The sequence below is a fragment of the Neodiprion fabricii genome, chromosome 2, assembly GCF_021155785.1.
Source record: "Neodiprion fabricii isolate iyNeoFabr1 chromosome 2, iyNeoFabr1.1, whole genome shotgun sequence".
Classification (NCBI taxonomy): domain Eukaryota; kingdom Metazoa; phylum Arthropoda; class Insecta; order Hymenoptera; family Diprionidae; genus Neodiprion; species Neodiprion fabricii.
Genome location: NC_060240.1, coordinates 14,972,229 through 15,030,671, shown reverse-complemented (window position 1 = coordinate 15,030,671; position 58,443 = coordinate 14,972,229). Strand labels below are relative to the sequence as shown.

General features: G+C 37.6%; 6 protein-coding genes and 1 long non-coding RNA gene across 25 annotated transcripts; 4 read left to right on the top strand and 3 right to left on the bottom strand.

Annotated features, from left to right (window-relative positions):
- Positions 1–2,580: 2,580 nt before the first annotated feature.
- Positions 2,581–13,276, top strand: LOC124177045 (citron Rho-interacting kinase-like). Its single transcript, XM_046559093.1, has 12 exons — positions 2,581–2,953; positions 3,184–3,428; positions 3,503–3,949; positions 4,015–4,147; positions 4,215–4,735; positions 6,569–8,032; positions 8,579–9,013; positions 10,105–10,454; positions 11,301–11,461; positions 12,019–12,231; positions 12,311–12,566; positions 12,625–13,276. The coding sequence occupies exons 1-12, from the start codon at positions 2,929–2,931 to the stop codon at positions 12,737–12,739; spliced, it is 4,365 nt and encodes a 1,454-aa protein (XP_046415049.1). The 5' UTR covers positions 2,581–2,928; the 3' UTR covers positions 12,740–13,276.
- Positions 13,277–24,462: 11,186 nt separating this feature from the next.
- On the top strand, positions 24,463–37,276 carry LOC124176828 (fatty acid synthase). Its single transcript, XM_046558561.1, has 16 exons — positions 24,463–24,764; positions 25,093–25,343; positions 25,430–25,661; positions 25,814–26,232; positions 26,540–26,833; positions 26,985–27,195; positions 27,388–27,548; positions 27,666–27,983; positions 28,092–28,902; positions 29,012–29,410; positions 29,513–31,482; positions 31,629–32,463; positions 32,743–33,215; positions 33,316–33,570; positions 33,719–33,973; positions 36,587–37,276. The coding sequence occupies exons 1-16, from the start codon at positions 24,572–24,574 to the stop codon at positions 36,773–36,775; spliced, it is 7,266 nt and encodes a 2,421-aa protein (XP_046414517.1). The 5' UTR covers positions 24,463–24,571; the 3' UTR covers positions 36,776–37,276.
- Positions 36,826–42,417, bottom strand: LOC124176831 (kinesin-related protein 12-like). Of its 12 annotated transcripts, XM_046558569.1 has the most exons (7): positions 42,039–42,356; positions 41,794–41,825; positions 41,502–41,561; positions 41,040–41,082; positions 40,607–40,860; positions 40,153–40,437; positions 36,826–37,878 (listed from the first exon to the last, which is right to left on the bottom strand). In XM_046558569.1, exons 2-7 carry the CDS (start codon positions 41,820–41,822, stop codon positions 37,644–37,646), a joined length of 906 nt encoding a protein of 301 aa, XP_046414525.1. In that variant the 5' UTR covers positions 41,823–41,825; positions 42,039–42,356; the 3' UTR covers positions 36,826–37,643. The 12 variants fall into 12 exon arrangements, with proteins under 12 accessions (XP_046414525.1, XP_046414529.1, XP_046414534.1 ...); XM_046558573.1 differs by lacking the exon at positions 41,502–41,561; XM_046558578.1 differs by lacking the exon at positions 41,502–41,561 and having other exon boundaries at positions 40,607–40,824.
- Positions 42,418–44,600: 2,183 nt separating this feature from the next.
- Positions 44,601–46,888, top strand: LOC124176833 (cell cycle checkpoint protein RAD1). The gene is made up of 5 exons (XM_046558581.1): positions 44,601–44,827; positions 44,912–45,136; positions 45,209–45,403; positions 46,189–46,464; positions 46,554–46,888. Exons 1-5 carry the CDS (start codon positions 44,735–44,737, stop codon positions 46,581–46,583), a joined length of 819 nt encoding a protein of 272 aa, XP_046414537.1. The 5' UTR covers positions 44,601–44,734; the 3' UTR covers positions 46,584–46,888.
- Positions 46,889–47,033: 145 nt separating this feature from the next.
- On the bottom strand, positions 47,034–53,016 carry LOC124176830 (transmembrane protein 181). 8 transcript variants are annotated; one of them, XR_006869479.1, is made up of 15 exons: positions 52,742–52,870; positions 51,327–51,416; positions 51,052–51,227; positions 50,858–50,961; positions 50,634–50,783; positions 50,460–50,562; positions 50,232–50,385; positions 50,071–50,151; positions 49,882–49,981; positions 49,544–49,671; positions 49,273–49,422; positions 48,871–49,176; positions 48,579–48,705; positions 48,359–48,472; positions 48,141–48,282 (listed from the first exon to the last, which is right to left on the bottom strand). XR_006869479.1 is itself a non-coding variant. In XM_046558563.1 (14 exons), exons 2-14 carry the CDS (start codon positions 51,360–51,362, stop codon positions 47,371–47,373), a joined length of 1,650 nt encoding a protein of 549 aa, XP_046414519.1. In that variant the 5' UTR covers positions 51,363–51,416; positions 52,742–52,870; the 3' UTR covers positions 47,034–47,370. The 8 variants fall into 8 exon arrangements, 5 of the variants coding, with proteins under 5 accessions (XP_046414519.1, XP_046414523.1, XP_046414520.1 ...); XR_006869480.1 differs by having other exon boundaries at positions 48,985–49,176; XM_046558563.1 differs by lacking the exons at positions 48,359–48,472; positions 48,579–48,705 and adding an exon at positions 47,034–47,504 and having other exon boundaries at positions 48,052–48,282; positions 49,074–49,176.
- On the top strand, positions 52,884–54,417 carry LOC124176834. The gene is made up of 2 exons (XR_006869481.1): positions 52,884–52,990; positions 54,271–54,417. It is a non-coding gene; the product is annotated as an uncharacterized LOC124176834 (long non-coding RNA).
- Positions 54,125–57,766, bottom strand: LOC124176829 (pre-mRNA-processing factor 17). Its single transcript, XM_046558562.1, has 8 exons — positions 57,412–57,766; positions 57,122–57,338; positions 55,922–56,248; positions 55,625–55,839; positions 55,300–55,563; positions 55,100–55,233; positions 54,653–54,874; positions 54,125–54,417 (listed from the first exon to the last, which is right to left on the bottom strand). The coding sequence occupies exons 1-8, from the start codon at positions 57,610–57,612 to the stop codon at positions 54,240–54,242; spliced, it is 1,758 nt and encodes a 585-aa protein (XP_046414518.1). The 5' UTR covers positions 57,613–57,766; the 3' UTR covers positions 54,125–54,239.
- Positions 57,767–58,443: the final 677 nt, after the last annotated feature.

The window sequence follows — 58,443 nt, the reverse complement described above, 5'->3', positions numbered from 1 at the left end:
ATAAAATTTCATAACCTTAAGACAACAACCACAACATTGTACACTCAAATCGTCGTGGGTTTTTACGCCGCAAGACTTTTCCCACAAGAGCCAATAAACTACAAAATACGATGGCTCAAACGCGAGTTTTTTATTTTGTAGAAAAGCCTCAACCTCATCCCTTCCTGTAAAAAATTTATACATGCGAAACTACGGGGGAACTTCGCATTGAAGGACCTTCCGACTATACAAACACGGACGAAAAAATGTCTCGAGAATCATTCGTTACGATTCGTAATAAAAATACCGATCGATTGCATCACGTTTATTCTATGAATCCAAAGGTGTAATAGAACATTCGATTTACTCACTTTTTTGTCCGTATGATCCCAAGGACGGTTTCGCGTATGGAAGAAAGACTACTTGCTAGATTTGCTGCCTACGTTTAAGATGCGTGAGTTCCTAGTGGTTAGTAATCGTAGGATTGTATTGCATATCTGATAATTTTGTGCTTTTAAATGTTATTGGTACCGTTCTTAGTAAGATGAGAATCGCTGCGTTAATTGCACGTCGTATAATAGATCCCGATGTATTTTAACTTCGAATGTGCACGCGATGTAGTGTTCCTTGTAATACTAAAAAATCCGTAACGAGGAATAATCGAAGATACGAAATTCGCATATGAGCAATACATCCTACGATTTCTCATCTTTAGGAATTCACCCTGTGAAACTATTATCACACCACAATATTATGTGATACAAGCATTGCGTATCGCACAATATTTCCGGAATCAAATGTGTAGGTATAATACGTTGGTCGAATAATTTCGTTACTTCTTGTGCTGGCCTGATAAAATATTACTTACGCAATTGTATTAAACGTATATGCATCTGTCACTATACAGTATTATGCCACTGCGTGTTTAGTTCCATGGTTGTGCCAAACTTTTAACTATCTTTTTTTATCTAAAAAAATTAGTAATAGCATACGATAGACTCTGGCTGATCTTAGTATCTTTTTTCTTATAATTCTGAGAAAATTCGATAAAAAATTTACTTTGATTCAACTTTTATGTTCACATTTTTTACTCGAATATCAACTTGAAATTTAAAAAAGAATGGAGATCATTTCGTCCTGAGTAATTCGATTATCTCCGAGAATTCTCTTTGACGTTAGATTCCATTTCGTTCCACAGTTTGATACTTTAACAGTTACATACTTTTATGCTGCAATTCGAGTAAAATAGTTTCTACAGGAGTACGAAATCTTGATCAGAGTGATAATGGGTCCTGTAATTAAAACGGATTCGTCAATTTGATCTCTAAAAGATTTTCGATTGAAACGACCTGACCAGAATTGAAGCAAATCGAGTTTGCTTCAAACGCCAAAAAAGGTCAGTTAAAATTTTTTCGGGGTCAACATTATGGGCAGATCAAGAATGAAGAAATATTCAATCAGTAGCGCGACATGATAAAAATATGAGAGTTATTTGCAAATGCGCAAATATAATCTCGGTGAATGTTTTTTATAACTGTGCGCTCAAAGCTATAAGACAACAAGTATGTTTTACATGTATACATAAAACGAAACACCCAAGTGTAAGCGAACCATTATAATGATTCGGTCATAGCCCTGACATTTCGCGAGTTCCGTGAGGCCGTTTACTTAAACATTTCAGGCTCTACACCTCAGCAATCCTCTGATGATTCCTGATTCCACATTCCCGTGCGCACTTTCTCTATTGAATGTCGAAAAAATCCAGTCATGCATTATATCTTAGGTCACAACAAACCGTGATCGATTAACAACCGTAAGGAATTTCGCAAGACCGAATGTATTCGTTTTCGTCGAACCCTCAATTTCGGTACTTTTTGCGACCCTGGAGTGAAATAAAACAAGTGAATCATCGATTTGAATTATTTAGTATTCCAAACAAAAATTTAATTATGCAATTTAACGGCTTGTGAAGAAGAAGAAATTATCAATATACATAGTTTGGTGTTTGGTTAGTGAGAGACATTTTTTTCGCTTCACGCTGAAAAACTTGATGCACATAGCAAAATATATATATACATACATATGCCCCTCTTGCAAGAACAGTTGTGAAATCCAATTTTAAAATACGACTCTTGAAATTCGAAGTGTCCCATCCAAGTAATATGGAAAAAATGTTACAATGTAGAATTACTTATATTACTCAGCCACAATTAATGATACAACCTTGATTATGGAAGCGTCAAATAATAATTGAATGATTTTAAACCAATAAGAAGATTGTTAAACTAGAGAAATCATAGTAAAATCAATTCGTTCGAACTTGGTCCACCAAGTGTGTTTTATTGGAATCTTGATGTTATTCATGCGACCGTCAATAAATAAAGTGTATCAACAACATGCGTACTTACCGATGAACGGTAAGAGCGTAAAAAATGTAGCATCGATCTATAAGTAACTGACACAAGTCTGACTTCAACCATCTCCGACAGAAAACCCAAGCTGCAACGCTAGGAGATAAACGACATCTATTGGCCAGTTTTGTAAGCTTTGTAAGCCGACCAATCGGAGTGAATCTGGAGCTCCAAAACAAATTTCAAATTCAGAACGAACAGATCTGAAGTTGAGTAGCTAGTCGAGTGACCGTTACAAGGGTTTTAGGGACGCTTCTTGAACATATCATCTGTAACCGAGAGTGACGAGATGGTGTTCAGGGGAATTAATTAGCCGTCGTTACACGAACGTGGAGACAAACTTCGCCCAGGCGGTCGGCGATCGGCGATGCCGGAATACGGGAAAACGCTATTCGTCTGCCTCTGACATGTTTGTCACTAACCCAAGCGTGCAAGACACTTTGACTTGACGCGGCGTCAGGTTTCTGAAGCTGAAAAAGCTGCTTCCAACAAAGAAAGAGACAAACTGGAACGCGAACTGTCTAAAGCACGGTCAGAAATGGCTGGAATAAAGAGAACGTTGGGTAATTATATTAATGATTTACTTTTTGTTCCCTGGAAAATTCTGATTTTCAATCCTTGCAATCTTTCTCTAACCAATGTAATTCTTGCACTATTTTTACAATTCCTATTTGTATTCAATTTGGAATCTGCTTACTACAATTATCTATTTAATATCATTACTGTTATGACCTTGCAATGTGTAAAAAATTTAGTAACTGAATATTACTTAATTACTTTGAAAACGATTTAGATTTAGAACGCCAAGAAAGGCGTGATTTAGAGACAAGGGCACTGGATTTAATAAGAGGCGCAAAACGAAAGTGGGAAGCTGCCGAAAAAGATAAAGTGGACCAACTGAATAAACACATAGAAACACAGACATTGAGAATCACTGAATTGTGTAGATGCAATAATGAGTTGACTTCGCGACTGCAAAGAGCAGAGTGCGAATTGGACACTGCTAATGCTGAGCTAGAAAAGTTGCGAGCCTTTCAGGTAAGTCATTTTGCTTTCTCGAAGTAAATTACCTTGCTGAGTATATTACATTACTAATATTTAACAACAAATAGGTGCAGTACAAAGAATCTTTGGCAAAAACGAGGGAGTTGAACCGTCAAAGCGTGGCAGGGGTTGAAACTAAACTAGAAGAAATGGCGTCTCGTGCTCACAACCAATTGGCTGACATAAGAGCAAAGCTGGAACTAGAAACTGCTAAAAACGCAGAGTTAGAAAACCAGCTGAGACATGAACAAGATTCAAACCACTGTCGCCAGTCAAGGCTCAACGTTGCTTTGGAATTATGCCAGAGTGAGCTGAAAGATTATCAAGAACAACTCCGAAGTGTTCAAGCTAGTATACCAGCAAGAGATGCAGAAATTGAAGCTCTGAGAAACCAGCTTAATGAAAGAACCAAACAGTTGGACGGTGTCGCTGCCAATGATCAGAAAGCCGCAACTTTGCAAGCGCAGTTGGATCGGTTGAAATTGGATAATGAACAACTGAAGCAACAACTTGTGGTGAGTCGAAATAATTGTATTATTGGATTATTTGTATGCAATAATGGCTCTTCGTCTTTGTTCAGATTGCAAAATCAGATTTAAGCGATACTGTGGTGAATTTGGAACAGAGCGAATCACTGGCAATGGATTTGGAACGTGTTTCACAAGACAAAGCTGCCTTGCAGCGAAGACTTCAAGACACTCTCGAAAAAGAAGGTAACTGAGTTTCAGTGATTTACAAAACTGTATATAATCTGATTGGTTTCGTCTACTTTTTTCACAGAGGAATACCTACAGAAAGTAGGGAATCTCGAAGAGATTTTGCGTCGTTTTGAGCACAGTGTTACAAAGCTAGAAGCTGAGAATATCAGTCTCAAGCAATCCGACTACCAGAAATCGGGAATGAGTGGAATATCCATGAAGGAAGCGGTGCAAAAAATTTCCTTTTTGGAACAACAGCTGCAACGGGTTGAACAGCAATTACAAACGGCCAGAGAAAACACAGCTGCTGAACGTCAAGCGGCGAGACAAGCTCAATCGAATCTCTGGAAAAAGGAGAAAGAATTATCCGATGCAAACTTGGACAAACGAATCGCCTCTCGAGAAGCGAAAACGGCTGAAGAAAAAGTCAAAGTTTTGACTGATGAGAAGCAAAAGATTACTGACAAATTGAATTCGAGAATCGCGGATGAGGAATCGAGATGCAAAAAGATTTTGAAAGAACTTGAAAGTGCCAAACAGTCACTCGAAGAAGCCACTAAAGAATCTTCCAGAAATAAACTACAAGCAGACTCAGCACAGCGGGTCAGATTCCAATATTTTTCTTCACGTAAAAATTCATGCTACTTCTACTCTATGACACAGCGTATCTGGGCATCTTGAGAGAAACATGTTTATCAAACTGTTTGAAATTAGGGTTCTTTATTTCTGCTGGAACAAGGTCTGAATACTAGTTTTTGCTGTACAAATAAAGCTTTCTAAATATAGTATTTTTAGCTCATGTCCAAGAGATATCTCATATCTTGTGACTGTTTCTCATTTCAGTAACATGTAAAAAACTATACTTATTCCAATTTTTTCGCAAAAGTTTCCAAAATGATCGCAATTCTGGATATAAGGCTGATTTTGGCCCATTGTTAAAAATGGCGGACTGCTACAAACCTTTCAAGATCCACAAAAACAAATATGTTATTTATATATTAAAATTGTACTACACGATGATTTTGTGAAATCTCGCGAAGAAATAGGAATGAGTACGCTTTTATACATCTTGCTGAAATTGGAAGGAGTCATATGAAATGAGGCACGTCCTAGACTTTGCCCAATGTTCCTATAGCTCTGGAGGATTTTTAATTGGAAAAAAAATTCAATGCTTAGAGCTCTTTTCAGCAATAAAAATATTGTCCTACTTTAAAACAGTTCAATGTTTAGACGATACCGATTTCAGTGTGATCGTGTAATTTGTGGTTTTTAAGGTCGCAAAATTCAAGTGCCGATTCTAATATGGTGGATGATACTTGAAAAAATAATTAATATCGACTAAAATCGATATCTTTTAACTTACGAGGTCACTGATTTCAATGCAAAAAACTTCGATGTTTTTATGTTTATAACGATTTGCTATAATGAACACAGGGTTTTGAATGTTCAATGTTTGATTTCATTTCCGACCTCAAACACCAAAAGATGCAAACTATTTTCAATATCAAATATTTTTCAAATTTCTCTTCTTTACTTTGAATTTCGAAAATCGAATTCAACATTGAGATTCAGCATCAAAACTTTAATACTAAGATCACCCAATAAACATGGACTCTTTTTCTTACAGAAACGGGCAGTAAAAAAATTTTGTTTTTGCCAAATCGTCAATGCATTGATTTTGTTACATTTATGATTTAATTTAAAGTAATTTGGAACTTTATATACCAGGGTGGCCACCCGTCTGGAAAACTGGGAAAACCGGGAAATGTCAGGGAATTTTGTATGTCAGGGAAATGTCAGGGAATTTTTTGGTTGGTCAGGGACTTTTTATAGAACTCACGGATTTCAAAAGCTTTGTCCATAAAATTGAGATGCTATCACCGCATCGTCACAATTTTCCTTCTCTTCTTATTGACGATTACCAGCTTAGTTGTTGATTGTCACATGAATTCAGTAGTACGAGCAGACATCGGTTTGATTTATCTATGGCCGTCACTGCGTGTGAAGACGCAAGTTCACCGACGCCTAATAGTCTAGAAAAAACGAAGCCTCAGGTTTTTGGCAATAACTCAAAAAGTAAAAGCGCTAGCGAAAATTTTAAAAAAGATTCTTAAAGAGGAGGACATTTCCAATAAAAAAGTACAAGCACCCGGAATTCTATCTTCAGTATTAGTAATTTTTATGTTACGCTGAACATAGGGCTCTGCATAACTGTTACGGCATAGACGCGCCGCGTTTAGACATTACACTGCATAAAATAATTGTTTTGCTGTATTAAATATCAATTTAAAAATTTAAAAGCGATTTCTGCACAAATTGTGCATCAAAATGTTAGGGAAAAATAATGATTTTAGTCAGGGAAAACCGGGAAATGTCAGGGAATTCTGTGAGCGGAATTGAGTGGCCACCCTGTATACATCATTAATTTTTTTACAGGCATTGACGCAAGCTAATAAGCAAATAGAAGAGCTGCAAAATTCGAGCTCAACGCTGCGCCGAGAGCTCGACGCGACGCGTAAGCAAATGAGAGGGAATCAAGATCGTGTAGACAGTCTGAACAGTGAAAATAAGCGGCTCATACTTAGCTTGACAAAACTAAACGAAGAGAAAGCGCAGCTGGAGTCCGAATTGGAAAAGCTGAAGCACGAGGCGAACAGCTATCAAGTGAATATAGATCTTCTGAAGGAAACATGCACAGTGCTGGAGGAACAGTTGACAGATTACGAAAGACTGACCAGCGACCACGAGACTCGTGAAAACATGCTGATACAGGATAAAATGAAGCTACAGAAGGATCTGGAAAGCGCAGAGTTGAAGGTGCGTGAAGCCCACGCAGCGCAAGACAGGGAAAAGACGCTCAGAGTTGTCGCGGAGCGCGCGGTCGAGAGATTGGAGTCCGAAACGAGCGACATTGAGGATAAGAGAAATGGATTGGCCGCGCAGCGAGATCAGTACAAGAAGCTCGCGCAGGACTTAAGCAATCAGGTCGCGGAATTGGTAAGCAAATGCGGAGCGCTGGAATGCGACCTGTCCAAGACAAAACGTTCATTTGAACTGAGTAAGGGAGAGGCGATGAAGGTCAAGGAAGAGAGCACGGAGCACTTGACCCGGCTGCATCAACTGAAGGAGGCGAATTTAGGGTTGATGACCGATCTTCAGGAGAGCATCGACCAAGGCCAAGAATTGAGGTCCAGAATCACAGAGCTGGAAGGTGTGCTGGAAGAGATGCGGCAATTCTACCAGGAAAGAGAGGTCAAAGCGGAAGGAACCAGACAGCAGCAGACGAAGCTGATCGACTACCTGCAGCTGAAGCTCGAGGAGTCCAACAAGAAGAAGAAGACCGTGTGCGACAAGATTTTTGGTTCGCAACAGAAGGAAAACATGCCACCCAGTGGAACAGGAATGCCCGTCGGCTATCGTGAGCTGGAAAATCAGCTCGCCAAAGAACGGGCGAAGGTCAAAACCTTAACTGATCAGTTGCTGGCCCTGAGAGCTGCGCAAGCTACCGCTCCTTTACCGGCCAGTCCACCGTCCCCAGAGACTAAAAAGGTGCTTCAACAACTGGCTGAATCGCCCGGTGACACGTTGGCCAGGAAGCCATCCCTGCAAAGGATGAGACACAATATTCCGCACAGATTTGACGTGAAGTTATCAATGCGCACTGGAAAGTGCGGCGCCTGTTTCGATTCCATTCAGTTTGGAAAGAACGCTGCTATCTGCAACGAGTGCCAGATTATGGCCCACCCAAAATGCTCCCTGCTGGTTCCTGCCACCTGCGGTCTTCCCGGTGGATTTGCAAGGCACTTTAGCCAGACCTGGAAGGCCAGTGAAGAGAGCCTTTCTAGTATTGGTGACAGTGTTCAAACTCTCGCGATCGACCAGCCGGACAACACCGAATTGGTAAAAATTCATTCTTTAATCGCGTTTCTTGTAAATACATGAGTACCGTGTTTTCGTACAGTTCTAACAAAAATTTTACATTATTTTTGGAAAAGCTTAACCCACTTTGATAATGTCTGATAGGGATTGTAAGAAATTCTAGACTTCGTGAAAAATACGTGCATTATTTTCAATTTGCTGTAACGAATTTATTCGAATTGGTCAGGGAAAATGATAAAATTTTTGTCTGGATTACCTGGAAAAGTTGGAGAATTTCGTGACTGAGATTTAGTGCCTACCCTGAAAAATGAGTTTGATCAGTAAGGGTAGTTGAAATATGTCCTGGAAAAATCGAATGTTTTTGTCCAAAAAACTATAAAATTTCAGGTAATTTAATATGACATTAACACTGGGAACTTTTAATTTTTTTTGAAAGAGTTTTGTACAAAAATTGATAAACTATCGGAAATTGACATTATGAGAAAGTTTCTATAAATTTCTGAAGGTTTTCAAAATTTAATTTTCTCCAGGGAATCGACTGCTCAATCCGTTATGTTTTCGTTTCAGGCAGCTGAAAACAACAGAAGCGTCTCAATGGAGGGCTGGGTCAAAGTACCTGGCCGTGCCAAGGCTTCCTGGGATAGGAAATACCTCCGACTAGAAGGAACAAGCTTGTGCACTTACGAGCATGAACCGAGTTCCGGAATGGTGCCCATAAATCGGCTAGAGTTGAGCGAGAAAGAGGGTGTGACAATATCAGAATCAGTAAGCCAAGCGGAGGTTTCAGGCACTGCCAGGTCTGATCTGCCGTTCATACTCCGAGTAGAGGCTGGACCTTCGACGACTTGTTGGCCGTCCTCAGGGTTGGACATCATGGCTTTAAGTCAGGCCGATAAAAAAGCCTGGCTCAATGCACTGCGAACTGTAGCCAGTCAAATTAAAGTCAATACAGTATCACCCAATCATCGATATCAGACCGTTCTAAAACTAGACAAACAACAAGTAAATGGAATCAGTTATTTATAATTTCAACCTTTCGACTCACAAATATTTTTGGATAAATGGCAGAGCAAAACAAGTTCATGGTGGTCAAGGAAGTTTATCAATTAGGAAAAGTCGAGAAATTATATCATTCCACCGAAGAATAGTTATTTTTGTGCCAAGTGCGCATAAAATATGTCAAAAATCCTATTTTCTGTGCTACTTGCTATCAAAAACGAGAATATTATGTAGCTTTGATAAGTAATAGTGCTTATAAAAAATACAAAGTAGTCGAGTTGTTGACGGAGGTAGCACAGTAAATATATTTTTTCCTTGTTTTTTCTTTCAATTATTTAAAAGCTTCTGCCTCAATGGAAATTCTTCCTATATTATTGCACTCTGCAAATAATGGTGATGGGATTTTGCGTAGAAAAAGTTATTTGCACGGTACCTTCAGAGAATTTCGTTTCTAAATTTATGCAGAGCTGGTTAGCATTTATCTGCAAAACAATTCATTTGGGGAGAAAAATGTAATCTCATGGGATTGTAGATAATTTTGTGGAAAAATTCAGCGTATTGTGTTGAAATTCGGACAATTACATAAAAATTTGTGAATAAAATCAAAAATTGTGAGATTCCGAAATTAGTCGAATTGGTATGAAAAAATTCGCAGCAAAATTTCACACTTTTTATGTATCATCTCTCAAGTTTCTCAATTCCTTGAAAAACTGCAGAAATTTTAAACATCAGGGATAAATTATAATTTAACCAGGAAAAGTTGGGGAAAGATGATCGAAATTTTTCGTTTATTTTTAGTGACCACCGTGAATTTAAAAAATATCGACTTTGTGGTTAAAATAATGTTTTGTTTTCTTTTGTTACGAAGATCTCTAAAAGTGTGTAACCACAGTTTCTTTCTAATTTCCCACTTAAAAACAGCATTTTCAAGATAATTTATAACCTGTCAGCACTTAAAGCAACACATCTTAAATCAGCTGTTGCACAGAATTCCGTTCGGGAACGTGTGGTTAAATTGATTCAAAAAACTCTGTGTACAAAGTTTCGCAACTACGAGACCAAGATCGTTTCTGAAGTGGCTCGTTTATTTTCAGCTCGATCTGAATTGCATTGTAGAGTTGGGCCAGGAGGGCGTACTCCTATTGGGTGCTGAAGAAGGTCTTTTTTCATACCGTACATCGCAGTCAAAATTAACAAGAATTCAGGGCGTTGTGAGAGTACACCAATTATCTTTGCACCCTCATCTGGGACTGGCGATAATGATAGCTGGTGAAGACAGACAACTTGTTTTTTGCGATCTCCGGCAATTGAAGAGTAATGCTCTGGCAGCAGAATGCTCGAGACCAGCGATTAGGATTACACCAATTCTTACCACCTGCGAAAGTTGCCATTTGTATCAGTTACAGGGGAACTTACTTTGCGCCGCAACCGCCTCGAATGTTATGTAAGTAACTTACAAGGAACGCAATTAGGCTTCTGGATCATGGATTGTGCTATTGTATGGAGCTCAAAGTATGAAGCTTTTAGCCTAAAGTTTTATCGAATGGGCCTTCCTTCGCTCAATTTGCAATAGATTAGGGTATCGGAAGTTCGTATAAGTTACTTCACTGTCGTTCAGTAATAATATATTCTTTTGCACTCGAACTTAGGAGATCCTATTACTGAAATTTTATCAGAGGACGACAAAAATTAATGTTCAACGCCCCGTAGAACCTAGAAAGCAGTGCAATTGCGTACGTTTTCATTGATTACTCATAGACGACGCAAACGAAGCGTTTCGAAATCAATTGTTTCTTAAAAAATGCTATTCTTTTTAAATAATTATTTTCCGTCAAAAACGTAATACTTCGACAGGTCTTCTGTAGGAGCTCATATTTATAAGATTAATTTTTCCGTTTCATTTTGAGTAAACGGCACGAATGAAAATTTCAAAAACATTTTTCTCTACCTAGTGAACCACCTTAAAGCAAAAAAATATACCACAGCTTTCGTTTGTTACAACATTTTATTCAGCAAACTGTGAGTATAATCAATTGTAACTCGAATGAAGAGAACCCTGTTAGATAAATATACATTTACTGATTGAAATTTTGTAACGATAGCTTGTCATGCGAAAGTTGATCATGAAACTATACATCACAAGCTCCGTGTTTCAAGTCGAGTAAACGCTCCTAGAAGTTTCAGAAGAATACATGATTCAGAGGTCTGATACTCCCCTGTTAGAATCAATTGTCGTATGATAATGATGTCCACCGAAAATCCGAAAATTTATTGTTCCTAATGTATTCAGATTACTCAAATGGACTACCCAAGAAGATGGAGGGGAGTTTATTACTGTTCGAGAATTGGCGACGACAGAGCCGTGTAGCTGTGCTCTCTTCACGCGAAACCTTTTGATTGTTGGGTGTAACAAATTCTTCCAAATTGATCTTGACGATTACAATATCGAAGGTATGCAAGTTCATATAATTTCGTTTTTTGATTTAGTCACATCACCCATTTAGTTAATTGGGTAAGAGGTACAATTGTTGACACTCCTATACTTATTGAGAGGATAAAATAGCTGAATACCAGAGGTTGCGCAATAGAATGGGTTGATTTCAACAAAAAATATTTGATACATTCTCGGGTCAAAGTGAAGAAACTCACATTTCGGGTCTTATTAGAAAACATTGAAAACTTGATTGTAATATCTTTTTGTCTCCAAGAAATGCCTATCCAATGAAACGCCAAGACATGGTTCAATTATTGTTACATATTGACCAAGCCATATTTTGGCCCAAAAGTGTGTACGAATTTTTGTGAAGAAATACGCCAAGTAGCCTGTCCAACACTAATCTGTCCGTTTATCGCGCGACTTCTTTTTGCGGGACAAGCGAACTTGTATGTGAAAAGATGCATATGGAGTTATGTCAATAGCTGTGACAGTGACTCATCCTTAGGGTATCAATGACCATACCTCTCGTTTTCCACCCTTCCTTCAGTACTTTTCAACGTTTACTTTACAGAATTCCCCGATCAAGACGACAGCTCTGTACGGGCCGCCCTACAAGGAGCAGCGAGACTCGGTAGTTTTCCGGTTGCCGTTCTGAACGTCTCGTGCAGCTCGCAGTCCGTTGAACTTCTTTTGTGTTACAATGAGTTCGGTGTTTTCGTAGATGAAGTTGGACGAAAAACCCGTACTTATGACCCGACGTGGAGCCACTTGCCGTTTGGCTTTGGTAAGCGGCTGATGATAAAGAACGGAGAGTATTTGTCAGCGGGTTTTTTTTTTTAACTGTTTTCACCCTTTTGTTTCAGCATACAGAAAACCTTACTTATTCATTGTGCACTTCTCCTCTGTGGAGGTTATCAAGCTCACAGCAGAGTCGTATAGGTCGGTTACCAAACCGTCTGATCGAACCTTGCTAGAGTTCAATAATCCGCGATATCTCGGGCCGGCGGGAGGCCGAGGCATTTACGTCGCCTCGATGAATTCTGCGTTGGATATTTTGAAAATAGAGGGAGCTACGGCTTTACCAAAACGGAATGATAGCCTCACCAGCATGGACACGCTGTAAGTTCACTGTTAATATCAACATTTTTCAACCATGTAACAAGCTTCTGTATTACAGCCAACAAGACGAAGAGAGCAGTTCGGACTTCAGTTTCACTTCTAGTCTAATGGAAGCGCTCGACTGTCAGGGTAAAAGAGTGCATTTCACCCACCAATCGAACCACCAGTTTTGATTAGCAGCCTCAAAGTCCGAGCGTTAACTTGATCGTTCTAAATTTTAATTATGCATCATAGTTTTAGTTGCTTCGAATTGCCGATTTTTTAGCGTCAGATGAAACGGTAATTGAAAATAGCGACGAAACGTTCTGTGCGCCGTTAATTGTAGGAATCCTAGGCCCAAAACTGCGTTCATAGTGAAAACCCACCCACAGTTATCCACCATTTTTAATGATTGTTTAATAAGTTGGATTTGATATTTAATTTATATAATTTGTTTTTCATTTCTCCTATAAGTAACAACTATTTAGTACAAAATATGTCAGTCTACACGGTTTGCAGACTTGTAATAAATACCTAACTCGGAAGCTAGTAATTCTATAATTTAAGGTAATGAATATAATAAATAAGTAATGTCTTTACTAAGATTACAATATAATGCCAATAATATATTTTTTACTTCTGTATTAGTACTGAAAAAACTTGTAATTTTTCTAAATCATCCAACGAGGACGTGTTCAGTTGAATAAATAAAGATTTGTATTATCCAAGCAGACCTGAATTCTGTTCAATATCAAATCCCAAACGTAACAATTTTTCCGTTTCAACGCTTCCCGTGATCTCGAAATCCAACAAAGAAAAAGTCCGTCTGTGAACCATTGTCTTCACATGACATGGATTTAGTATTAGTAATTTAAGACGCCGAATTATTCTCTTGCATTTTCTATCCTTACATCCTAGTCTAACGGTAACATGGAGGTTGATGAAACGTTGGACACGTGTTTGTGGCTGAATATAGCATACTCGACTTGTTTCTCTCTTTTTGTAATACTACTTGAACGCATGAAGTTTTAATATATGATCGTGAAATGCAAAGCAATGCCATTTCCTGTCACCTCTGACACTTGTCCAGCTACCGCTTCGATCCATATCCATTAGGAACATCGTTCAATTGTACGTCAGAGTCGAATTTCTTCATCGAGTTATATTGGTTACGCTTTGAGCCTTGATTCAGAGTTCAATACCCTCTAAAGGTGGTCTTAGTAGTACTTTTAATCGGTTCTTTCATCGAAAATTCTAATTAAAGAATCATTCTTTTCGCTCAATAGGATGTAGAGTTGAGCAAATAGTTTTTAATTTGGAATATACGGATCACTTTTTTAACCCCGTATCATTTTCATACCTTTTTAGTTTCCCGATTTGGCTTAAGATTTTCTATACGAGGAAAAGGATACAAACGCGCCTGAACGGTCCTCGAGATCATTCCATCATTTTTGGCACGCAATTTAAATTTTGGAAAATAAAATTTGTGGGTCTAGTAAGTCTAATATTAGAGCGATAAAAGACGCAGGTTCGAGGGAAAACACTGTTTATTCAGGTGTAGTAGGCTCGGCAATTCATTGATGCCTGAGGTTTCTTTTAGATCGGACAACGTGACTGACAATCTTACCTACCTATGTCACACATCACACGGGTATAAGTATATTTCTATTGTCGTGTTTGCCTCACGGTCCATAAAAATTGTCGAAACACAGATTCGCTGAAAGCGACACGCCACGCTTACCGCAGTGGGTTTGTATTAAATTTTTTTTCTCGCGAAATTTTGAAGACCAAAACATGTTTTCGGACACGTTTCCGAGTAAAAAATCCTCTGCTTTTCAATCCAAATATCGCCAAATTCCAAAGATGTAATCAAAGCATAAAATATAATTGTTTTTTGCCGTCGTTCCCAAAATGATTTTCCAAAATAAATATTTCCATTCGATTTCCCATAGTTTTTTTTTACATGGAGATCAATTTTAAAAAAAGGTGCTTTCGATTCGGTTGATCCATCTCAAATCTTTTGTAAATCGTGCACGGTGCAAACGATAAAAAATGTATAATTAAATGTATGAATGATAGGTTATTGTAATGGAATATGAATAATGGAATCAAAACTGTAATTCCCGCTCATACAATGCTTCGATGTATCGTTTTGATTTCATTATTCATATTCTATTATATTATATTACCGAAAAAGTGAAACACTGCCAACTCTACTCTGAATCAACAGAATTATAAATTATATGATTCGAAAAACACTTTCTGTGAGCGTGAATAAGTCAAACCAATGAGAAAGATTTTTGTAACAACAAATTTCATTACCTGAATCAACCATTGAACTCTTAACTCAACACAACATAATTCAGACAAGTTCAATTTATTTTGATACAACATTTTCATATTTTTAAAACAAAACGATTGACGTACGTCGAATCAAATTTTTAGTCATTTCAGTCACACATTCGCTTGATACAAAATTCACAGTATTGCAAGGAACTTGTGTTACGTTATCTTGAATAAATTGATAGTCAGTATGATCATTCAAAGGGTTGTTTCAATTCTATCTTAAGTTGTCAAAAATATTTTGTCCGACAAAAGTATTTTGTTGGATTAAGTAAGTATTACGGTCGCCGCGACGCATTAAACTATAGCTTTTAGTTAAGAAACAAATATCACTTCACTCAAATAATCCTTTCTCGTTTCTCGTGCATGATCGTTTTGCTTAGGAGTGAACTACTCGATTTGTTTCCGAATTTTTATTCATATGAATTAAACATAATTTATTTGCTGCAACTGTAATATACAGTTGGAAAAATAAAAACGAAAAAATTCATGACTGTATTTGAAATACGTACCTGAATGTTCAGTCTTGTACGCTCTGAACGTGATTCCGTAGTCTAATGTAATCGAATAAATTTCTTTACGTAGATTGAATTCGATGTCATGAAAGGTCAATTCAATATAATTTACGATCAAACATTAGTGGTAAACATGATAATCGTTTCTTGGTCTGTGTTTATTTCATGTAACAACTGAAATGTATCAAGCCGAATGTAGTACGAGGAACTATGAATGTAATTTTAGTAAACACATCTCTGTAATTAGAATTTTTGGGGGGCAGAGGGATAATATCTACGTCAATTCAACTGTACATGAAAGTATTAGATGAGCGAGAATTACAGTTTCGATTTTATTATTCATATAACATCACAACAACCTGTCGCTTACAGATTTAACGCATTTTCTATCGTATGAACCGTGTACTGAGTTTTACCAAATTTTTCATGGCAATTCAGCGAACCAAGAGCACCTTCTTTTTAAAATCGATTTTCATGTAAAAGACTCCGGGGAATCGAATCGGAGTATTTATTTTTAAATAAATTTCCGGGAACGACCCTCAGCGAATTTTTTTCGAAAAAACGTATTTTTTCATGCATTAATAACATTTTTGGAATTTGGGAGCATTTCTATTGAAGAGCTGGCGATTTCTTACTTGGAAATGTATGTTTGAAAATTTTTTTTTCACCATATTTGGTCATAAAAAAAAAAAAAAAATAATAATCAGACCCATAATCAATTCAATTCAAAGGTCAAATCAATTTTTTTCGTTGTTCTGATAATAGACAGAAATTATTTTTATTGATCAAATTTCATCTTTTCGCAATATTCCGTTACCTCTTCCGTACAAGCTTGTATACGTACACATTTTTTTAATTTTATTTTTTTTTTTAATTTTATTGATCATGCAGTAAACTTTTTCAAACTTCGGGGAATAACGACCGAGCATAAAATTTACAGCCTGTACAATTTCAACCAATTGCTCATGACTTCGGCTTTGGTAGCCAACTTCCTTAAAGTATTCCAAAGTCATTATATGTACAGAAATCAATATTACAATTTGACCTGCAAGTCCGGTTCAGTTACACGAATATTTGCTGTATATGTTGCCCACTTGAACTATGGAAAAAATATAGCAGAATAGATATAGAATAGCACGGTGGTGACTGAACCGGGAAATCAGGGAGGGCTAGAAATTTTCAAGGAAATTCGTCGAATCCACATGAAACGCAAGGAAATATGGGAAAGGTATTTCTGTTTTGTTTGTAAAAATCATTTCAGTTTCAATAATAATAATTAATAACAAATGAAATATCAGTTTGTTTGAGAAAAAACGAATCATTTTTCGATTTCCACTTTGATGTAACTCCTGCTTAAGTTTATTACACCATATTCCACAAATTACCTTGAACAGTATTTTCATTACCATTTCAGGGCATTCGGGAGAAAATTAGGAAATTTTTCGGCAGTACGAAACCATCGTGGTGACAGGGCGGGATAATTGAGAAAAGCGAGATTAGTTGGAGGATTTTTCCAATCGGCAAAAGTCAGGGAATTATATTATTTTACCGGAGAAAATATATATTCTCCCTTGTTTATCCTTCAACTATTCAGAAGCTTCAACCGCTCTGGTGTAAATTTTTCATTTACTTTTTCCACAATTTCTATGGTAAATTTCACGATATGGTTGCAAAGAAATTACTTAAAATATGTAAAAGTATATGCACATTTCTGCAGTGTCTCTGTAAATAACGATAGTAGAATTTGGGCGAATATAAAGTTATTTGCACGGAATTTTAGAGAATTTGGACCTTGAAGTTACGTAGAGTAGGTCTGTATTCATTTGCAAAATTATGCAATTTATTAGTCGGACATGATATGGAGAATGTCCGGGAAACAAATGTATTCTCATGGGATTGTAGATAATTTAGTTTTATAAACTTTGCACATAATATGTGCATTTTTCTGTAATACTCTGCAATTTCTTTGACGGACTCTTGGAACGTAAAATCTGTTATCACAAGAATGCAGAGAAACATGATTTTCAATGCTTGAAGAAAACATCTTTGTTTATCTGATAAACTTTGCAATTTTTTTGAAGGATTTTATATTCATAGGGGTTTTTAGAAATTAGTGCCATCAGGGGAAACCAATAAATTATGATTTCCAAACAAGGCTTACTTCATTGTACGGTTGAAAATTGTATAAGTTTGGAAGTAATTTATAATCCTGGTAAGTTAGTTAATAAGTAAGTAAGTAAGTAAGTTAATCACGAAAAAAGGTAGGAGATGCAAAATGCGATCCGGTGCGTTGCAATTATCTATCTAACTTGCAGGTGCGCATTTCTAAGATATGAAATTCGAATGATTTATATCGCGTGTCTAATGACATAAGGTCGCACGTTTCAACGCTTCCCGTGAGTTTGAAATCAGGCAAGGAAAAAATCCGTCTGTGAACAATTGTCTTCGCATGAAATGTATTTATATTGAAGACGGTAAATTATACTCTTGCATTTTTTATCCTTACATCGTAGTCCACCGGTAACATGGAGGTTGACGAAAAATTTGACACGTCGTCGTGGCTGAATATGACATACTCGACTCGTTTCTCTCTTTTTTTAATACTATTTGAACACACACACGAAGTCTTAATATATAATCATGAAATGCAAAGCAATGCCACTTCCCGTCACCCCTGACACTAGTCCAGCTATCGCTTCGATCAATATCCATTATGAAAACCGTTCAATTGTACGTCACAGTCGAATTTGTTCATCGAACGGTATTAGTTACGCCTTAAGCTTTGATTCAGAGTTCAATACCCTCTAAAGGTGGTCTTAGCAGTACTTTTAATCGGTTCTTTGATCGAAAATTCTGATTAAAGAATCATTCTTTTCGCTCAAGATAATGTAGAGTTGAGAAAAGAGTTTTTACCTTCGAACATATGTATATGCATTATTCGTGCGAGATCAACATTTTGCCAAGGTCATGGAAATTCCACCGAAGTCTCAAAGATGCAGACTCGATATTTTCGATAAGTTTCGCAGTTATTTGTCGAGAATCAAGGACGGGCGGTGAATGGGGAATGCAAAGATCTCATCAACCGAAATTGATTATTTCTAAAACCCAATTTTCCAGTAAAAAATCAGTAAAATCAATTTTTCTCACCCTTCATTTACTTCCTAAGAATTTATTGCTATCCAACTATACCTTACAATTGTCTCATAACCGACAGAAATTATTTTTATTGATCAAATTTCATCTTTTCGCAATATTCCGTCACTTTTTCCGTACGAGTTCATGCATGAATTTTTTATTTATCTTTCTTATCTTATTGATCACGCATGTAAAGCTTTCCAAACTTTAGGGAATAACGACCGAGCACAATATTTACAGCCTGTACGATGTCAGTTTCTCATCACTTTGCTTTTGATAGCCAACCGCCTTAAAGTATTCAGAGTCACTGTATACAGAAAGTTCAACATTATAATTTGACCTGCAGTTCCGGTTCGGTTACTCGAATATTTATTGTGTACGTTTTCCAGGTAAACTATGGACGCAATATAGAATATCACGGCGGTGACTGATCCGGAAAATCAGGGAAGTTTAGGAATTCGCAAGGAAATTCGTTGAATTCTCACAAAACACAGGGAAATATTAGAAAGATTACAAAAATTGTGTTTCGTTTGTAAAAATCATTTCAGTTTTAGTCATAACAATTAACGACAAACTAAATGTTGATTCGTTTGAGTTAGAACGATTAATTTTCCGATTTCTACTTTGATGCAACTCCTGTTTAATTTTATTACACCATTCTCTAGAAATTACCTTGAACAGCATTTTCATGACGAATCCGGAAGCATGATAATAGGTAAAAATGACGAAAAAATGATAGAGAATTTTGGGGAAATGCCCTCTGAAAATTAAGAAATTTTGGATTCTGATTTTTGTCACTACCCTGAATATATAAATATAAATATAATGAAATAGATATAAATATAAATGTAATGACGATTTAATTAGTCTCGAATATAGAATTCTGTAATGCAGTGATTTTAGAAATTCTAAAATTATCAGAATTCACAGCTTACCCATCAGCATTTTTGCAACAAGGCTCAAGCTGCAGGTTGTAAAATACGTCCGTTAGCGGAAATATTCTAAAGCAAGAGAAAAAACACGTTCAGAACATTGTGTGATGGCAATGTTTGCAATGCCTTTTCAATAAGTATGATATGACTGGCTACATCTAGCAATAATCTTCAAAACTGCAGTTTTCTACAATTGAAAAACTGTCTGTGAAGAACTGCGGTTGCCTCTCAAAAATAATAATGCATGTGCAAAATAAAGCCAAAAGTATAACAAAGCGTACCTTAATTATTCTCAAAGAATATTATTTTACAACTATTTGCAGTACGTCATACACCATTTTACATTTTACAATTCCCAGTTTTTTCGGAATTCGCTCTGATACTGTGAGATTAAATATTATAATCATTCTTATCAGCTCGTTACCAATTCATGGTAAAAATAAAATACTGTATTCCGATATGTATTATTTTTCGGTGAAGGTTGGAGGGTGGATTTGTTACGTATTATTTTAGAGGGGTTGAAGTACACGAACCACGCATTACATGAACGAGGGGGGGGGGGGTCTAACATCTCCAAAAAAACCAACCCTATTTGTCAAATGGGTCCTTACGGTTTTTCCCATATTAAATTTTCGCAACGTTTACAAGAAAATCTAGTAACAGTGATCGTAGTGAGAAAGAATAGTAACAGATACCAGACTTTCCGGTAACAGCTAGAAAACTAATTTTCATTTTCTACCGAGAACTATATTTTTCGATTGTGGTAAAAAATGAAAATAGTTAAAGACTGAGCGATAACCGGAACTAAATATTTCTCTCAGTATATTAATATGATTGAACATTTTTTATATGAACTCTATATTTTGCGCCAAATGCTGTACCGAGTCTGAGATAACTTGGTTCTATACGAAAAATTTAAGGTTTGATTCGTTGAATTCTGCCAATTCAGTCTGAAATCATTATCCAAGTCAAAACAATATTACCCCGATGAGGAATTAAATGTTCCCTTAGGTAAACGGATTTGGTATCAAGGGTTGCAGTCAATTCATCCAGGCAAATCGAATCTCCAACTGACTGGGAACTCAGAAACCCAGCTACACCGTGGACTTGGCGTGCAATTTTGGTCTGTTTAACTTACAATCAAATCATGCATACAGAGCAATTACAAAATGACAGTGTGGCGCTGCTCTCGTGGGAGGTGTCAACTTGTGACTTCATCCATACGAGATCTGTTCAAGAAGTGTCTGTATAAGTAAGTTTTCGTTTGTAAGCAAGTAAAGCCAGGGAGGCATGGTTTGGTGCACGTATGTAGGCGACCCTAATGCACAAGCTTAAATTTTTTTCCTATCTGCGAAAGCTGTCAGTCACCGGAATATTGCAGATGAGTGAGGAACAAGAGTGAGACGTTCTTGACAAGATGACAGGATAAATTTGAACAACACTATTGCATTAAATTTTGTGCAAAGCTTGGCGGTTCCCAAGCATAAACGATCGGCAAGATTCACCAATGGACACCACAAAATTAAACGCGGCAGCGTTGTTCAAACTTTTCTGTCATTTTGTCAGAAACGATACTGCAACCGCTCTCATTTATACCTCCTCACTCATCGGCGGTCTTCCGGTGACTGACAACTTCTGCAGGCAAGAAGAAATTCAAGTATGCATTAGGATCGCTTGCATACGTGCACCAAACCACGCCTCCCTAGCTTCGTTTGATTATACACGAAAAATTATGGCCGGATACTTTTTTTACACATCTCGTACGTATCGCTTCAATTCTCTAGACAATCGGTACGATCTATTTCCCGAATCCTTAAAATTTTCATAATCTATTCCGAAGAAAGAGATCATGCAATACCTATACTTTGAACTACACTCCATGTATGTACCTTGTTATCATCACTTGATTCTAAAAACAAACCCTTGCAGTCGTTAGTCACTAAGTATTATGGAAATCGATTCAACTATTGATCCAAATCATTGTTTAAAATTTTGATTTGGGGTTAAACAAACGGATTCAGCCATATTCGGATTTTACGGAGATCCGTGATCGAGGACGTTATCAACGTTGCTTTAACTAAATCCGAACGAATTACAAGATTTGGATATTGACCGTTATCAGGATCTCTATACTTGTCGATCACAACAAATTCATATTTGTCACGATCCGAGCATGCTATGCACAAGTCTTTGAACTTAGGTTCGTCTCGTCTTGTTTGAATAAGACCAGCAAGTTAGTGTTGTCACGCACGAGGTGTGTGGGAATTCGAGGTAATAACAATCTACATTAGTGCAAGGACTTGCTCGTGCTCGTCAAAAGGAAACTACTCGATACCATTGACACTTTTAAGCAGTTGCCTCAAACACTTGTACTTTGTACTAGATGGCACGCAGAATACCGCACGGAGGCTAATCGATAACAGTTCACCCCATGACCGCTCACCCATTAGTAAAGAACTATTAATATCATAGGATTCTCTAAAATTGTACATAGTTATCATAAGAATAAGACTGGAATATAATTGAACGATCAAGCAAACTCACCTGTTGTGAAGTTTGCTCATAATTACGTGATGAGTCTCCTTCGAATGATAAGAATCCTCTCGAAGCTCCGATTACATGGGTGAGACCCAAAAATCGCATCCCAATTCTTGTTTTTAAATGAGAGGTTACAAACGGTATGAAGAAACTCTTTTATTTTTAGTTGAAGATCGTGGTGATAATCTAGGGTCATTTTCTCCAATTTGTTAAAAAATAATGAATTATCATTTTTTAATTCTGTTTTTGATACTTGTTAATATAAGTCTTGAAGTGCTGGAAAAAACCTTTTTTATCATAATTTCAAAACAAAATGGCGGTGGAGTGACTGATAAAATGAAATTATGTTTTTCAAGGCGGGTGGTCAACTAGCTCCTTCAATTTTCAACTGATCAACTCCAAATTTTAACTGTAGCTTTATTTTCTAGTGAAGGGCTTAGGATTTTTTCGATTGTTTGAAATTTAACGATTTTATGATCCACTTGTGGTATTTTGATAATATAAAATACTTTTTTCTTGATATTGATGCCATTTCTGTAAAAAAAATAGTATTTCTAAAAAATCCTATGCACACCTTTGGAAAAGTCATTATAACGCTACAGTTAAAACTGGAGTTGACCGGTTGAAAATTGAAAGCATTAGTTGATCACCTGTCCTGAAAAACCTCATTTTACTTTACCAGCCACTGTACCGTCAGTTTGTTTTTAAAAAATTCTTCTTGTGTTTCAATACTTACATTGACGTTTATTAAAAACAGAATTTTAAAAATGTTTATTAATTTTTTAAAAATATATTGGAGAAAATGACCGTTTAATACTGACAAATATAATCACAGGTTTTCGCAAATGCTAATTATGTAAAATAATGATACAGGGTGTTTCGTTTTAATCGTCCCAGATCGATTACTCGAAAACCAAGCAAAACACGAAAAAATGTTTGCTATAACATATTCAAGGTTCGAAGGGGGAAGGAACATGAAGGTATCAGATTTTTTTTTAACTGGAGCCACCAAAGTCAGCTGAAAATCAACTTGTTTTTATTTTTCAACGGAACCGTGTATTTTTTCCGTCGGCATCTGAAATTATATTAAATTTTGTATTAAAAAGTATCGCCTAAAATCGCTGCTGATAGAAGTGATTATTGGAATTGAACTGTTTGCTGCCATTAATTTTGATCTGGTTCACAGATTACTCGAGAAAAGATGGAGGTACGTAACGTGGAGGGGAACCACGTAACAATGATGGAAGACAATTTTGTGGGCTGCAGCTACAAATGGAGAACGTATCCGATTGATGACGTTGCGTCTTTAAACGAAAGCATGATGTAAAATGGTGCAACTTGTCACAAATTATTTCTCAAATAATGAGACTAGAAGTTACGATAATGGAGATTCAATAAGATCTTATATTTGTATCCAGGAGAATTAATACAAATCTTTGCGCAAGATCCACTATTACTATTACATATGATTGCACGGAATTCAGATGTACCACTACTGTTCAAAGCCTAGCAAATAAACGTCATAGAGCTTAACGTACAAAATGTTCTGTAGTCAAGCTAACTTCTTTCTGGAAATGATTGCGGGCAACGTCTTAATTTATTGTCATGGTGTGTAAATTAATGCGCCTTCTCATGCCCCCTGACACTTGCTCAGCTACAGCCCTAATGCACATTCATGCAATACCGTGTGGTTATAACGTCAATGTCAATTAAATTCACCGAGCAGTGTATTTTACGCACAACATTGAATGCAAGCTCAACGTTCTCTGAGAATTAGATATTTGTGGAAAAAAACAGATTGGAGTTTTCCTAATGTGTGTTCATTTTATGTTGACGGGACTGCGCCAAGTTAGCAAATTTTTTAGAAAATTTCCTGTCAAGCATGTATGAACTATCTAATAAGAGTATTGGAAATTCTCTCGTCCAGATTTTGAAACCAAGTCACTGTTTGAAATTAGACATTCGCATCGGTACTGTGAATATGTTAAATTTCCCGATGTAGTTGGATGGAGTTCGTTAACGTAAGTGAGCATTGGAAAAATCGGCAAGCGTAGAAAATTAAAGAGCAGATTATGGAGGAAGAACCGTTTTATCCAAGCTTACCAGAGACAGTGGAATGAAATGGAATTACGCGTTGAGCTAATTGAATTCGTAGTACACGTGACCAATGACGCACCGTAAAGGTCACGATGAGCATTGAGGGACAGATTTGAGGAATTTCACTGTCTGAGTAATATTTTAAATATAGTTGCTCAACTCCTACTAAACATTCAACTTGTTTCCATTCTGCATAGATAATAAGATAGACAAGAATACAATAGAGCTTTGAAACCGTTTCTCTTGAAGTATAAGCTTACAGTAAATCAATGCATCGTAAATCATTGACACTGGTGGGGGAACCAGTGTTATAAAAACTCGAGAGTGTTCAATCTGGTCGTAATTGCTTCGCGGTCTTCGAAATACTCTTGACCAAAATCTGGTGCTGAAATTTAAAATACATAGTTACAGTGACTTCTAAACCGGTAGTGCTTCTTACGGCTTTATCGCATACAGAAGCAGCAATATGTCAGATAAAAGTGAAACCGTCACCAATTGTGATGAAGCTAGTTTGTTTGCTACCCCGGAAAAGGGTGATGAAGTGGTCATTTCGGGCATCGCTGGGAGGTTTCCAGACTCGGATAACATGACTCATTTTCAGGAAAATCTTTTCAATAAGGTTGATCTTGTCACCGATGACGATCGGCGTTGGAAATTAGGTGTGAACGTTAAGTATATCTCTTCAATGATGCCTCGTTTTGGGCAAAGTTGTGTAGACTGATATAGTGAGATGAATTTTTACAACCTTCACGTCTGGTTCCATTCAATATTTCGGAATGAAATTACCGAACTTCGTCAAAAATGATTTATTATAGCTTTCTTCCATTTTATGAATTGTGAATAAATATGGAACATGCATAAAAAATATCATATTATAATAATCAGTCTTTGTACTAAACAATGATTCGAAATGCAACAATATATCCCTTTTTTGAAGAGCCGTTCGACTATTTTGAATTGTCATGTGTGAATTGTTGTTGATATTAGATCACCCGGAAATTCCCCAACGGACAGGAAAAATAAATGGAATCGGAAAATTTGATTCGCTATTCTTCGGCGTGCACTTCAAGCAAGCCCACACTTTGGATCCCATGTGCAGAATGCTGTTAGAACATGCATACGAAGCTATTATTGATGCTGGCGTTAATCCGCGTCAACTCCGTGGTAGTAACACTGGCGTGTTCATTGGTGCTTGTTTTTCTGAGTCTGAAAAGACTTGGTTCTATGAAAAACTTCAGGTTTGAATCGTTGAGTTTTTCCAATTCAGTCTGGAACGAAGTCGAAACAACTCATTACCCTCAAGAGGAATTTTATATTTCCTTAGGTGAACGGATTTGGTATCACAGGCTGCAGTCGAGCCATGCTGGCAAATCGAATTTCTTACTGGCTCGGATCTCATGGACCGAGCTACACTGTAGACTCGGCATGCAGTTCAAGTCTGTTTGCCTTGGACCATGCATACAGAGCAATCAGAAGCGGACAGTGCGACGCTGCTATTGTGGGAGGCGCCAACTTGTGCCTTCATCCATATGTCTCGCTTCAATTCTCTAGACTCGGTACGATATATTTCCCATAATAGTCACGACATTCATAACTTAATGCGAGGACAGAAGTAAAAGACATGGTATTTTAGTATTTGTGACCCATTCACACATTTCAAAGGTAACGATCATGTATTAATGTTCTAATTTCATTCCTACCGTGTTAGGTGTACTCGCTTCGGATGGAAAGTGTAAATCGTTCGATGCTGATGCTAACGGTTACGTCCGCAGCGAAACTATATCTGTGATCTTCCTCCAAAAAGCGAAAAATGCGAAACGTATTTATGCCAAAGTTGTTCACACGAAAACGAACTGCGATGGTTTCAAGGAACAGGGCATCACATTTCCCTCGACTGTAATGCAGAGTGCACTGTTACAACAATTTTATAAGGAGTGTCGAGTTTCACCTTCCAGCCTGGCTTACGTAGAAGCTCACGGTACCGGAACAAAAGTTGGCGACCCCGAAGAAGTCTACGCCCTTGAGAAAGTATTCTGTCCAGGTCGTACTACACCATTACGAATTGGTTCCATCAAGTCGAACCTAGGACATTCCGAACCAGCCAGCGGTCTTTGTTCTATTGCTAAGGTATTGAAAGTTTTAAAACTACGAAATGCCGATAATACTTTTCCACCATAAAACTAATTAACAGGGATTCGAAGGATCGATCTCACACACCTGTGAAAGTCTGAAAATTTGAATTGCTTGACTACATACGGCTACACTATGTAACATATTATTTTTATTCAGAGTATAAAGTACTGTACTGTGATATTTCTTTGTTGACGCTATATTGAATACGTGCTGTATGTCAATAGCTGTTAGAAGATGTTTGTATCGCATTAAGTGCGATGAACATGCAACGATAAGACAGTGATCTTTTTCTGTCTTCAAGGTTATAATCGCAATGCAGAGTGGATACATTCCACCAAACCTAAATTTTAAGCGTCCTCGTGAAGGAGTCACAGCATTAGAAGATGGCAGGATTCAAGTAATTACCGAATTAACCCCATGGGACGGTGGATACGTTGGTGTGAACTCTTTTGGTTTTGGCGGTGCCAATGCTCATATTCTCTTGGAATCACATTCGAAGAAGAAAATCAATAATGGCCAACCCGAAGACGACTTGCCTAGACTTGTAGTCGCTTCTGGGCGGACGGAGGAGGCTGTTACAACTATACTGAATAGCGTAAATATTACTGAAACGTCTCGAAATACATGAAATCTGGCTAGCGGTTCATTGAAGCTCTTATCTCAAATCACGTCACTTTTGTCCGTGCTGTATGATATCGATTATACTTGGTTGTACAATTTAGTTGTTGAAAATTTGATTATTTCAGCTCGAAAGTCGGGCAACAGACGCGGAGTACGTGAGCCTCTTCCACAGTATACATTTGGAAGAGATTCCCGGCCACTTGTACCGTGGATATACCATTCTGCCACCCCGTGGCCTACCACAGGATAGCATTCGAGACGTACAACATTATCCCGGAGCCAAACGGCCAGTGTGGTTTGTATTCTCTGGAATGGGTTCTCAGTGGGCTGGAATGGGTAAGCATTGACGGATTACAAAGTTCAAGGTTGAATGATATACTTATACCGGAAACTAAATTATGAATACGACCAGTTATTCATTCGCGAATCACTCTGTGCATTTTCGAATAAATATCGTTTGTATCAATACTGGCAGTGGAAAAGACAACGATGAATATATAATGTGATTTTTATTGCGGCATTCAATAGGTGAAGCCCTCATGAAAATTCCTGCATTTGCCAAGGCTATTGACAAGTGTGACGCAGCCCTCAAGCCTCACGGAGTGGACATTATCAATATTCTGACAAACAAGGATCCAAAAACATTCGACAACATCTTGAACTCATTTGTCGGAATTGCCGCAGTTCAGGTAAATTGACATACCCTATTGTAAGATCCATGTGAGCTCACCAATGAAGATTATGCACTAATCGAAGGCCACAATAACACCTACACTGATGCCCGTTTGTTTTCTCATCATTCGCAGGTTGGCTTAGTAGATGTTCTCACGTCCATAGGAATAGTAGCTGACAATATCATTGGGCATTCGGTGGGAGAGTTGGGCTGTGCCTATGCAGATGGTTGCTTCACTGCGGAACAAATGGTACTGTCGGCATATTCTCGAGGTCTAGCTTCGATAGAAACTGAATTGATTTACGGATCGATGGCAGCTGTGGGCCTTGGTTACGAAGAAATTAAGGATCTATGCCCACCGGATATCGAGGTAGCTTGTCACAATGCTGCCGAGAGTTCCACGATAAGCGGACCAGCTGAGTCCATGAAGAAATTCGTTGCTGAGTTGCAGGTACATTTTAGGCATTCGTATACACGGACAGTTCTTCGAAAGCCATGAGTAACTTTATCAAATACTTTTCTGTGTTTTCGTTATTCCAGTTATACTTTCTTATTACAGGCAAATAACATCTTTGCTCGAGAAGTCCCGTGCAGCAACATTGCATACCATAGTCGCTATATAGCAGCAGCGGGCCCAAAATTATTAAATTACTTGCAGAAGGTCATTCCTGATCCAAAACCCCGTAGTCAGAAGTGGCTCAGCACTTCCGTACCTCGTAACAAGTGGAACACTACTTCGGCTCGATTGTGCTCGGCCGAATACCACACGAATAACTTACTAAGTCCAGTTTTATTCGAAGAAACGTCGAACCTCATACCAACAAATGCAATTACTATCGAAATAGCGCCACACGGGCTGCTGCAAGCCATTTTACGGAGATCCTTGGACGAGAACGTTACCAATGTGGCTTTAACTAAACGTGGGCATAAAGATAACACCCAAGTTTTACTACAAGCCGTTGGCAAGCTTTACGAAGTCGGTTTACATCCAAATTTGGCCGACCTTTACCCTAAAATCGAGTACCCAGTCAGCAATGGCACTCCTATGATATCTCCTCTGGTACGTTGGGAACATTCTGATGACTGGTATGTGACCTGCTATAGGATGCAGGAGAAAATCACTTCAGGTGAAAGAATAGTGGAAGTAACACTGGCTGACGAAGACTTTGAATGGATGGCAGGCCATGTAATCGATGGGAGAAATCTGTTTCCTGCGACTGGTTACTTGGTACTAATTTGGGAGACTGTGGGTATGATGCGAGGTGAATTGTACACTGAAGTATCAGTCGTATTCGAAGATGTCAGATTTCACCGAGCGACCACAATTCCAAAGGAAGGCAGCGTTGAGCTTACGCTCATGGTTCAGAAAGGTACGATCACGTAGAATACTAAGGCGCTATGCTGTGCAGTCATTTTTTCCACAGCGTAATACCGAATCAGATTAGTAGGTAATTATACTGAATATTCAACTGTTATCAGGGTCAGGCAGATTTGAAGTTGTAGAAGGAGGTACTGCCGTTGTAACTGGGTTAATTCGTGCTATTTCAAACCCAAGTCAAGAACGCGTAAGCGATGAGATACTGTGTGAAGAATTAGATGAACTAAATGCAACTGGCAGAGATGTTTATAAAGAGTTACGTCTCAGAGGATATCAATACGCGGGAGTGTTTCGTGGTATTAAGCGTACATCATTGAGTGGGACCAAGGGACGCATAGCTTGGATGAACAATTGGGTAGCCTTCATGGATAATATGCTACAGATGGAAATATTAGGAACGGACACCCGAGGGCTTTACGTTCCCACCGGTATTCAGAAGCTTGTCATAGACACTAAAAGCCATTGGACTGCCATTCAGAGTATGCCTGACGACGACAAAGGTACGAGCTGCTAGTTCGATATTTTCCACATTCAGTATCGAAGAATATTTTATCATTAATCTTCGTTAGGAGGATGAACATTCTCGTATTTTCTTTTTGCAGAATTCACAGTGCAAGTAGACAGAGATTTAAATCTTACTGTGGCTGGTGGGGTGGAAATAAGAGGACTGAAAGCGGGCGCTATTGCTCGTAGAAAACCAGCTGGGGATCCCGTACTTGAGAAGTTCCAATTCATAGCTCATCGAGATCGGGCTGAAATGGCACTGAAAGATATCGCTTGCATCGCTACACACATAGCACTTGAAAATCATCGTGGTTTTAAAGTGAAAACTGCCGAATTGATCGGTGAAGTAGATAATGTCTCACCTGAAAATCTAACTTCCCTCCTCATTCAAGAAATTTTGAGTGATTTACCCTTAATCCAGGCCGATATCAACGTCGTGGGATCCCAAGAAAAATTCACCAACGATGTACTGCCATCTACTATTACAGTCTCAGAACTAAAAAAATTGTCCACTGACGGTGATGCTTTAATGGTGATTAGTCACGGTGTCTTCGCTAGCAAAAATCACGAAATTCTGAAACAACTTCAAGCGGTAATGGTGGACGGAGGATTTTTACTAGCCAGAGAACCGTTGAGTATCGATTCTGCCATTTTCGCAACTATAAGACGTGAGGGTCTTGACGTCATCCTGGAAAAACGTACAGATCGAGAATTTATCATTTTACTCCGTAAACAATCGAGACTGCCCGAAATATCTGCAGTTATACCGATCAACAATTACGAATTCACGTGGCTATCTAAGCTTCAAGCTGCTCTAGAAGCGGAAAAAGAAAAAAAAGATAGCCGCAATCGTCGAATACTTCTTCTGAGTGAAGGGAATTTCGAAAGCGGGCTTTTGGGACTTGCTAACTGTCTTCAGAAAGAACCAGGCGGCGAAATTGTCCGAGGACTTTTAATTCAAGATTCGAGGGCTCCGAAATTTTCTCTAGAAAATCCGTTCTATTCTGAACAATTGCGATTAGACTTGGCACAAAATGTCCTATGTTCTGGGAAATCATGGGGTTCGTATCGGTTTCTTCCTTTGGATCCATTGAAAATACAGCCGGTTTATCACACTCAGTTGGCTCAACTAGTGCGTGGTGATTTGAGTTCACTCAAGTGGATGGAAGGTTCAATACAGCCGGGATCCCGCTCCGACGGCTTGATCAAGGTTCATTACTCGTCTTTGAATTTCCGTGATATCATGGTAAGCACTGGAAAATTAGCAACTGAAGTTGTTGGGAGAACAAGGCTACAGCAAGAATGTGTGATCGGATATGAATATTCTGGAATAGATCTGAAAGGTCATCGAATCATGGGAATGATCCCGTGTGGATCCTTTTCAAACTACTGTATCCGTGACGCGGAACTTGCTTGGACAGTGCCGGATGACTGGACACTAGAGGATGCAGCTACGGTCCCAGCTGCTTATGGAACTGCTTATTATGCGCTTTACATGAATGGCAAAATGCGAAAGGGCGATAAAGTTTTAATACATGTCGGGACCGGAGGTGTAGGTCAAGCAGCTATAAGATTAGCTCTCTGTGAGGGCTGCGAAGTTTTTACGACAGTAGGAACTCCGGAGAAACGTGAATTCATTAAAAAGAAATTTCCACAAATTGATGACAATCACATCGGCAATTCTCGAGATACAAGCTTCGAGCAATTAATTCTTGGAGAAACTCAAGGACTTGGAGTGGATATTGTGCTGAATTCTTTGGCAGAAGAAAAATTACAGGCCTCGGTTCGTTGCTTGGCACAGGGTGGTCGATTTTTAGAGATTGGGAAATTTGACCTTGTAGCAAACAATAACCTTGGAATGGAAGTATTTTTGAAGGAAATTAGCTTCTATGGCATCCTGGTAGATAATTTATTTTACTTTGTCGGTCGTAAAAGAGAGGAACTGAGGGCGTTATTCCAAAAGGGACTGTCAGCGGGTGTAATCAAACCAATTTCCAGAACTGTATTCTCCATGAATCAAACTGAAGAAGCTTTCAGGTACATGGCAGCTGGAAAACACATTGGCAAGGTTGGACCCTTTTTCAAAATTACTTTTGAATAATTTAAGTTACCGTCAAAGAATATTTGTATTTCCTCACTATTTTCCTCAGATCGCGTCCAGAGTTGACAGTGATCATCGAATGTGAACTTTCGTTTTTGCTGTCTTACTTTCAGGTAATCATGAAAATCCGTGATGAAAATCCAACTGGTAAGCCAACTCTTCCTCTGGCGTTACCTCGTTACTATTGTTTAGAAGACAGCAGCTACCTTATTCTTGGTGGCTTGGGTGGATTCGGTCTGGAGCTCGCCGACTGGCTGGCACTTCGCGGAGCAAGGAAACTAGTTTTGACATCCCGAAGAGGAATCAATACCGGATATCAACGTATGCGAATTAATGTGTGGAAGGGATGGGGGGTGAAAGTTGTCATAATTGTTGGAAAAGATGCTTCGACGCACGAAGGGTGCGAAGCTATTCTGAAAGAGGCAGCGGCACTTGGTCCAGTAGATGCTATATTCAACTTGGCAGTGGTACTCAAGGACGGCCTATGTGAGAATCAAACAGTGGAATCATTCGAAGAATCTTTCAAAGTTAAAGCCTGGGCTACTAAGCAGCTGGACAAACTCTCCAGAATCTTGTGTCCAAATCTCAGGCATTTCGTGGTATTTTCATCAGTGTCCTGCGGCAGAGGGAACGCAGGGCAAACAAACTACGGAATGGCCAACTCTATAATGGAACGAATCTGCGAATCGAGAGCGGCAGAAAATCTCCCAGCTTTGGCCATTGAATGGGGAGCTGTTGGTGACGTTGGATTGGTGGCAGAAATGCAGGAAGAACACAAAGAAATTGTCATTGGTGGCACATTACAACAGAGAATATCTTCATGCCTGCAAGAGCTGGATGGTTTTCTACGACAAAATTCCACCATAGTCTCAAGCATGGTTGTTGCTGAGAAGAGGGCAGGTGGAGCTAATGCTACAAATATTGTCGATACAGTCATCAACATAATGGGTATGCTGAACTAGATATACATTTTTCGAACTTCTTATGTTTCTCTTCCGATCAGTTCTTCGAAAAAAAAACAACTCTTCTTGATGCACTTACTATCTGGGTTCAGCGTTAGTTTTAATTTACTGCACGAAGGTCTAAGTAATAACAACCTTCGATCTGTTATAAATGTTTACAAATTTTATAATTTAGAAGGAAGGTTTCGTGCTAATTTATCTGGATAAGTTTCAATTAATGCAATATCAAGTGACATTCGTACCTGAAGGACCGTATTTTTAACAGGGCTCAAGGACCTTAAAACTGTTAGTGTGCACACGCCTTTGGCAGAAATAGGAATGGATTCCATGATGGCTGTTGAAATCAAACAGACCATAGAGCGTGAATTCGAAGTGTTTATGACTGCACAAGATATCCGTGCTCTCAATTTCGCGAAGCTGCAAGACTTATCTGCGAAATTGTTCGAAGAGAGTATAAAACACGAAAAGATCACAGAATTGGCGACCGATCTAGGTGGTATAAAAATACTAATTCGAACTTTGGGAACGGCGAATCTGAATAAAGATATTTGTGTGCCTCTGCCAACTAAGGCAGAGGATAGACGAGGAGAAGTTTTCATACTACCGGGAATCGAAGGAACCCACATGGTATTCAATTCATTGGCTCCTAAACTAAGAGCTCCAACGACTTGTTTACAGCTTCCGCTGACTATTCCAAACGTAGTAACGATTGGCGATATGGCAGACTATTTCTTGCCGGTAAATATAAATCATTATTATCAAAAGTGATGTCCGATCGTAATAATTTTCAATTACTAAAATCTTGATACAATTGTACATGTCCTTTTTCAACTTGCAGCATGTCAAGGAAAGAAACAAAGATCGCAGAGACTTCATAATAGCTGGATATTCTTTCGGAAGTTTAGTGGCTATTGAGCTTGTGAGACGTTTAGAGTCCGAAGGTCTCCACGGTCGCCTCGTGTTAATTGATGGCGCACCCGATTATATGAAAGCAGTACTTAATCAAAACTTGATGGCAGAAACTGACGACCAGCTACAATCTCGTGTACTTTCGGAGATAATGGATATGCTTGCACCCTCCGTCACCGCAACGGTTGGTTTCAGTTTTTTTCTGTTGATTCTTACCACGATTGTGTGTACCTCACAAATGCTGATTGTATCGAAAAGGCTTTAATGAATATATGAATTTTCTCAACTCGCACAAGTTTTTTGGATTAAGAGACAAAGCTCTGTCGTTTCAGCTTGTTGAGGAATTACAAAATTGCGTCAACTGGGAGAGTAAATTGGCAGCATTCACCAAAGTGTTGCCAGCAGCAAAAAATTTAGATTTCCCGACAGAAACTCAGCAGGAAATATGTTCTGCTATTTACCACCGAATCAAAGCAATTTTGAATTACGACGTCTCAGCATTGTCACCCTTAGAAACACCGATAATCTTACTCAGGCCTAAGATTCACTCCGTACGTTCGATGCCGGAAGATTATGGGCTAAAAAAGGTAAGCTGCTACAAACGTTTTGCTTATGTCGTTTTCATTACTCTCAAACCTCATTCCGACAATATTTGATAATGTATCATTGTGAACCCGGCATATCAATGCTAGAAATAGATAAAAAAAAATCAATTTACTCGATCCGATTAAAGATGCAGATGTTTTGTGCAATTCTTAGAAATACGACATTTTTTCCTGATGACAATTTTTTAAACAAGTTTGATTTCGCGGTTGAATTTTCGAAAACTATAAAGTGTTTTCTGTTGCATTGCAAAAATTATTTCTCAGAAGAAAGCGTTTGGCTTGAAATAGTGCTGGAAATATTCCAACGTGGATGAAATTCAGTGAAACATGTTTCGTGAATATTCCAAAGGAGAATTTGATAACTGGCGCACAAAATTAATTTCACAATCAAGAAATCAAGTGTATGTGAAATTGAGGATTCAGCTCCCAGAATTCAGTTGCATACGTGTAACATGTGGTGATTTCAGATAAACCCACGAACCGTTAAAGAATATGTATTAGGCCAAGCAATAAAGTAGAAAATAAGATATCGTGTAACAAAAATACTAGCAGAATTCCGACTGTGCCATCACACGAAAGGCAGTCCGTAGTTGTATTTTTCCATGTTTCCTACTGGCAACTATGGTCACAAAATTTTTTCATCAATATTTACACGCAAAAAATCCTGTTTCTTTTATAGTATCTTGCTTATAAAATCGAAATCAATGCAGCAATCTTGATGCTGTCAAGCGATGAGTTGTAGAGAATCAAAAAGCGTACAAATTGAGCTTTGGAACGACTCGAACGGATCATTGGTACCGGAGAATACCTCAAAACTAGAAACAATCTTCGTTGTTTCAAAAATTTATAAGTCCGTCATTTTTTAAGTTGTGGCGCAGGCGCTTCGGATAAAAGTAGTGATGCGAATGGAGCTATGTCAATTATTTCTTTTTCATTCTGGGGTGGGTGAACCATAATATTAATATGAAATAGATAAAAAATAAACGAAGAGGAAGCTGATTTATTACAGTACATGGTAATTGAGATTGCTTCATTAGTTGTTGAAATAATCGAGTTAAAAAATTGATGAATCGTATGCACCGCGCTTCTATGGCTATATATCCGCTTTCCCTTACTACTCGACTGCTTTCTCACGCTCAACGCCTTTCAGTCATGTCCGTGATCATTTTTTACCTATGCCACAGCATTTTGGTAGGATATAAGGATATTGTACGTTTTGAGGTGTTTTATTCCTTCTTTCAAAACTGTTTCGAAAAATTGAAATCCGATCATTCGTGACTCATCCAGCTAGTCTGAAAGATGGTGCGTTAAAAAGTTCAAATCGCAATTGCGCAAATCTATTCATCCGACAGCGCCTGTCTTGTGCACAAATAAAGAACATATCGATCACTACTTTCATCCGAAGGACCTCTGCGACGACTTGAAAAGTAACGGACTGATGAATTTTTGAAACAACGAAGATTTTGTTCGCATTTTGATTCTCTACAACTCATCGCTTGACAGCATCAAGATTGCTTCATTGGTTCCGATTTTATAAGCAAAATACTATAAAAAAAACGGGATTTGTCAAGTATAAATGTTAATAAAAAATGTTGTGACCATAGTTACGAGTAGGAAACATGACAAAATACAACTACGGACTGCCTTCGTGTGATGACACAGGCGGAATTCCGTTACTATTTATGTCATGAAAAAAGCCTCTATTGCTTGGCCTACTATATGTTGCAGACGTGTAGATGTATGTATATTACCGTAAGAGTTGACTTTCGAAGCAAACAGTCCAATTGAAAGATGTCAAGTTATTGGCGAATTCTTTGAAATCTTAGTGCGCTTATCTAAATTGGTACCAGTTTCAGAAGAAGCATTTGTAAAACTTCCAGGAGTTTTCAAAATTCTTAGAATAAAGCGATAATCTGTCTTGCGCAATTTTCTTTCTTTTTTATTTGTATTATCTGAATTGTTGCATGAAACTTAAAATGAATTAAAAATATTTATACATAAATTATCAAGGTGGTGACAGAAATCAGAGCGCAAGATTCCCTGAGATTTCCGGATCTTCCCTGATGTCCGGAGCGTAGTTTCAAAAAATTCTGGTCATATTTCTCACTATTAGTTTACGATCACTTGTAGAGAATGGTGTAATTAAATGGAGCAGATGATACGTCAGTTACACGCAAGTGGAAATATTACTAGTTCGATTTCGAACATAAATACTGTAAAAGTGATACAATTCTGCTGCAAATATCTTCAAAATATTTAATTTGTCGATAGTTATGCTTATGATCAGAACACCTCAACTGAAATAATTTCAATATCTAAAACCAAGATATCTATCCGAAATTGCCCAAAATTTGATGAGGTTTTCACGAACTCTCCAGAAATTTCCAGAACTCGGAAGTCTTCGAGAATTCCTTTATTTCTCGGTTCTGTCGCCACCTTGACATAGTATCGTTATGATACGTTGAGAAGCCAAGATCATAGTAGTATTTGGGTCTTCCAAAGATGAATTTCTGATATTGCTTACCTGCTGTTGTCAGAAGTCACCATCGTCAACATTGAACTGTTTGCTACCATTAATTTTCATTTCCTTCATAGATTACTCAGGGAAAGATAGAAGTGCACTACGTTGAAGGGAATCACGTTACAATGTTGGAAGATAATATCTGCGCTACAGCTATAAACGGAGAACCTATCGAAGATGCTGCGTCGTTCAAGAAAAGCATAATGGAAGATGGTGCAAACCTAGCACCCATCATTCCTGCAAGTAATGTCAGCAGAAGTTAAGTTGGTTAAAAGATAATAGGTCCTGAACTTATTTGATTTTTTATCCAAAATGATTAACATCCTGTTATGAAAAACAACTCGAATGGTCGTAATTTAGTGAAGCTTGCTTCCAAGCTCATGCCAATTATTGTCTGATTGAAAAGTGCTTGGCACGAAAAAAATAAACAGTATGCAATACAATCATTTTTATGTAACCACGTTTTAATGTAAAACAGATTATACATAAATAGAATGCGAAATTGAATTTCCCACTGTACTGGTCCTGCTATAGTAATAATGACATCATTTCAACATTTATCCTCGAATTTATCAAACACACGTGTATATTTATTAAAGTCAGCCTCATCATCCAGTAACAAGTTTAGATTGGGTCACTCCGCCCGAAATCTCGTTAAAGTCTATCGTTACCAAGTATCCTGTTACTGACTGTTGGGGCCGCTTATATTTGAGTACCTCACACAATCTTACGATCTCAAATAAAAAAAAAAAAAATCACCACAATTGTTGCTCTCAAATGAGCGGTTTCAATAAATTTCTCACACGTGAACTTATATTGCAACTTATATAATTAAGAGAAAACGTAACAACATTTATTCGATAATATAAGCTAGAGCTAACTTGGACAATAAAGTTTCCTATCGCTTACATAAAAAGTAACAGTATTCAGTAATTTCAACACTTTAAATATGACAGTGTTCGTTTGCATTGCCATTACTAATCATTGACGAAGAATCGTTGATCGATTCTTTGCGCAAGTGATGAGGATATAGAAGGAAAATAATTTGATCAGATATTATGCGAGAATCCTGATGGCTATTGTTTAAAACTTATTATTAGTAACGAATAACGTATGGTTTCGTAGATTCTTTCAAAGCTCCATGGGCTCGAGTTGTGGAGAACATTGATTTAAATCTATTATACCGTTGTTATTATTGTTGTTGTTGCTGTTTCTATTGTTATTGTTATTGTTATTGTTATTGTTGTTGTTGCCATCTTCAAGGAAGTTTGGTATTGGCGTTGGTGTATCTCGAGGTACTGGTAATACCCGGGCAAGGTGTTTACTCGGTGGTTCCCAAAGTACTAGTGCCATTGAGGGTCGTTCACTGAAAAAGACAGACTTTCACATATAAGCCTGGCTTTTTCCTTCCTTGTTACTAATATTCAAGTTACTACACCCAAGAAGTGTCAAGGCGCTACCCTACTGCGAAATTATCAACGTGAAAATATTTATTTTTTCCTCTCTAAAAAGTAGTTTCCGAGGTCAAGATTTATATATAATACGAGACAGGAATGGTGGATAAACGGTAAGATATGTAAATTAAATTTTTCCACTTCAAAAGATTTCGAATACTTTTTTCTCGAAACTATATTTTTCAAAACGGTGTACACGATATCTCGATCTGTAATCCATGAATCGACTTAAAATTTGGTACACATGTTCAAAGAAATAGTGATTTCCGGCTGACGACTGATTATATCGTTCTCATTTTTTGTGCAATACTTATTAATAAATGGTGGCTACTATAAACAGTCAAAAAAATTCCCTGCCTTTTCCTTGACTTTTATGACCAAATTCACGTTCTTTCCCTGACTAAAATGCTAAGTAATAGTGCCAATAACAGTAACTATTTAGTGAAGCTACAAATTGATCGGTATTCAAAAATATGGTCATAATCTATTTAATGGTGATAAAAATTAATTTATACACATTAAGCATAACAATACTTTTTTTAAAATTATTTTGTGACGTAGATGCTTACAGCGAATATTTTACAACTTGTTGAAGGAAAATTTTAATTTAATATTTAGATCCATACAGAAACGTACTTATTGCGTAGACATCCTTTCCACTTATGCTAACCCCTGCATCTTGTCCACTCTATTTAATATATCTTTTTGGGTGCTCAGCGCTAATCGAAGAAATATGACCGGGAGGCAATGTTCGTTCTATGAAATTTATAAAAATGTCTCGTATGTAATCTGAAATTTTTGGACCGAAAAGTACTTCATTTCTCGACACGATTTTTATTAACTACGAATTTCTAGCATGCAATTTTTTCGAACTTCGATTTATCGTGGAAGCCTAGTTTTTTCTCGCTGTGCCGGACCACCGTACATTTTCCTTGACCAAATGAAAGATTCCCTGACTTTTCCCTGACTTCCCTGACCAATTCAAGAATTCCCTGACTCTTTCCAGATTACCAGGTTTTCCCTGACAAGTGGCCACCATGTAATCAAAATACAACATATTTTTGAGCTGAAAACATCGTAAAATCGGAAATTTTTTTCATTTCACCAAAGAGGAAAAAAGAAAAACGCTCTGTCGGTCGGTAGCCAATACAACGTAGTCAATGACTATATTTTTATTTTTGTATCAGACCACCGATACTTGTGATGTCATGTACAATAATTAACCCTGCACAAAAACTATTGAAAGGCGCGAAGACATATCTCTATCAAATTGTATTTTTTTTTTTTTTTTTGATCAAATTTTTTGAACACACTCCTTAACCGGTTCACTGATGGATCCCAAATCAACGTTTCGTGCCAAAACTGGTAGGAACAAATAATTTTGTATTCAACAGAAAACCTTCACAATAAGCAGTTTTTTGGATCGCTGATTACGAATCTGAAATCGAAATTTGAAAATTCAATATGGCGAATCCAATATGGTGGCATCGACTGACTAACGGTATTCAACGACTGTCCCCTCCGTTATTAACTGTTGATAAATATGACCACTACCCCAGACTGTGCCGCGGGAAGGCCTGTGAAGCAGGTGTGAAATCCTACCGCAGCTTTCCTGTGGCACACTCTGGGGTTGTAGTCATATTTATCAACAGCTAATAACGGAGGTGACAATCACAGTGGAATACCGTTACTCAGTCGATGTCACCATATTAGATCCGCCATTTTAAATTTTCGAATTTCGAGTTGAAATTCGTAATCAGCGCCCCAAAAAACATAGGCATATCAAATTTGATGTAAATACGTTCGAAACTAACAGAGATATTCACGGATCTCATAGATAAGTCCTTACCAGTTGTGGCACTTTGTTTTTGCAGATATATGAGTGCTTACTAGTGAACCGATTAATGTGTACATGAGTTGATATCAAAAAATTATTAATATAGCATCAGCAGTTTTTCCGAAATTAATTCCTGAAAATTAGCCTGTTGATATATCCATGTCAGTAGGGTAACCCCTTAACGCATTAATAATGGAGATAAGTTCAAACTTATAATGGCATCCGTAAAAGGAACTTTCACCCCACTTTTTGGAAACGAAACATTTATTCTTCCAAATCCTGTGAAAGAAACTCCACAAAAATCAGCCCAATCTAATACAATGATACTCACAGAGAATAAAATACTTACAGTTTGGATAACAGAGAGGTAGGAATTAGGGGTTCTTCTTGTAGCCGTCTGACTTCCTCAGATATGACCAGTCTAGGTTTTCTGCAGTCATTTTGATCTAAGTTTATGCCCTCAGCACTTTCCATATTCGAGTTCATATATTCTAAATTATTACACACACGCTGTGGCGAGTGAGCTGTCGATGTCGAAGGAGGTGAATTTTGAGCTTGATAGTTGGAACTGATGTGCAGACCTTGAAAGTGTGAGGCCATCTTTTCTTCGGTAATAAATTGCTTAATTTGCCGACTGTAATTGAACACATGTATGCATTAATGCATTTTGTTTTCTTTCGAATTCCATATGGTAGAAATGTTTGACTATACTCATAAATTCTGCCATATCTGTATTTTGGGGAACTCTAGATCTCACTCTAGATGTTAGTTAGATGCAGAAAATATTTTCTACTGGCACTTACGTATCTGTGATATCTGGTGTGCTCAACTTTCTTTTTTGATGCAGCGACATTGTGTCATAGGCAGGCTGGCTTCTTTCACCAGTAAACCTGATCAAATCAGGTTGCTGCAAAGCTGGAACGCTCCATGGCATAGACAACGCTGGGACCTGTGGCATTTGCAGCCAAGGTCCGCCTTGTTGCGGCGAGTTTTGCTGACCCATCATATGTTGGAATACAGACTGTGGAGTATGGAGGTTAGCTCCACCCATCGTACTCTGCATCGGAGGGTTTAGATGGTATTGCAAAGCCATTACTACCCAATATCTCAATTCAGTTATTTTTTTCTGCCTAATTGATCAACTTATAATGAATTACTTACAAATGCAGGTTTTGCTTTACATATAAATTTACTTTAGAGCTTAATATTCTCAAGCTATATTAAATAAGTACTAACTGTAAAATCTGACCGTTCCAAAGACTGCCTATTGTTGTTCCTTCTGTAGTTAACATGGAAATATTAAGTATAAATGGGCATCACAATCTGAATCAAAATTTAAGAACAGCAAAAAAATTGTTTAAGAAATCTCTAGCAATATTGTTTGCACCAATGATAGTGAACATAAATAAAATAGCATCTCTACCATGTAATTTAAATCAATCGGAAAAAATTTGAAACAACACATGCTTTAAGACATTAACAATTTGAGGAGAGGTTTTACAATTAAAACGATACGTTGTAAACGATTAAACTCTGGTGTTTTAGATGCAATTCTACTGTTCTTTGGCTGATTTTACTTGCTGATCAGATTTCCTCATATAGTTTGCAGAAAAATTTTGAGGAAACCTTGAATCATAATAGGTAGAGTTACAATGTGCAAGTGTAATTAATGAGGAATGTCTACTCTACCATACTTACACTAATTTATTTTTATCCATTCCGGAGATAACTTTTTGTTCGAGCGTTCTCTGGAAATCTCTGTGGAGATCAAAATAAGCCAAAAATCATTAAAACCGGTTCAAGAACACCAGAGTTTCATTATTTTGAACCATCCAATTATAAAACTTGTACGGTTGTCGATAGGTTGTCATTCGAATTTGCTTATCTTCATTGTTGGTATAGTATAGGAGTTTGTTTCATTCCTGTTCACCATCATTGGCACAAATAACATAGCCGGGGATTTTTTAAACGGACTTTCTCTATATCTAACCTTTGATTCAGATCTGCTCCCTGATCCATAACCTGAAAACGTTTCGAATCCAGCACAAAAACTGCCTGGAGAAACTTTGAAAGACTTTACAACGTGTCATTTGCTGTGCAAAATTCGTGTCTGATACAGCGCAATACTTTCCGCCGAATTTATGCTGAGCACACTGCTTATGTATTACTAGTGCAAGACCGTGAGGTATTCCCATTGTAAAACAAAAATAAAATTGCCATATACATACTACATACCTCTTACGCTGCCAATCAGATATTGCCTGCAGGGCGATAGTCGTGATTTATGTTAACTACGTATTTGTATTGTCGGTTTTTTACCACTCTTTTATCCACCAATTAAAGGATAATGCTAAAAACTTGCCAGGTTTACGAACAATGTTCGGAATTACTTGACAGAATGTTGAACGAGACTCACTTTTCTCGCAGTTTCTCTTTGCTGGCGCAAGTCTCGCGTGAGTTCGTGAATATGCTGTGAACTACACAACACAAATGACATTCCCCACCCGTGTTGGCCAACGCACAATCACAAGGCCTGCTACGCTCGCACGCTGCTCCACAAGTTTGACCATTGCTGCCAGTTCAATAACCGAGGCGAGAACTAGTTGGAACATTCCGGAACATACCGTCGCGTTCGAACGTTTTAACAAAAATTTTAGTTATGATGATTACCTCGTCTTTGTTCGTTATTCTTTGAATCTTAGAGCTAATCGTTAAGCAGAATTGTAAATTACGACTGGATTAGAAGACGAGAGATGGTTTGCTTCGATAAATTTCTAACCGACTTTAACGTAGTCCTTCTTGGGTTAACTGACAGTTGAATTCAAACATTTCGACGACCTCCAATCACGATTTCGGAACACTTGTATGCATGTATGTACATAGATGCATTGAATGTAGCCGTTTTTGGTCTGACGGACCCGTTGGTGCCTGGTGTGTCATATTTGGCACATTAGCGCGTTGGGAAAACGGGCAATTTTTTTCTCATAAGTTCATTTCTTGAAATTCTTAAAAATGTTCAGAATTTTTTGGTCCACGCGATGAAAGTTTTAAGAATAGATATTTATTAAGGGAGTGCTTTGGTCAATTTCGACGTTGACGCGTATATCTCGAAATATCGAATTCCACGTGTTTTAAACGCGAAAAAGGGCTTAACCTTCCCATTCTACACGTAATTCTGACCAAAAACTCTTCAATTCATTTTCATTTGACGCAGAAATAAAGAAATGGCATGAATTCTACGAATTTACCATGACAATTTCATAGAACCCATGCCATTTCTATTTATTTCTGCGTCAAATAAAAATGTATTGGAGTATTTTTGTTCAGAACTGTATATGGAATCGGGTTGTTAGGCCCTTTTTCTCTTACAAGATATGTACGTAGACTTTGATATGTGGAGATATTTGGTCAACGTCGAAATCGACCACGAGGGCACACCCTTAACAAGTTTATTCATATATTTACAAAAAGCTCGTTTGTCGAAAATTTCTTTTTCTGCTTCAACTGAAGTGGGTGTTAGCCTCAACCCTGACCGCTGCACACTGCCGGGGTCGCGGAATACCCCACGTCAAAAAAGTCTTGAAACATCTCTAGCAATGTTATTTTTTCCAGTGATAGTGAAGATGAATGAAAAAATATTCCTACTGCGCACTACAGATGAATTTGAGCAAATTGAAATAAAACAAGCTAAGACATCAACAATATGCAAACGTAAAAAAAAATTAAACGGTGCAAAATGATTAAACACTGTGATATTTTTTATCTCAATCCAACGATTTTGGGCTTATTATCTTCACAATAGAGATCTCCAGAGATTACCTAAACAAAATTTTGCAATTAGTTAAATGTTGAATTTATGTACTTACAGTACAATAGATTCTCGTCAACAATTACATTTGCACATTAATACTATGTCATAATGTAAGATTTCTTGAATGCTTTTCCCACGATTTCTGTTAAACAGCCACCATAGTGATTTTATGGTCAACAAAATAAGCTCAAAAATATTGGAATCAGATCATAAACACAGAGTTCATGACATTGCTGGAGATTTTTTTTCTTTTCCTAACTTATTCAGATGGTGCGACTGATTCATCTTTGAACACATTTATTGATACCCACAGTTGCTGTTGAATTCGCAAGCTTTGTATTCGAACATAACAGTTATTAATTGTTGAACAACGAGCATGATGACATGTCTTTGGATGCAAAGTTACTTTTTATAAGTAAAAGCAAACCTCAGGGGGCCGACACAAGTTTATCGCTGGCGTCAAAGCAGGTCCTGCATGAAGTCTATGAGAAGTTTGCAAGTGAAAATAAATGTACATCATATTTGTGATACATTTCCTTTTAATATTATCGTGGGAGAAATAGCCCTGAAAATTTTGAAAAGTACTGTTCAAATCTCCCAATATTATTTGGTTGCATACTTAATTCATTCCGTTTATTTAATACTAGTTTCTGACGAATCGTTGCTGCGACTTTACGGCATATTTGGTTCAACTTTTGAGCGTGCTCTTGAGCTATACGAATCGGAAAGAGTAAAAAAGATTTGCGTTAAATCTGAGCCAGGAAATAGTGTGAATGATGCTCGGTGGCTATTGCAAGTGACAGGCATATCTGGTGAAATATATACATTATTTCCTGAAGTTAATTTCTGCAGCTGTGCATCATTCAGGTATACCATTAGATAAATAGACTCTGGCTAAGTCTTTCGAATTTCTGAAACTTTTTTGACTCAAGGGCTGAAAAATATTAATTATAAAAAATACATTACAGATATCGTGTTCTCAATGATCAAGCAGAACATACATGTAAACATATTTTAGCAGCTTGGCTATCTTCTGTTGATAACAAGAAACTTTCTGTACAAGAAATTGCATCACCGCTGTTCCGTGATTTGATGAGGTTCCATGTAACATTTTGACAAAATGAGTCAAGACACTGCGATTTATCAATTAGTTGCAAAGCTGAAAAATCTTAAGACTGTTGTTCAACTACTGAAAGCGGTCAACTTCAAAGAGGTGTGCATGCTATTTTTGATGAAATTTATAACAGCATTCAGCTATGCAGCTAGAAACAAATGGTGTAATTCATAAAAATTTCAGACCGCTACATGTTTTGGCACATACAATGGACTGAAAGTAACGGTTGAGGATGCAAAATGTATGCAAGCAAGTGCGTATATTCCTACAGAAATATTTGAAGAATTCAATTTGAAAGAGGATGTGATATTCAGAATTAATTTGTCAGTATTAGTCGAGTGCCTGTGTATGTTTTGGGGAGAAATAAACACTCAGGGTAGCTCGGTTGCTCTGCAATTATTTTATAGGGTGGGTAGAAGTAAATACACAAGGTTTGTCACTTCAGAACGAAATCAGATTACAGCTCGATCTGAATTGCAGGGTGTTGGGTATCCTGTAACTGTACTCATTGAAGAAAACGGTATAGTGACTGATTGTTCGCTGAAGACTCAAGAACCAGATGAACTATTGGATTTCAATCTTGCTCAAGATAATGTATTGAACAAAGTATTACTCAAAACCGATTTACTCAAAGATGTTTTGTCGGAACTAGATCCAACCTGTGATGTGATAGAGGTAATTCATTAATGACAAATAGGCCGTATCATCTGAATCAAAAGCTGGGAAAAGAGAAAGAGCCATTTGAACAATTTCCAATAATGTAATTTGTGCCAATGATGGCGAACACCAATGCAACAACATTCTTACTCTGTAATAGAAATACATCCGAGCAGATTACAGTATCATAAACTACGATATCAACAATTTTAGAAAGGATTTTATAATTAGAATGGTCAAAATAATTAAACGCAAGAATTTTGGATCCGATTCTAATGTTTTTAATTTCATTTTGCTCGCTGACCAGACTTCCACAAATTGTCAAAAAATATTCCCAAAATTTTACATTGTAGTAAAGTTACAGTGCGCAAATGTAATTCTTGACAAACATTTGTTATACCCCACCTAAACACAACTCTGTTTTTATGTGGATTGGAGATTTTCATGGTCAACAAAATAATCCCAAAAAACAATAATCAATATTGGATCAAAAACACCAGAGTTTGATCATTCTAATTGTAAAGCCTTGTCTCAAATTGTTTATATTTAGGCTTATTTAATTCAAATCTGTGCAAATTGATTTCCATTACATAGATAAAGATATCGTTTCATTCGTGTTAAATATTCTTACCACGAATGACATTGCTGGAGATTTTTTCAACAGTATTTTTTTTCTCGTTTTCTAACATTTGGTTCAGGTGATACGATCTATTTATCCTTGAGTCTATCAACACGAGCCAACTAATCTAGACTTCCACGTCTTCTTCAATGGGCGATTGATGAATGTTAAAATTTTCTTTCAGCTTTTACTATCACCTGAACCGCCATACTTGAGAATAAGTACAGATGGAATAGCTGGAGAGTGCCAAGTCGAAGTACCTCGCGATAGTAACCTTATAGAAAGTTTTCAGTGCAGCACAACGGCCAGTTCGTGTTATAAACTAACTCATTTCAAACCAGCTATGAAACCATTATCCTGTGCTATTATTGTGTCAATAAGAACAGACAAATATGGGCTGCTTTGTTTCCAGTACAAGGTCAAAGCAGAAGATGGCCACACGTGTTACGTAGAATATTACGTGAGTCGTACAGTTGTTTCAAAACTTAATCCAAGAACTTGGTAAACAACTGTGTATTTTACTTCTACTTTTAAACATTTTTTTTGCAGATCTCTCCTGTTGTGGACATGGACGAGTGATATTATACTATCACGTATAAAGTTGAATATCGATTATTACTACCGTGTTCCACAAACTGGGTCATTTTTCTTATCTGCAGCCTCCAGAGGCTTGTAAGTTTAAGTACACTTTTGTTTCTTTGTAATTTATTTACTTATTAGAAGTTAAGTTTGGCAAATATGTCATTTGAGATAAGCAAGTTTTATATTTTAATATGCTTGTGTATTTATAACATGTGAATTCTGAACTGAACTGAATTCTCCGTGGTCAATTATCAGGCGTAATGTATAATGAAAGTCATTCGACGAGCAAATACATAAGGTTGTAAAAAAAACTAATCGTTCTTTCTCAGAAATAATGAATTTTTCGATGGAATATTATATGCAGGATTTCAAATCCCGTAGAAATTCGCGCTTTAATTTCAATGCAAAATTATGAAAGGTCATTATAATGATCGTACAAAGTCGATATCAACAGAGAGTGCTTATCGAACTGTGTAACAGCTACCCAAGCAGTTTTTAATAAACAGCCAAGATATAATATATTTATACAGATCGATGCCAAAAGACATCGTCATTAATGTCAAAAGACAACCACGAACAACAATATTTCCATGAACAAACTAAACCGCTCTTTATACCTTTTTAATTCTCACATCTCACTTCACGCTCGCTTCACACTTTTTCCGTTTCCTTTTCTTCTTGCTCCTCTTCTGTGTCGTCATTGACTTCTCCTTCATCACCATTTACATCTTCTTCTTTAAGGTTATTTCCTCTTTTGAGGTATGTGCGTGAAAAATTTGCTACCTCAGTCACTGTCGTCGGTATTTCGGGGCGGTCGAGTCAATGGCCGACGACTCTCCTCATCAGAACCATAGATTACATCTTCGTCCGATTCGTTAATCATAGAAAAAGCTGGGTTGTCTTTCGTTATCGAAGAATCTATAAAGATGAAATATATACAAAGGATTCTCACCAACAAGGAGAGTATTAGACCTCTCGATCATGGATGCTGCTCAAACTGCTGGGGTCTATTCCTTGATATAAAATCTGGAGCCTGTGATATGTAGTTTCATCTAATATACATCTCTTCACTCCAGTTGCAACTGATTATAGTAGCATTTTTGCGTTGAATTTTAATTTCCATTGTCCTCTTATGAAGCTTAAATTATATGAAATCTCATATAGATTTAAGTACGAATGGATATATTATTTCAGAACTGTATGAAGTAAATATGAATTCCAACAAGCTTATTTATTCCCATTAGATGAAACTACACGTCAGGGGCTCCATATTTTGGGCTAAAGAAATACCCTGACTAATTTCAACCGAAATCATAATTTGGAAGCTTGATTCATTACACGTAAATGGAACAAAATTGGAGCCATAAAAGTTGGTGAAACTTGAAAATTGACAAGAAATTTCATTCACGTGCTGTTCCTACGGACAGTAAACAATTGAATATTGATTGAGTTCGTTTTTACTCACGTTGCCCATACACCTGCTGCAGAGCTGGTGCGTAGACATAGGCCATTGTGTAGAGATAAAAGTTGAGGAGGCCATAAAGTGCCATAAACTGAGCTGAAGTTCTGTAATACGTCGACAGTCGGGAAGCGAAGCTGTCCTCAAATACGCCAGTACCAAAATGTCGTGTTGTTACCAAAGTGCAAACGCCGGCAACAACGCCAGCCAAAAGCGTGAGAAAACGCAACCTTAAATCTGCACAAACATATGTAATGAAAACCGGAAGAGGCTGTTTTTCAGATACCTCAAGAGAACTGAAATAAATACTTACGAGGAAAGTATCAATCAAGTATCCAGATCATGGTTTCTGCTGCAACTTCTGGCGGTGTTTCTTTGGCCTAAAATATACAGGGTATCCTATTTTGACGAAAATGGTCAGACATTCCTGAAAACAATGGTTTTATCAAAACATGAACGAGTCCTCCTTAAAACCATACAACTTTTGTACAAAACCTATGATGATAAAACTATTGCTTTTGAAAATATCTGACCTCGCTCTTTGAAATCGAACGTCCTATAAAGCTTTTGATGAGTATAAGTTTCATTCAATGGGCCTTCCTTCGTTTGATTTACAATAGATCAGATTCACGAAAATTATTAAATTACTTTAATGTTATTCTGAAATAATATATCGATTGAATTTATGAGATCCTCTTATTGAAATTTCATCAATGAGCAATGAAAATTAATACACACACACACACTCACACTCAGACACACACACACACACACACATTTTCGCATATATATAGGCGAAAATACATGACAGATTCCGTTTCTTACCGCATTTTATAGATAAAACTGCCTATGTAATTAATTGTAACCGAATCCGTGAAAAGAGGCCGGTTATATTAAACTAACTATCACAGGCTTCATATTCTAGGCCTAGGAAACAACCTCGGAAATTTCACCACAATCTATGATCCAGAAGTCTGATGCTCTCCTCGTCAGTTAAAAAATACGTAAACATTATTATCGTGTGTTACCGAAATAAGGCATCGAGCGCAATTCGCTGTACGCTCGCAGTATCAACAAAAGAAGATATGCCACATAAACTCCTCCAACTGTGAAGAAGAATACCTTGAACCCCTGAAAGTATTAAATGAACATTTGTTGATTAAGCAAAGGTTGGAAAGTACCACTGTCGGGACTATTTGAGAATAACCTTGAAAAAGACAGACTTACGTAATAATTTGAAGTATCTAGGACGTAATTGTAGGTAGGGTCTTCGAGTTCGGTGCACCGTAGCCACATGGCAAGAGTTAGGGCTGCACCCCATAGCATTCCAACAACTACCAGTTTGGGTAGGTAAAATGTGGCCAGTCGCCTCTCATTCTAAATGCAAATAGACAAATAAAAAAAGTGAACTTTTATTATTTGGTAATCTGGGTTTACCTGGTTCACACGCTAATTTTAATGATGATATTAATGAAGCCATTGCAGTTTGAATGCGCACCTGTCGTAGACCGTGATAGACACAGAGCCAAAACATGAGAATAGCACATAAAAAGGTTGTTTGCAGTATGGCATCCAGCATTCCAGGTACCCAAGAATTCACCAAAAAAGTCATTGGAAAAAGTGGATCTAGGACAGGAAAATACGAAGTTCATCATCAATTGACAAAATATCTCGACATCCAGCGTTCAGTATTTTACACTCGAATAAATATTAACAGCTGTATTTTCTGTCAGTCAAGCGATCAGCAGGGGTCAGTGAAATGACAGATGTTCTAAACTAACATTGTTCCGTACCTTGTTTATTGGAATAACGATCATAATCAGATGAAAAACTTACTGTTATAAAGAATCAGGAGTGGCAGGAGAATGGACAACCACTTCTGTTCGATGGACCAATCGTGGACAGGATATTTTCGCAGTGAATGACCAAACCAACACTGAATTATATAATACAACATCATGAAATTGTGAAAATTACAGTAACGTGATCAAGTTCAATCTTAATGTAATAAAATGTGTGATATACCGTTACTATGAATGTTGCCAGAAGAAAGATCAACCTGAACCATATCTCAATCTGCGTGAATGCCGGATTGTAATTTTTGAACTGTGAAAGAAAACTTCGTTAGTAATGAAGTGATAACCGAAATGAGTACTCTGTAAAGACAACGTCACATTCTCACTAACATAGAATGTGAGGTCACGAATGATGTATCGCTGATAAAAACTTTCTAGGCCATGGAAACGCACAGTAATGATGTAATGCGGATAGTCGAGGAAACCGAGGTGCACCACAACTAACTCCTCGCAAGATTGGCGTTCACACTTGAGATGCCTCGTCCTAGAGAATGAATAGTGTGAAATTTGAGGTAGTAATGACCAGTTAAAATAAAAAACAAAATCATCTGACTATACCTGTTGTGGCCAGCCTCTGGTGCCAAAATGGATACAGCTTTGCGATCTGACGCTTGACCGTCGACGGAGACGCTGACTTGAAAACTCTCGTCGTATTTTTCATCTGGGAAATGTTGAAACATGAATTCGAAAAGCGAAAACATTAGGTCAAAGATAATTGCAAGGTTTGCTTACTGTCAACGTTCGAGGTGGACAATTTCGCGATGACCCAAAGCTGCTGGCTGTAGGTAGAAAGGGCAGGTGTCCGCATAATGTATGGTCCTGTGGCCATTTCGCTGCCGTTCAAATGGGCCTTTTGCTCTGTGGTTGAAGTTATTGGTGGACCTGTGAGTGAAAAACATGATCAAGTGTGGAATTTCTTGAATGGAGTTTCGTTTCAAGTTTGTTATCCAAAATACCTGCTAGGCCAATGAATACAGCGAGTCCAAAACACGCGAAGAATGCAACGAAAACCATGACAAATTCACGCTTGTGCATCGAATATAATCGCATTTGGACTGATCTGAAATAGTGCAAAGATGCAATGGTCGAATATTTTTGTCAAGCTTATTGCAATTGAATTAATCGAGAGTATTTAAAGAATTGTTCCAACCTTTCACAACGGTCATGGTGGTAGGCTGGTGCGATGTACTTGTTGAATTCGCTGAAGATATCGCTGAATTGAGAAAGTGCATTTCTGATCTTGAAGTTCCAGCCTCCCGACGGTAAGTGGTATGAATATCCTAAGCTTGCTCCATTCATCTTCGACATCCTGATAACGTAGTTCGACTGAGAACATTACGAAAATTATTGATGATATATCTATTCAGTCGTAACGCGATGACCAAGCTGTCAATCCTCATATTAACTGTCTTTTAATATTCCCACCATTCTCTTGTTCCATTGAAATTCAGCCAACTCCATTGTATGTTAATTATATGAATGGCAGTATAATGAGTTGAAATTTGTAACGTTAACCTGAAGTAATGTTGAAAAAAATCACAATTTTACAAATTTGTAACTAATTCGGATTGATTGCAATAGTAAGTGCAATATTTATTCGCTACATTCGAACCATAATCTATGTTCTTATACCATATTTTGTATAATTATAAATCTTTACAAACCAACAAAATGAAATTTAAAAAAGCTTCATTAGATTAGGGAAATAAATCCTTGAGTTCAAAAATAATGAGTTAGAGAAATAGATTAGGAAAATAACATAAAAATAATAGAAATTAATATTTTATTTTTCAATTTTATTAATATTAAAATCTATTACTGTCACTGTCTCGAGTAGAAATTTGATCAGGCTAGCCTGATATCCCAGCAGGCCCTGATCAGGTAGAAATCAGGCATCCCTTATTAAGGCACACCTGATATGGCCCTGGTCTGTTCGGCCTCAGGTATTCCTTACCGAGTCGTGCCTGTTAGCCCCTTGTCAGATTGTGATCAGGCATTCCCTACTGAGGCGTACCTGTTGGGCCACTGGTCAGGTTGTCATCGGGCATCCATTACTGAGGCACACCTGATGTGGCCCTGGTCAGGTTAGTATCAGGCATGTCTCGGTAGTGGCCCTAAGCAGGCTCAGATCAGGCAAACTCTACTATGGCACACCTGATCTAGCCCTGACTAAACCTGATACATCACATGTACCGTGAGCAGCCACCAGGTGTCATGGAAATCCGAGCCGTTCTTATGATGAAAATATCAAATGACTTATAATAAACTGTGGCCATCTACATACATAATCGTAAATACATCATATTGGAGTTTATAACTTGTGTCAAATTGGCTGCTCATTATTGGTAGCCTCAGCCTTGGATTGATATAAAATTTAATTTGTCACATATGTTTCGTAATTCAATATATCTGAACAAACACTGCTGGATCAGGTACTGCCTCAACCTGCCCTCATGAACGTCTGAGCAGCTTACGTTGCTAATTAAGGTCTGACCATCGTACCTGAACTCAGCCTCTAATCAGGGCATTTTTGGTCAGGCCCTGACCAGGTAACCTGATGTCTACCTGATCAGATGGCAAGGTAAGTCTGATCATGGCCTTTATCTGACAATGAGCCTGATAAATATTTCTACTCGAGGTACAAAGCATAGTTAATCGGGCATATGAAACGTCTAAGAAAATATCCCGAACAAAATTTATTCAGGGCTTCTCAAGGCATTTCAGAAAAAACGGGAGTTTTGATCGCATTAAAAAAGAAAACAAAAATTTCAACCACAGAAGGGAAGGAATAATTTGTGGAATTAGCCAGCTACGTTCCGAGATATCAAGTTCTTTTGTACCTTTCGAAGGGATGCACGAATATGTAATTACTGCGAACTACTGAGTATGACGCGGAATATTCGGAAAACCATCACGAGTTGGGAAACAGCACAACGGGGACGCGGGGACGCTGTTTCGCGTTCGTCGACCACGCGGTACCTGTCTTTCGAAAACTATAACAAAACGCGATGAACGGAAGGAAAATGCACCAACTACGGCGGCGCACGGCGCCTCGGCGATATCATATTGATCCTACGAACTGCATGCATGTATGTACCTTGAATGCAGCCTAATTATTGTTAGGATCTCAACACATACAATGGAAATTGACTGTTACATATGTCAAGGGTTGATACGGTGACTTGGGGCGCATGTGTGTATATTGTAATTTCAAGAAATTTGAAATTTGTTTACAATCTATATTTTTGATCGTACACTATTTTTTTCGGTAACTCAACGTAGGGGGTGGTCACACTGGTCACCCATTCGCGCTTCATTTTCGGATCAGGTTTGAATAACTGTTATGGATACGGAAGATTCGCGAATAACAGAACAATACACGGCCGAAAGATACTAGATTTGTCTCGAAATTAAACTTCGAAATTTGAAAAATGGTCGGTAATTGTTTGACTGCACGAATTAGTCTCGAAACTGCAATATCTTTCAACACTTCACACGGTCATTTCGAAATCGACAATATGATTCTTATGAAATTTAGTACACATTCTCTTCTCATACATAGTTTTCACAGGAAATAGAAAAATTTATGTCCAGGCTAGACTAAGCTATGACTAAGTTATGACCCAAATATGTGTTAAAATTCGATATAATTACTAAAAACCTACTGAAATTATCGAACCCACCACATCCTTAATTTATAACTGACAGAGTTTAGTTTATAACTGAATTATTCTAGATTCTGCTAAAACTGTACATCAAAATAGAATGTGTACCAAATTTGTTGACAATTCCACTATCGTTTCGACATAATCATGTGAAACATATCGAAAGGTGTTGCGTCAGGTATGATGAGTACAATTGAACAGTTAAGGACAATTTTTCTAATTTCAAAGGTTAAAATACAGCTAAACTAGTACATAGCTGTTAACCATACAATAGTTGGTTATTTTTTAACTTTCCTCGCATCAATAGCAATTTTCCAAAACTGACTGAAAAGTGAAGTGTATAAGGGTGTCCACATCCTTTAACGATTGTCTCAATTTTCTTCATCCCATAGTGGTGAAGAAACTCCATTGGTAGTAGATGCATGAATAACGGATGCGGAAATAAAATGATGCTAATCATTCATTTCTTCAATTAAATTCATTATCTGATCAAAAATAATGCAAACCAATGAGTGATACAGTTTCAAGTTACAAGGAATTCTAGTATGTACACAAGTATAAAAAGAAATAAAATCGTCGATTTATGTACATGTTCGGTATTACACTTAGTTATACAATATACAAATTGTTTTTTCATTTTATTTTAATATGCATATACAACGGAATCGTGATTCTAATCCCAATACTTGATTTTACCATCCCAGCCAGCTGTTGCAAGGCGAGAAGGTTCGTGAGGATGCCAAAGAGTCGAGATGCAAACACCGTCGTGAGCTTTCCACTTTTTGTACAGTTTTGTCGTCTTCCAGTCCCATATGTAACATTTACCATCTGCGTCTCCGGAAACCAGATAGCTGTAAGTAAAACGATGTTGATGCGTATCACAACTGAGTCGTAGGAAATGAATTCCTATCATAGGGCTGTGCGATTAATCGAATTATCTTGTTCTTTTTTTTTTAATTACTCGTTTTTTCGGTCAATCGATAAATCGGTCCTTTCAGTTAATCGATAACTTAGAAATAACAATTAATCGAAGTCTAAGATGAATTGTACAGCCTTACGTAAAGTACAAGCGGCACAAAGGCTTACCTCATATCTGGAGAAAAGTCAAGTCCGCAAGCATATCCGGCGACCATATGCCCGGTAAAAGTTTTCTTGCGATTCATTTTGAACCGATTAAGAGCCGAGAATATCACGATCTTATTATCCATACTTTGGCAGGCAAGCCACTTTTGGTTTGGAGATGGAGTAACAGCTGGCATTGAGTGCATCGTTGGATCAGCTATGTACTTCATATCTACTGGAATGTCCCTACAAAATATATTTTCAGTTAGAATATTGAGATTCCCGATGGTATACATTCATATATTTCTGTGTATACCAGATTTCAAGAACGCACGATTTAGAAAGTTTCACATGATTTCAAAGATCACTAATGATTTCACAAGATTTTAAGATTTGATGAGATTTCAGATGATTTCACAAGTGGTGTAAACCAGATTAGAAAATGGCTAACCTCTCACATTTCTTACATACCATTCCCACACTCTAAGACTTTTGTCGTCCGAAGTTGTGACGAATCTTCGATTTTCATCAACGAATGTAATCGTGTTAACAGCACCCAAGTGTCTGTCATATTCCTGAGTAATCTCACCAGACCTGATATCCCACTAATGAAGAGAAAATGACATTGATTAAATTGGGTCAATTCATACTGCAAAACTCATATTACTTACGCAAATGATTTTTTTATCACTTGTTCCAGCTACAAACAGATGCTGCTTGTCTGGATCAGGATTAAACTTTGCACAATAAGGTATTTTCCGACTGGTAAAACGGCTAAGGCAAGCGCCAGTCTCAGTATCCCAAAGTTTAACATATCTGTCGTAGCCGGCAGACAGAAACCGTTTTCCGTCATTATCAAAACTGACATCGCGCACAGCCTGTCGATGCCCGTAATAAGTACGAACACACCTCCTGTCTTTGTACACCTCCCACAGCTGTAAGAATAAATGAAACGTTAGTTAAGGTATGAGGCATTGTGCTTTATTAACAACTCACCTTGACTCTACAGTCCATGCTGCACGAAAGAAGTAAATGCGCCGTTCGTGGGAACCACCGAATTTGTGAAATACCCTTGGTGTGTCCTTCCCACGTATGAATTTGGGATTTTGGCAAGAAACATCGATCGGGTGGTGATTCTGACCGTAGATTGACACCCACATCTTGTGGTGCGTGCAGGAATGATCGACCTTGGTAATCCACACTGTCCTTGACTAAAAAAGAGTGAATAACAATGTGTTGCATATCGAAATCTAGCGAATTTCAACTGAATGACCATCAGCAAATTAAACTCACTGTGTAGCACAGTCTTCTCCTCAAGTGGTTTATCTTCGGTCTGTTTGCCCCTCTTGTTTCTTTTGGCTAAGATTTCTTCAAGCTCAGCAGCTTCTTCCTCGGTAGGTTTTATCACTCGTCTTTCGTCTACATAGCCTCCCCAAGGACCCAAGAATCCTTCAATATCGGCTGGATCATTGTTTCTGTTTCTTTTTCTCTTGTCTGCAGGTCTCAATTCTGTATTTTCAAATACTGTCTTTGCTCCAGTCTCTTCGGCAGCCTCTTTGGCGCCGACAAGAGTTTTTCCTTCTTCTGTACTACCGTCAACTGTGGGATCCAATGCGTACCCTGATGAATGAAAGTTTTTCCTCTAAATAAACTTCACTCGCAAGGGTTGCAGAATTGATGAACAAGTAACTTAGTTTGACAAGAACTTTTTTTTTTTCATTCCCACCTGATAAACTTGTACAATTCAACAGAAAAATCCGAACAAAAAGATATCGCTTAAATCCAATTTTAAAAGGTCGCTATCAAAATTGTAAGTTTCCCCATTAAATAGCATGGAGCAGATTACATTTTTTCAAATTCTTAATAATCAGCTGCATTCAATGATACAGACTCAATCGTGGAAGCAATTTGTAGAGAATGTAACTTTCCAAAAAGTGCCGAGGTTTTGTTGTACACTTAATAATTTAGCCACTAAAGATATTTAAAAATGAATTTCTACACAAAGTTAACTTTCAAGCTTACAAATTGTGAACCATTAAAGCTATAGACTTTGGTCCACGGAGCATATTTATAGAGAATTGAATTGCCTACAAATTCGCCATGAAGATTTTTATTGTAAAGCCAGTAATTTAGCCACAAAAAACATTTAAAAATGATTTTATGGAAAAAACTGACCTTTTACCCGAGTATCACAACTTACGAGTCGTTTGAGTTATAAATTTCACTCAATGAAAACTTTAGTCAAGAACTTACTTGTTTACTAATCGTAGTTCAGTGATGACAAGTGAAAAAAAAAAAATTTGAAATCTGTTCCATACCATTTGAATACAAAATCTTCGAATTTCAATTATTTGAACAATCTTTTAAAATTGGATGTAACAGTTTTCCGTTGGAGAGGATTTTGCTTATCTTATGGATAAGTTTTTCAGGTAGAGTTCAAAATAAAAATTTTGCATCAAAACACCCTAATATACAGTCATGGGTAATACCGACCATAACTTGTAAAAGTTCGACGCTGGTTTTCGAACTGAAATTCACTGATATGCGCTTGTTCCACGTATCCAGAGAGCATGTTTTTTGTTGCTCTCTGCTGCTGTGTTTTGAATGGATTATCTGGTCCTACATCAGGTGCAAAGAGTTCCTCAAATTTTGGATTGTGCATTACCTCTTTCGACGTAGAATCTATGTGTCGAACGCATAGTTCTGTGCCCTAATAAACAATTTAAATGTGATAATTAACAATGCCAATTTAATCACAAGGTGATATAAATAAATTTATTTACCGTTGGAACAACTTCTGGGGCTAATCTGACTTGGAGGGCGAGAGAAGATATGGATTTCCCTCCAGGCAGTGGTTTTAAATGTACTGCTTCATCGGTTGAAATGGTCGAATCGTTAACCTCAATCTCTGTTGCAGGGACACTTGATGCTTCTTCGGGTTCACTGTTATCATCGCTACTCACATACTCTTTGAGCGCGAGCATTTTCTATTTTATTCGACGCAACTTTTAACTTAGAAAGTATAAACCAGCAGGACTTATTTGCAAAACAGTATTTCGTTAGTCGTATGCTAGTGACGTTTAATAAATATAACTAAAGTACCAAACATAACTCGACACCCTCTGAAGCATTTGTAATGCATTTGTAAATGAATGTGTGTAGTTTTCTTAAAGTGGCGCTAGCAACCAGCTTGCATGTGGCGACGCATCAGAAAAACTTAGAAATTACAGAGTAACGTATTTATTACCGATAAAATCCCTACTGACACGTTCATTTACCAGCTGAGTCGTAATGATTACAGGCTGGACTTTCACGGGCGTCCAATTGACACGATGGTAACTTGACGCGGCATCGCCACGCCGTTAGCGGGAAAACTCGCTAATGAAAATGAGTACCGACGCAATGGCAAAAGCCGCGGATCGAAACATGATCGAAACCCACGTGGTTAGGTCAATGGCTAAGGTCCATTACATTTTTATTCTACGGATTTGAAAATCTAGAATTCCTAATTGGAAGTGTAAAGAAATGTAGTGAATAAAAAAGCGAGATCAAGAATCTGATTGCATATTCGAACTGTGCGCAATCGATTCCTCTCACAAAATTATGTGGATGTGGTGCATCGAAGAATTTGACTATTTTTCAAAATAGGCCAAATGTCCACTGAAAAGTTTGAAAGAAATTATTGTTTATCGTTTATTTCCTCATATAGGTTTTTACATACATTTGTATTTCAGTGTGAATTGTTCCTGCATGAGTCTAAACTCGCGCGCAGGGTTGTAGGATGTTTATCTGTTTAATTGTGTTATCTGCAAGTA

Excerpts from the sequence above, each read along its gene's own strand:
- LOC124177045 (XM_046559093.1), top strand. The coding sequence starts at position 2,929 with ATGGCTGGAATAAAGAGAACGTTGG. Across the intron at positions 4,148-4,214 it reads AGACACTCTCGAAAAAGAAG|AGGAATACCTACAGAAAGTA; the intron begins GTAACTGAGTTT and ends CTTTTTTCACAG. Across the intron at positions 8,033-8,578 it reads AGCCGGACAACACCGAATTG|GCAGCTGAAAACAACAGAAG; the intron begins GTAAAAATTCAT and ends TTTTCGTTTCAG.
- LOC124176829 (XM_046558562.1), bottom strand. The coding sequence starts at position 57,612 with ATGCTCGCGCTCAAAGAGTATGTGAGTAGCGATGATAACAGTGAACCC. Across the intron at positions 56,249-57,121 it reads TCGAACTTTTACAAGTTATG|GGTACGCATTGGATCCCACA; the intron begins GTCGGTATTACC and ends TTCATTCATCAG. Across the intron at positions 54,418-54,652 it reads GACTTTTCTCCAGATATGAG|CTATCTGGTTTCCGGAGACG; the intron begins GTAAGCCTTTGT and ends TTTTACTTACAG.
- LOC124176828 (XM_046558561.1), top strand. The coding sequence starts at position 24,572 with ATGTCAGATAAAAGTGAAACCGTCACCAATTGTGATGAAGCTAGTTTG. Across the intron at positions 26,834-26,984 it reads TTACAACTATACTGAATAGC|CTCGAAAGTCGGGCAACAGA; the intron begins GTAAATATTACT and ends TGATTATTTCAG. Across the intron at positions 27,984-28,091 it reads AATTCGTTGCTGAGTTGCAG|GCAAATAACATCTTTGCTCG; the intron begins GTACATTTTAGG and ends TTCTTATTACAG.
- LOC124176833 (XM_046558581.1), top strand. The coding sequence starts at position 44,735 with ATGAGTCAAGACACTGCGATTTATCAATTAGTTGCAAAGCTGAAAAAT. Across the intron at positions 44,828-44,911 it reads AAGCGGTCAACTTCAAAGAG|ACCGCTACATGTTTTGGCAC; the intron begins GTGTGCATGCTA and ends TAAAAATTTCAG. Across the intron at positions 46,465-46,553 it reads CGTGTTACGTAGAATATTAC|ATCTCTCCTGTTGTGGACAT; the intron begins GTGAGTCGTACA and ends TTTTTTTTGCAG.
- LOC124176830 (XM_046558563.1), bottom strand. The coding sequence starts at position 51,362 with ATGGAGTTGGCTGAATTTCAATGGAACAAGAGAATG. Across the intron at positions 51,228-51,326 it reads TTCAATGGAACAAGAGAATG|TCGAACTACGTTATCAGGAT; the intron begins GTGGGAATATTA and ends TAATGTTCTCAG. Across the intron at positions 49,672-49,881 it reads ACTCCTGATTCTTTATAACA|ATCCACTTTTTCCAATGACT; the intron begins GTAAGTTTTTCA and ends TTCCTGTCCTAG.
- LOC124176831 (XM_046558569.1), bottom strand. The coding sequence starts at position 41,822 with ATGGATCAGGGAGCAGATCTGAATCAAAG. Across the intron at positions 41,083-41,501 it reads ATGGATAAAAATAAATTAGT|AAGGAACAACAATAGGCAGT; the intron begins GTAAGTATGGTA and ends TGTTAACTACAG. Across the intron at positions 37,879-40,152 it reads ACCTCTCTGTTATCCAAACT|TGAACGACCCTCAATGGCAC; the intron begins GTAAGTATTTTA and ends TGTCTTTTTCAG.